The sequence below is a fragment of the Neopelma chrysocephalum genome, unplaced genomic scaffold (genome assembly GCF_003984885.1).
Source record: "Neopelma chrysocephalum unplaced genomic scaffold, ASM398488v2 Primary Assembly neopelma1_97017, whole genome shotgun sequence".
Taxonomy (NCBI): Eukaryota; Metazoa; Chordata; class Aves; order Passeriformes; family Pipridae; genus Neopelma; species Neopelma chrysocephalum.
In genome coordinates this window covers 1,380,207-1,452,295 of record NW_020925659.1, presented here as the reverse complement: position 1 = coordinate 1,452,295, position 72,089 = coordinate 1,380,207, and the positions used below count along the sequence as shown (strand labels likewise).

Genomic DNA, 72,089 nt, shown 5'->3' with positions numbered 1-72,089 from the left:
ATAATTTTTCTGATGTAAAAAAATCTCTTTTTCATAGCCATGAACAGATCCTTCAAATCATCTTGTGAAGCTGTCCTGGAAACCAGAAGCTTATAAAAAAAGCCCTTCACAGTGAGAAAGGAGGTGGAGCATGGGTGTGTGTTTGTTAATTTCTGAATCACCCGCCTGACCAAACCCACAAAACAAGGAAGAAAAAATGATAAATGTGACTGCACAGACCTGAAGCAAAACTTACTGACAACGAGGCCAGATCAAAGAGGAGCCCTACACATCAGCTGATCTCCAATTGCCATCTACCATTATACTTTGCTGAGGGAACAATGACGACAACAACAACAACAAGAACAACAGCAACAACAACAACAATAACAATAATAATAATTTAAATAGAACCCACCTTACAAAGGGTAGTTAAACTTTAATTTGACTTTTATGTATGGCATAGACAAGTGTCTGAAACTCGCAATCATCTGAAACTTTTCCTCAGTTAGAACTCATGACAACTTTTAAAATTGCTGTGGTCTGATTCATGCTTGGGAGGGCAGATTTCTGGCCTGTCCAGTCCAAAAATAAGTATACTTTTGCACCCACAAAGAACAATATTTTATTCAAAATCCTTTGTTGAAAAGGAACAACAACTTTATTACCACACTGTAATAAAGTTTGATACAGTCTTACCTCACCACTTACACTGTTCTTACAGAACGATTTAAGAAGGCAAGCAGTTCTTTAAATAGCTGATTAGTTCCTAAGCTGTTGGCATTATATTTTACTGTTTCATAATCAGTTACTGACAATAGATTTGAACTTCTTTTAGCATCTCACAGTAAGATATGTCCCTTTTCCTGGGAGGAATCAAATATTTGATTTTTTCCTTCAGCAAGATAACATCTACAGCCTTAATTTTAAAATCCATTATTTGATTTCTTTGAACTGTAGTCCTCTCCTGTTTTGTATTTTGTTTCTGCCTTGTTGAACACAAGGCACAGCAGGAGGGTAGATAAGATCTGGATTCCAAAAGCAGCCAGACAGCAGCAAAAGACACTGTTTTTATAGATTTCATCTTCCTGTTCCCAGCTTACCCTGTACTGTCACTGACAAAGAAGGCTCCTCACTATCCTATGCTGCCATCCATTGCTTGAAAAGTTCAGGAACTCCTTTCTGCTGGGAATTGAAAGTGTGAAATGCAGTTTTTCCCTGGGTTAGAGAAAAGTGTCAGTTTGGTTGCAACCAAACTGCAAAGAACTTTGTAAACATTTTTCTTGAAAGTAGTGCCTTTCATTTTAAGAGTTGGTAAGTACCCTATCTGACGTGTTTAAGGATACTGTTTATTAATTTTGCTCGTTATTTCTACTGATCAGATGGTGGGGGTATCAGAAACAAGCTTTTAATTCTCAAAGGGGAGCTGTTTACATTGCAATTATCCACTTTGTGCGAGAGGGCATAAAGACAGTCCCCTTAAGTCCTGTATCCCCCAAGGCAGAAGATTTTTGTTCAATTTTTGGATATCTACCATGGGCAAGTATAAAATGATATATTTTAGTATATAACATACATGCATGCAAATAAATACTAGTGTAAAATACGTATATTAAAAACTTACAGCAACCATCAAAATGTTTAATTCGTAAGCAGGACTTCCTCCTTTACAACAGATAATAAACATATAACATCATAAATAACTTCCCATTCACAAACATTGACAACTGTCTGCTAAAATGTATTTTTAATTAATAGAGGTACACCACACACCATTAATTTTCAAAGGCAGATTTAAAACAGTAGTGAACTGGCTCGACAACTGATGGTATAAGGCAACCTATTTATATCCAAAAGGGAGACATAGCTCAATGCAGAGAAACAGATGAATGAAATGCCTGTGCTTTTCAATTCAAGTGTGAAAAAATAAGAGGCCCTGAAACAGGAGACAGCTTCTGTCCACAAAAGAAACAGAAATTTTTCTCCTATTAACATATTTCATTATGGTTTATACCTAGACCCTTCTATATGAAGCTAAAATTCTGTCCTTAGCCTCTCCAAAACTTCTGCATTGCAGGCAGTGGCTCTGATTTTTATTTTTATAATGATCCAATTCAAGTATCCATCTGAGCATATGAGACCCATTCTTGTGCTAACCCTGCAACACAACATCATAGAATTAACGTAGAAGTAAAAACCAGCAGTCACAAATTTCATAGGGCAGACAGCCTTTTTTTTTTTTTCCCCCTCCTGCTTTTTGAAGGCCACAGAGGGCAAAGAGGTGAATTTTCAAAGATCTGATGAAAAACATCAAGTCATATGGGAACACACGCTGAAGATGGTGAGGTGGGAATTTAATTAAAATATTGTCCCATGGTGGAAAAGCAGCCAGCTGAGCAACCTGCTGAGATTAAAAATCCTATTCACTGTGTTTGAAGCTGGACTTCCCCTACGGTCTTCTAGCTGGGTCTTGGTACTAGTGCATAAGAGCTCAGTTGTTCATTTGGCTCCAGGTTGTTGCTGTGATCTTGGTCACATGAGGAGGATTTGGGCAGACTGCTCACATTCCTTTAAACTCTTGCAAAATAGAAAGCAGTTGCTGAACGTGCTGCTGAACAATTTGCTGCTCCTCTTTCAGCCTCTCCTCATCATGGAGAATCTCCTCCTGCAGGGAAGCTGGTGATGAAACTAGATGAAACATTCAGATGCAGCAATTAACATGGAGAATAACGTAACTAACTCACTACCCAGTCATCCTCCATCCAAGCTTTCTTTACAAGTGCTAGAGAGCTACTGCTCTGGTAAGTCGAATTGCATGCCCCATGCACTGCAAGAAAGCCAAAGAAAAACCCGTAAGAAAACCCAGAAATAGGATTTAACAAAATTAATCCGCATGGTCAAGTGGCACAGTTGTAATTTTAAGCATGTCCTCTGCAAAGAAAGACCAAGAAAATGGGTAATTCAATTCTGGATTTGCAGGGAATGGTCTTTTCTCATGTGATACCTCTGCAAGACAGAAAATGTTTACCTCAGCACAATTACCAGGACCAACAGTGGGTTTACCAGGAGCTGAATCCAGTCTTTTTCTTTCCCTACTAGCACTGCCCAGTGTTGCAGGTCACGTACCACAAAGGGGAAACAATTGTACAGATGTCTCTTCTTCTGCCCAGCCCCACTCAACCCCACAGGTACATTCAGCCTTGCCAAGAAGGAGCCTTTTCTCATCCTCAGAAGCAAAGGATGCAACACCACGAAGAGACAGCTTGGGTTACAGGATGGGAGCAATCCCATCTCCTGCCATCAGAAAGCACAGGCACGTGTCAGGTCAGGTGCAGCCAGGTCCTTCCTCCTCCTCCTCTGCTGTGTCAGAGGGGAGGGATGTCACTTCCCTCTGTTCAAAGACCAAGTGAGGGGGGCTGAAAATTCAAGACAGTAGGCATGTGGTTATTTGTTCCATACCCTATTTTTATAATCCAGGACAGAACAGTTGGCCTGAAGACTCTCTGTTCTGGTATGCTGAAACACGAGTTTGTACTCTGGGACTCTCCTTGTCGTCTAAAGTGTCAGGCCACTGTATTTTGTCCTTGTTCTCTGCCTAATCACAAGTCCAGTAAGTCAGTCACATCTGAAGAGACTCAGGAGGAAACCAACTTCTTCATGGATCAGCACGACCTCATGGTGGTGGGAACAGCACTGCCTCAGTTCAGGTTTTTGTATATAATATGTGTTTTTTTCTCGCTCCCAAGGAGAGGATGCCCCTTCAGAAAGGACTTGACTCCCAGGAATCTCTTTTTCTGTCACCTGATACCTCTCATTCCAAACCCAAAGGGCTGAAGGAGGGTTTGCAGAAAGCTGCAGGTGGGAGGTGTGGCATCTGAGTACCATCAGGGAGCAGTGAGCACTGCTGGTCTGGTGGAGGTTGCCTCATTATAGCTGCAGAAGGCTGTGTCTGCCCTTGCTGACATAAAAGAAAGGCATTTTAGTATTGATAAGAAAGGCTTGACTCTGCGTGGACCAATTACGATGTTTTAAATGTATGCACCTAGTAAAGCAATGTAAGAAAAAGTGTCTTGTTATCTTCCTATGAAGTAAACTCTTTTCAGTTCCTGATGTTGGAATTTCATAATAACAAATTAGGGCTCAAATTAGAGCTGTGGTGAGAAAAATGTGCTTAGTATTTATGCAACTGTTCCATTCCCTCATGTCCACAAAACATAACTAAGAAGTTGAATAAAAAAACAAGTACAATGTTTGAAAGCAATTAAAACTGTTACTCAGAACTAGCAGTCAGTGAATTGTTCTAACAGTTCCCTGGAGTGTTTAGATAATAGTGGCTTTGTATCATCTTGGTATGCAGTAGTCAAGAAAAAAGAAAATTTTTTTTGCATAAGAACTGTGCCCAAAACACACATAAGAAGGATCCAAGTGGAATGTGCAGTTATACCCAGTGCTGTACAATCTCATTTGGAAAAAGTTTACCCTTAGTTTATGGATTTCTCTTCTTTCCTCACCATTCTTCTCCAACTTGACTTTGACCCAGGCTCCGTTTTGGATTTTCTTGCTTTCTGAGGATCCTGTGCAGTTCATGTTTTATAAATAAAAGACTACAAAAGCGAATATACAGCCTAGTATCTATTTAGTTCAACGTGTGCGCCTGTGGTTTAGCAGAGGAAAACATAATCCACAGACTTAGAGAGATCTTTTTACAATAAAATTTCTTGGAAGCATGTTCCCATTCAACTTAAGCTCGATCTATGTTTTTGTTTCTCTGCCTTATATTTCACTTACTTTTCTGTTTAGGAGGCAAAAAGAAACACTTTGCAAGTGCAGACATTTACCATTTAAGTGTTCTGTAACCAGTCCACATTCACTTGGCTGGGTTTTCCCTGCACGATGTTTGGTAATCGGTGAACGTTTCTACCTGAAAATTGAACTTGTGAGTGAAATCTGAAACCACTTCTGTAGCTGCACTGGACGTCTTTCAATATCACAAAGAAGAGATATAACCACACGTCAGATTCTGTAGAAGTCTGAAGGTGCAAAAGTAAGGATTATTTTCCTGATCTGAGTCTGCAAATTGAACTTCAGCACTGACGAGTGTATGGCCAATAGTCCTATCATATTGCTTGAAAGAAGTTGTTCTGAAATTAACAGAAAAATTGCAAATGAGAATTAAAATCAAATTAGCAAGCTGGGGTGTGGGAAAAGTGGTTGCAAATGATGCAGCAATGTATGGGTGCAAAAAAACCACGAGAAGAATATACAGCCTTGGAAATGATACAGACAGCATCTGTGAATGATAGAACAGTATGATTATTGATGTTGTACTAGCTTTAAATAGACTAAGTTTTAAATATATGAATTTTAGGGTTATTGAAATGTATGCATAGGTGCTGTTTACATCCTCTGCTAAAGTCCATCTTTACTCTGAAAGTTACTCAGTTTGCTATTCTGAAGTAGCTGTTTATTAGGGAGATAAAGAATAGACTATTATAAGTATTTATTTGCAGTTCTTAAAATTCCTTTTTTTTTTTTTCTGACCACTGGGAGGCAATTTGGTATCTTAAATGTGTGTTAAGCAATTAATCATTGAACGGTTATAGAAAATTTTGTCTTCTTAGAAAATGCACATAACCTGTTACATTCACTGTCCAAGACACATGTTCAGGCTTAAAAGGTCAGGAACAGACCAAACGTAAGCAGTCAAAGAACATAAGTAAAACTAGATTAAATTTCTAATTGGATATCCCTTGCTAGTACCAGAGTAAGCTTTGAGCTTTTCCAAGTAAACCAGGTCCTCTACTGTTTATTCTTGTAAGTCTTACAGGGTTAATACAGCTAAGAAGAGCTAGGCTGAATTTGACTGTAATTCATATACAAATACAGTTAAATCCATGGGTATTATTGGTGACCCTGCAGCTGGTGAAAGATCATTTTTTCTTTGTTCTTCCAGCAAACTCTGTATGCATTCTCATTTGGCATTTATTAGTGGAGTCATTCAAGCAAAAATATGAAGGCCCATGCTTTACTTGGCTGTTGTTTGTCTGGCTTAGAGAAGAATGGAAAAGAAACACGTAAGAGCACTGGAAAAGAAGTTAAACAGCTGAACTCAAAAGAACGAAGGAAAAAGGATCAGCTTTCAAACTTCCATCTTCAGTGGATGACGTTCAGTGTAAAAGCTGTGGTCAATCCTAATGTTAATATTTGATTCCAACTATTGTCACAAAGAGAATAAGTGCTGGGAAATATAGCATTCTGGGGATATTTCAGCAGAGTGGTGAAACACTGAATGTATCTGGCAAGACAGTATTAGAACCAAGGCAATTAGGAGAGGAATAATTTAGAGTAAGTGAATTTTAAATTTCTTCCATGGACAGCAGAAATCTCAGTGGAAGTTCAGACAATCTACTCTCAAGAGCTATAACAACCCGTTTGAATGACACTTAAGGCACATCACTAAATCTTTAACAGGAAATCTCTTCAGTCCTGACTCAAGAACTGTTCGCGTAAGGAATTTGTTCTTTATGAACCCATTTTGCAACAATTATTTCTTCAGTATTCCTTCTCAGTGCACTAAATTATTTTATACTAAATTCTTACCTGTAATTTAGCTGAAGACACTTTCAAAAAGGGCTGAATTTGCTGTTCAGTTAATACTTTAAATAAACCAGCCCTTCAGTCACTCTCAGTTACCCACGACTTGTGCCCACTCCCTTGTTCCAACTACAGTTGTCTACATGACCACGGGGTTAACTAGGTCAGGGAACTTGTGGGGATCAAAAGTAACTATTGGGCTCATTTCTTCCTGACAGCCAGTTCCACAACTGACTTCACTTCCTGGCTGCACAAATGCTTGTGCAGGAGGCAGGGGTGGGACTCCTTCTACAGGCACAGGTAGGACTCCTCTCGGCATTGCAAGACAAGTGTGGCCACTCAAGCTTTAAGAGTTTGCTCCCATCACCCTCCTGAAGGTTTCCAAGTGTACACATACTCAGAGTACAGGTTGCAAAAGAGGAACAAGGATGTGTTTCTACTGCTCAATATGATGTCCAGGAGCCTATTTAAATTCGCTGTCGTCATCAATTTACGTCAATCCTCCAGACTTTCCATAATAATCCTATATTCTTCCCTCTGTAGAGGGATTAATCTCTAGCAAAGAGGTGGAATAGAAATTGGAGAAGTAGGATTTTTTTAGCTCCTCTCCTTTTATAAGTGCTTCAGGTGCAGGAAAATGGAAATAAGAGTGGAAGCATCTTAGTGGATCTCTAGTGGAGAACAGATATTACACAGTAGCTATTCTGAGATGGTTTTGAACGTAGATGGGCCATTGAAGACAGCAGCATTTACAGAATAAAAGGGGATCTCAAAGTAGGAAAGGAGTAGAAAGACTTTCTGAAGCACAGTGTAGGGACTTTTTACACAAAGTTTGGAGCCACAAACAGCTTTGTGTGAAACTTACGGTTCTGGTTAGCCAGTTTCAAAAAAGATTTGTCCTGACTGACACTATTGAAGAGAGAAGCTATTGAGATTGTGAGTCTTGTCAGGCTGTTTTAAGTTAAAGTGAAATTTAAAAGGATTTTATGTGGTTAGACCCAAGCAAAACCTCCAAGTGTTCTTCAACAGCGTGGAGCACAAAGAAAGGAAAAGACCAAACATAGAGAAGAAAAGAATTAGGAACTCATGCCCCCAGGATGAGAAACCCTTATCATATGTCACTGATATTTCTTATTGAATAAAATAACTCCTTTCACAGTGAGCACCTTTGAATTTCTTCATAATAACGTGAGAACAGGTGCTGATACAAATGAAAGACATAATGTGGAAGAGGTGAAAAATGAAAGAGAGATCAACAGGGACAATAAAGTTCTGTGTGCATTAGTCTCGTTTAAAACAGGGTGTGTACAGTGAATTAGTTGCCACCTTAATTTTTTTTACTGAATGGCACAGGCACTCAGTAGGAAACCCATCTAGACCATTAGGGTTTGCACGATTTTTGAGACAGAGAATAGTTCTGCTGATCAGGTCATTAATTCAGTATCAATAGCAAGTAGCACCTGAGCTCAGAAAGAAAGAGAGGAATATACAGAAATAACCTTGCTTTTTAAGGTTAACTTGGCAAAGGTCTTTTTCTCCCCCCTGCTTCCATCTCTGAATTTAAGTCAGCTCAGTGATGAATGAAAGGGTTTGCTGTAGGAGGGAAAAGGAGTCAGGCATAAATATTGTAATAAAGTGAAAGGCTGGATTCACCAAAAAGAAAGTTGCATTTAACTACCTATAGTACTGCTTTGAAAAAACCAGTGTAAAGCATTGTTTGAACACCTCTCGCTTAGCACAGAGAGGAGATGGATGAGAAAATTGCTGTGATACGTTGAAAAATTGAGCAATGAAGACAGAGAAAGTAGTATAGTTGAAACTTAAATTCAGATGCACAGTGGCTATTTATCATAGCACCAGGAAAGATAAATTTTTCAGAGTATGAAAATGGCGAGTGATCTCTTTTTATTTACTTGAGAGATAAGGAAATTCATAAGCACAATTGTTGTTAAGGTGCAATAAATATTTGTGGGATTTCTTTCAGTGCCACCCCATCTTCAGAAAAGTTGACTCTACCTAAGGCCCACAGAGTAGTAGCACTTAAAACCCAGTTTCCAAACTTTTAGTGGTGAAAGAAAAGCAATTTTTAGGAGGCTATAAAATTAGTGGTTCATATAAATGAAAAAAATATATGTATATACAAACTACATATTTATTAAACTTTCAGTTGGTTTATTCCTATTCCTTCTTGAGTGCTGACTAATTCCTCTTGAAGGTTGATGACAGGTTCTCACAGACCATCTCAGGACTCTGGATCAAGAGGTTTGTTGTAAATTTGCCCCTACATTCTCATTAATACTCTTGAATTAAAAACTTACACAGTATCCATGTGCAATGCATTTATTTATTTATTTATTTTAAAGCTGGGAAAATGAGAAGGAGTGCAGTCCATGTAAGCTTAATTCTGAACTTGATTTATTAGTTCTTTACCTATCATATTCCTTTTTCTATCCCACAAGGGTAGTTTCCATATGTAAGGTTTGAGGAGATAAACTGCATCCAGATGGCTATTGCCCAAGAAACTTCCTTTATGTAGCCCTTATTTAATGGCAGCATTTTCAGTGTATGAGGTAATGCAGAAAAAACACAGGGGATGCATAAATGTACAGGATCCCACCAGAAAGGTCATTCCATGGTAACATAAATAGTTACTAACAGTAAATGCCATCATTCTATCTGTTTCAGTCATTGCTTCTCAATATCAGCACAGCTGGTGAACTGGGCCTATTGGTTTTTTTTCTCTCTTAGCTTTAACTTCCTTTTAGTTTTGCATTTTCTTACTTAATAGTTGTAAATATTTCTACTTGGGCATAAGATTTGCAGAGGAATGGGGGACAGCTGACTCATTTATCCCTTTATTTATGCTGGAGCCTGGCTTAGTTATGGACTGTTTGTTAGGAATAGTGTGAATACCTTGATATACACACGCATGGTTCTATGCATCTCTAATCCATTATCAGTTTACTAGTATTTAGTAACTATTAGTCCATCTCCCCCCTACTTGGGCACCTCCTTAGGGTCCACATCATACTACTGGTATTCACTAAGTTGAAGGATATTCCTTTTTTCATATTCTTGTTTAGCATTGCTTCTGAGTTTAATTTTTTTTGCCATTTTCTGTAAGTATGTAAGTATTTAAAAATAGGGTGTCTGAAAATACAGGCTAAACTCAATTCCATTTGAAAGTTGAACTTTGTGTAAATTAAGCATAATGATGGTGTGTTTCTAGCACACATTACATCATTATTTTGCCTGTAGTTTGTAGTTCCCTCTGTTTGCACTGAACGCTACTCAAAATCCTTTTAACTCATTGCAATGCTATTCTACCTCCAGAAAATACACATGATCTGTTTTTTGCACTCACATCGACTTCTGTGACAAAGAAAAATATTTACTCTCATTGTCTGAATAATTGTTACTTTTCAGTTATTTTTCACCCATTTTGAGTGCATCATAGCTACTTGACATGACAGAACAAACCCCATTCCTCAAAGGCTGAGTATATCCCTGGTGGCTTTAACCAAGCTTCTATTGTGTATGAAGGATTAACAAGGATTAGCCAAGTTTACCTGCTCTGTGCTCCCTGGTTCAAGCTCTTGTTTTGAAAATCTAATTTGAAAACAAAGACAGACAGGAATAAAATCATTCTTGATCCGAATGTTTTCTTGTTGCCCTTCAGTTTGACAGCTTGCCCACAGAGAAACCTTACAGTCTTCTCTCCAGGTGCTGCACTGTGCATCCATAGCCTTCATGGGACTTATGCTTCTTGGAGTCTCAGAATGCACCAAATGCAAAATTGCACTTGACCCCTGACCTCAGAAAGTCATATGAAAATGAATCTGTAGGACGAAAAGCAAAGGGTTTCATCACATGGGGTGAAGAGATGCCACTAGGGAATGGATTATGCACAGCTTAAGACCCATCTAGCTTGTTTCCTCTTGTGAGTTGCAGGGTTCTTAAATTAGGGGTTTATACATCTCTAAAAATAACAAGACCCTAATAAGAAACACTCATCAATAACTGCAGGGCACAGATGTCCAGGTACCATCATCCTCAAAAAAAAAAGACCTGCCACTGAAATAGGAGAGTCGCTCACGTAACTGGAGAAACTGTGTTCCTCTGGATAGAAGAGCACGAGTCTACTGGGGAGACAGAGCTGTGCTGAAAGGGCAGCAGAGCTGCAGCCTGGTCAGAGGTAAGTCGTGATGTGTTATGAGTGGTCCAGGGCTCAGCATTTCAGCTCCTACGTGCTGAGGTACCTGCTGATGTTATTGCGAATGGTAAAGCAGAACTGTGGAGTGCATGACAGCAAAATGGTTTGTCAAAGTGGATGGCAAAGGCAGCTGGAGCGTGATTCTGTGCTGATATCTAAGGGGTGGCATAATGTGATGACATTCCATTACAGTTGAGAAAATTGCTCACTTCTGAATGTGCAGCTTCAGGCTAGAAATACAGTGGACACTATATTCCTGAGATGTTGGTGACTAAGCTATGTAATTCACAAGAAGAGACCTGTGCTGTTGTGATTCACCCAACCTTTTACGGATGAGACACAGAACTTACTCTCTGAGATAGTTCAGTGGTCTTCATAATGAATTAAAATCATTTTGCCATTGCAAGTGTGTGTTTACACATGTAAATACTAATATTGTGTCCAACATGCACATTATTTCAGTGTGGAGAGAGTGGTTTTTAAAGCTGATTACATTTGCATTAAATCTATGCTGCACTGTTTAGATCAGTGACAGCCAATGGCTTGAGGAGTGGGTAGAAATTGATTTATTAAAGCTACACTTTTAATTGGAGTAAAGTTCTACTTGTACAGACTCAGAGCTTAACAGTAGAAGAATATCTGAAAGCAAAGAGATTCCAGTGATCACAGCTTGATCTTTAAAAAATTCCAGTGATTTTAAAAGGTTAATATTAGAGGAGCATTTTTATAGCCCTGTTTTGATCTTTCTTGCATCTGCAGGTAGGTAGACTTTTTCTCAATCGAAAAACTACAAGAAGAATAGAAATTTTTTGCTATTTTTCCCTTACTGGAACTGCTTGACTATTTGAGAATAATCTTGTCTTGTTAAATTGCTATACTGCTATTTTAAAAGGCTCTTATGGTGAAATAATCCTGCTTTACTACAATGAATTTCTTGTACGCAGGAAGCATTTTCTCCCTACAAATAGTCACTATAGTCAGTAAGACCATGTGCTGTGCCTCTTGTAGGCCAGAACTCAGCAGAACACTCACAAATGTAAAAATGTAACTTAAAACTTAGCCGTGTTCTTAAGTCTTGCACTGTTGCATAGGGCTAAAGCACAGGTTTACACAGTTTACTGAATTGAAGGAGGGTTATCACTAAGCTTTAGGCTGCCTGGAGCACTGAAAAGGCATGGCCACTTAAAGCAAGAGTAAATGCCAGCCAGAGGAACAAGTATTCCAGCTTTCCAGCTTTTTTGTTTGCTGCTGAATGGGCTGCAGTGGGTTCTTCATTTGACCTTGGTTGGTTTAGAACCTTAGGCATGGGCAGAGCATCTGTGGTGTTACTGCCTTAACGCTCTAGTTTAAATTTGACATGGTTTATACCACTGGTAATGATGATCTGCTCTGGCTGGGGTCCCAAACTGATGTCCTAGTTTTGAACAGAATGTTGCAAAGATGACAGAATGTCTGAAACCCTGACACACTTGATGTGGTACTTCTCGTGTTGGTCTGTTGGTTTTGAAGTAATCCACTGTTTCTGCTCACTTTAGAACATCTCCAGGCCCTCACCAGAAGAGTGAGGGTGAATATGAAGAACAGCTGTTTTTCACCTTAAATCAAGTCCCAAACATGGAGAGCAGAACTGAAGGCTTGAGTTGTCTTATACAATAGATCTTGCGACAACATGGACATTTTAATGGGTGTCTAGGAAGAAAAAAAATGGGCAAGGATGTATATGCTGATCTTACACTGTTACAGACATGATGGAACTTTGCTAAGTTTTCCACCTGTATGAGAAATTGAAACCTGCAATTGTTTATGTCATTTTTCTTGGAAGGTACTAAAAAGAGAAAGTGTGAAAAAATGTTTAGAGAAATTTTTTTTAATCAAGAATTAAAGACAACTTGATTATCCTCATGGATGTAATCTTCATCAGAAATAACGTTGACTTTTTCAAGTGCTCAGCTCAGTGTATGTGTATTCTGCAGTTTCAGATGAAAATCCATATAAATACCTTGGGTTCTATTTCATGATTAGTCTGGGGTTTTTTTCTTCCTTTTGTGGCCATTCTGGTTTTTTATAGTGGGGTTCAAGAACACTCTCAAAATGTGCTCTACAATTCTTTTCACTCTGTGTAAGGGCACCCACTTCTGGTTTGAATTACAGCCTGAAGTCAGAGTCTGAGTCAGCCTTTTACCACGTATGCAGGGAGTGCTCTCCTTCTGGAGCAGTGAGGAATGCTCCCACAGGATCTAGTTTTAGACGAGAGCAGGGAGGAAACAATCTCAACTAACTGGCTCAACCTTAGGCTGGGAATTTAGCAGCTGTCCATCAGAAGGGTGTATAACTGTCATCCATTATATCATTGTACTTTCTCCTTTTGCTCTGCTGAAGATTTAGAGGTGGGAATTTGAATGAAAGTGAGAGCATATATCAAGAGTACCTAATAAAATAAGCATGTGCTGAGTACCCAATAACAAAAAACAAGTGAGCTAAAGTTTGTTGAAAACCTCTGTATTCTCTGTACCCTTCTGATATAATATTGCTTCAAAGCCTTAGGATGAAACCTCTATGAAAACTACTGATTATTCTACAGCCTAATTATGCTACAGCCCTGGAACAGGGAGAGTAGTTCTTAAAACTGATAAAATGTCTGTCCTGTCTAGGAAGTGTAAATGAAGGTGTGGGAGATGTCTCCAGTCTCTCCACCCCACGTTTGGTCATATAGTGTTCTTGTACACAGCTTGAAGGTTAAAAAAGTTTTATATGTATTGGAGGACCTTCAATATTTGGTATGTTCAGAGCAGCGAAACAGTAAAGTAACAACCAAGTAACAGAATGGATGTCAGTTCAAAGGAAAATGATAGGGAGCCAAACAGCCAAGAAAAAGTGATCAGAGTTTGCAGGTAGCAATGTGAGAAAGAAAACATGTACACCAAACAGGTTTTGCATTCTCTGGGCAGTTCAAGGCATCAATCAAGCAGAGCAACTAAAAGTTAAACAATACCAGAAAAGATCCCATAAGATTAAGTACTGGAAAAATGTGTAGAATTGCCCTGGCAATATACTTATGTAATCTAAAAGCAGCACCAGGGATGAGTGGAAAAAATAATGCAGTCTTGGATACCGTTATTAAAAGTCTTCCTACACAAGACAGACGTTAAAAATAGACACTGCTGGGATCTGGAGAGACGATCAAGCACAGCCCATGAATTGCAGACCCTTCCAAGTGCTCTGTTTCTGTCTGCAGATGTAGAGGATGGGGATGTTTGGAATCTGTCTGCAAAATCTCAGAGGTGGTGATAATGCTGTTAAATCAAAAGCCTGGTCATTTTCACATTCTACAGATTTGCAGCTAAGTGGTAAATGAAGGATCACAAATTGATTAGTGTTGAGTTTGGATGTTCTTTTATATGGTTCCAAGCAGATACAGAGAGAAATACAACCTTGTTTTGTTGCCTGGGTGTCTGTTAATCTGGGATACTTCTGTAGGGTGTATTATTCTATCCAGTAATTAAAAACCATGCTTCCTGACTAATACATCATTACAACTGTACTCATCTACACTCAGTTTTCTTCCCAGTACTTTACTAGATCTTTGGACCCATACGTTCCTCCAAACACACAAGTAACCTGCAATAAAATGTGCATGTCACCGCACACAGAGTAGCATCTTATGTAAAGTCTAATGGAAACAAGTATTTATAGCACTGTAAAAATATTCCTCACACTTAAGGAGGAAAAAAAAGAAAAAAGTGGGTGAGAGAATGAAGGAACTCCTCAGTTATTACCTCTTATTAAGGATGTAAGGTAAGTGGGATTTGATGAAAGCTACTGTGAACTCCCTAAGTAGATCTCAACTAGGGAACTCCTTGGGTACTATGTAATATCCCAACCTAATATCCCAAGTTAATTTCAGTGTATCCTTAGGCATCCTAGGTGTTTTCTGTTTCCTAGTGAAAGAAAAAGAAACCTGTAGCATTTGGGAAGTGAGGAGCGTTTGGGACTGCAGTTTAAAAAATGATCCCATTCTGGCACATGGATTACCCATCAACTGCACGGCATGTCTGGATTTTCAAAAGAACAGACCTTCCAGTCAGCACTCTCATGGACACCTCTGCTGACTGATCACAGGTGTGGCAAAAGTGGAGATCACAAAATGAACAAACGAGCAAACCATGGCTTATTTTCTTCGGATGTGAACTTAGTGCTTGCAGCACTCTGCTCTTGGAAATTATTCTCTCACTTATACAGCCCTGGAAAGTGGTGAAATTCTAGAAATATCCGTGTTGTGTTGCTTGTGACCCTTATCTTAGTGCTGGAAAAAATCCCATTTTAGGGATGAAAACAGTCTCTGTTATCCCTCCTGAAAGTCCTATAATGTTGCCGATTTTAGGAACTCTCTAAATACGGACGAAGGGTCAGGTCTCAGAAGGAAGAGTTGTTTATTCTGTGCAGGGTGCAAGGTGGAAACTTTCCACAAACCAAGGAGTAAAAGGTGAGAGAAGTTATGCCTATCTAGTACACAATTACTGCCTAAATACTGCATAACTGTTTAACTTGCACAACTTTATGTACTGCAGTCACTGGGCCTGCATGGGCCTCTTCAGGGGTCTCTGATGGTTCTGGTGGTTGTCTGGGGAGGTGTCCCCTGCTCAGTTTTGGACAAAGTTCAGTTCAGAACAGGCAGAACCCCAGGCTGAGTGCCAAAGAAGATGTGATCTGCAGCTCAGCACCACGTGTTCTCAGACAATTACCAGGCAGGTCATAAGTTACAAAAGCTTTCTATAAACATTGAGCAACATCTGCTTAATATACCTGATAGCATCTTCTTACATTCAAAGGAGGGGTTAAAGGTGAGAATGATACCATCATGTTCCATCTGCAACAGAGATCAAAGGAAGGGACAGGGACAGCAAATTCTGCTTAAAGACTCAGAGCTTAAAGATACAGAGAATTCCACTGAAAATACAGAGAATTCTGCTTAAAGACATCAGTAAGACTCCCAACTGGAGGTTATTAATTTATGTGGACAATAGCTCACTTTACTGACCACTTTTAAAGAGCCACTAAAAGTAATGCTGTTCAGTCATCATCCTCTTGAAGTTTTAAGAGTGACAAATGTTTTGGGAACCTAGGCAAACAGGTTATACCTAAGGCTGTGACACAGCTCGGGGATGTCAGAGTCAGGTTCAGAGAGGACCAGAGTGCAGGAGATGGTGCCTTTTGGTCCCCCACTGAGGCTGTTTGAACACACTGCAGCTCAGCAGCCACAGAGTGGAATACTGTGTAGACACCCCCATTGATGCTGTCTAGGTTAGAACTCTGCAAATGAGTGATCAATGTATCATTTCATGCACCATGAGGAGAATAATTCTGAACAGGGAGATGAAATCGGTCCTTATCTTGTCACGGTGTACTGTAAATGTAATGATGTGTCCTTGCAATGGGTTTTTCTCCTTTGACTTTGCATTGCTGCTGCATGGCCTGAGGGAAAATAACTTAGAATAAGTATGTAATTTCCATTATTTCCTTTCCTGTCTGAAAACTGTGTTTAAAATTCTTCCTCCCCAACAAGTCTCAATTCTTTGAAATGCAGCTCTCAAGAGAAAGATAACCAGAAATTAAAAATATTACTGTCTCCAGTCTAGGGAGTGATGAAAAAATAGAGAACGTTCTCCTTCTACTTCTTTCTTATACCCCTAATTTCTGAGAAAGATTCAGACATGCTGTCGAAACTGCAAAGAACATGTTGAGTTTCTGCTGTGACTCCTCGACAGACACCTGAAAGGGCAATGGATGATTTTTTGTCAGAGTAAGCTGGTTTCACTGTAAAAATGTCAACATGTCAGCAAAAATGACTAATTTCCAGATGAACCACTTGAAGGGAAAGCCAGGGCAGGAGAAGGAAAACTGGGAAAGAGGAGAATGTTTCAGTAATAATCCTCAAAGGACAAATATTTCATGGGAGCATAGCACACTGTAGGATATCCGTGTTGCCTGCAAAAGTCTTCTGCATCTCTGGCATTACTGAGTTGGCTGGACTGGTTGAGAGAGCTTTAAACTAAGTTTGAAGGGGAAAGGGGATAAGACCAGGCTTGATAGGGACGAGCCTGGGGGTGACACACCAGTGTTGGGGTAGAAATAATAGTTGAACTGAAGTGCATCTGCAGCAGTGCACACAGCATGAGTAACAGACAGGAGCTGGAAGCCATTGGCAGCAGGAAAGCTGTGACATAGTTGTCATCATGGAAACGTGGTGAGATGACTCTCATGGCTGGAGAGCTGCAGTGGATGGGTACAAACCCTTCAGAAGGGCCAGGTGAGGAAGGAGAGGGGGTGGGATGGCTCTGTACACTGGGGAGTGTTCCGACTGTGCAGAGCTCCAGGGCAGTGGTGATGAGGCTGAGTGCCCGTGGGTGAGGACTGGGGGAAGCTAACGAGGCAGACATCCTGGTGGGAGACCATCCATCTGCTGTAGAGCTCCCAACCAGGATGAAGAGGCAGATGAAGCATTTTGTAAGTGTCTGGCTGATGTTCATGATTACTAGCCCTTGTTCTTGTGGGAGACTTTAACCTGCCAGACGTCTGCTGGAAACTCAGCACCGCAGAGAGGAGACAGTCCAGGGGATTCCTGGATTGTCTGGAAGATAACTTCCTGACACAGCTGGTAAGTGAGCCTGCCAGGGGCAGTGCCCACTAAACCTTCTGTTTACAAACAGAGAGGGGCTGGTGGGAGATGTGGTGGTCGGAGACTCTCTTGGGCACAGTGACCACAGAATGTTGGAGTTTTCAATTCTTGGTGAAGTAAGGAAGGGAGTCAATAAAACCTGTACCTTGGGCCTGCCAAGGGAGGACTTTGGCCTGTTCAGGACACTGGTTCAGAGAGTCCCTTGGGAAACAATTCTTAATAACAAAGGGGTCCAGGAAGGCTGGACACACTTAAAAAGAGAATCTTAAATGCTCAGGAGCAGGCTGTCTCTGTCTGCCAAAAGATGACCTGGCTTAACAGGGAGCTTTTGCTGGAACTCTGAGAAAAAAAGAGAGGTTATGACTTTTGAAAGAAGGAGCAGACAACTCAGGAAGAGTGCAAGGATGTCATTAGTTCATATAGACAGAAAATTAGGAAGGCCAAAGCTCAGCTAGAACTCCACCTGGCCACTTCTGTGAAAGGTAATAAAAAGTGCCTTTATAAATATATTAACAACAAAAGAAGGTCCAAGGAAAATATCCATCATTTATTGGATGAAGAGAGGGAAAATTGTCACCAAGAATGAGGAAAAGGCTGAGGTTCTTAATGCCTTCTTTGCCTCAGCCTTTAACAGAAAGATAAGTTATCAGTCAGGGCATCATTTATCGTCAGTCCAGGTTAACAAAGGAAGTCCCAAATGACAGGGAATTTGATGCTCATTTACAGGATGAGTTGGAAGGAGAATTTGGAAAACTACCAGCCTGTCAGCCTGACCTTGGTGCCAGGGAAGTTCCTGGATCAGATTATCTTGAGTGTCCTTCACGCAGCATATACAGCAAAATCAAGGCCCAGCTTTAGGGAAGGTGGGTTCTCCTTGACAACTTGACCTTGTATGACCAGGTGACCCACCTAGTGGAAGAGGGAAGGACTGTGGATGTTCCCTACCTGGCCTGCAGCAAAGCTGAAGTCTTCCACAGCACTCTCCTGGAGAACCTGGCAGCCCATGGCTTGGACTCCTCACTGGGTTAAAAACTATCTGTGTGGCTGGGCTCAGAGAGTGGTGAATGGAGCTACATCCAGTTGGTGGACAGTCACTGGTGGGGTTCCCCAAGGCTCAGTGTTGGGGCCAGCTTAATATTTTTGATTGTAAATAGGTTTAATCAATGATCTGGATGAGGAGATCGAGTGCACCCTCAGTAAGTTTGCAGATGACACTGAGTTGGGTGGGATGTTGATCTGCTGGAGGGTGGGAAGGCTCTGCAGAGGTGTCTGGACAGGCTGGATCAGTGGGGCCAATGTCAGGGGAGTGACTGAGTCACCATCCCTGGAAGTGCACAAGAAGTAACTGGACATGGCCCTCAGTGCTGTGGTTTAGTTGTTCTGGTGGTGTTCGGTCTAAGGTTGGACTTGATGATCTTGGAGGTCTTTTCCAGCCTCAGTGATTCTGTGATTCTATGATTGAGTCGTCAAGAAACTCTTCTTAACTTGATAAGAATGTAAGGACGTTAAATGTCTTACGAAGGGAATAGTTTGTCACACTGAAAGGTGCCCAAATTCAGTACACACACATCAGTAGAGTATGTGTTTTCATCAGAAAAGCCTCCAAACATAATTTGTCACTCTGAAGTAAAGGTGTGACCTGAAAAGAATGAAGTAACTGCTGCTTTCAAAAATGATTCTAGAATTAATTAAATTAGCATGATTATTAAATGCAAGGAAATCAGACTAGCATTAGATGCAGTTGAGAATAATACAGCAGAAAGTATATGCTTTTAATATGGTTTCTTTCCCTATTCTGAGGAAGTTCTAAATCTTCATTTCATGTTTATAGTTTGCTCAGTTATCACTGAAGTATTAATTCTTCTTACCATTGAGTTTCCTTAATTCACATTTCTGCAGCTTGGAATAAATCTCCAGATGTACAAAATGGTTATGCTTTGAGGGTGGAAAGTATTGTGATTCATGCTCTGTTTCAGTTTAAAAGAGATCATGACATTCCTCCTTGAATCAAACAGATATGAAGGCATATATCCTTTGCATCATTTGAATGAAATAACATCAATTTCTACATAACATCATTCAAAATCCAGAAGAAAACACATCTTATAAAATGAGCAGACCACTCATCTGCTTGGACATCTATCTAACATTTGTCAGACTTCAAAAGAACTTTTCAAGTCTGAGGTAAGAAAATAATAGCACCATAGCAGGATCTTTCATTAATAACTTTCATTAATAACCTAAGGTTCTAATTTTCTAAGAAAATCTACTAAATTAGATGAAGGTCTGTTCTATATCTGCTTTTATAACAAATATGTTATTCAGAAGTGTGGCTTTTTGCTTCCATAATTGAATTGGGAGGATCCATTATGGTAATATCATGATGATTATTTCTCATTTGTGCTGTGGGTGCATCCCCGAGGATCTTTTTTTATTAACCAAGAACACATTATGCTGGGTAACACATAAACACAGAATAAAAAGACAATGCTAATGCTTCAATAAGCACACCTTTAAGAGTAGGATGCTGTTCACTGCAACCCTGCACAGCTCCTTTCTTCAAAGCCTGTTTAATCAAGGTGAGAGGATTTAAGTCTACTTACCAGCTGTGCTTTATTTGCAGCAAAGGATACTTTGCAATGGAAATGCAAATCTGGAGCCAAGGCCAGGATGCATTCTCTGAGACAACCCACTCTTTGTGCACCTCTTTCATAAACCAGACCTTGCCATTGTTCTGCTGAAAAGCTTTTTGTGGTGAAGGGGGAGGCATGAGAAATATTTTTCCGTGACAATTAGAGCTGTGAAAAACTGCAGCGAACAGGACAGCTCAGCAGTGTTTTGGTTAAACAGCTGGAATCATAGCCCTGGACAACTCCAGTCACAGTGTTCTTACGTTCTGCATTCCATGTGAATTGAAATTATTTCAGTAACACAAGTGCAGAGTGTTGGTGTTCTGTCCTGGTGTAAGCGGGGTGCTGCAAGAACTGTTCTGTTGCTGACAGAGATAAACATGACCAAGAGCTTTTATCTGCCATTTATAAATAAAGTGCAATTATTCCATGTTTGTTTCTTCTATTAACCATGGCAGCATAACCACATTCATGCCCCTTAATTAGATACTGAATTAAACTCAAATGTAAAAAGATGGGTAAGAGAAATCTTTCTATACTATTAACACTGCTGCATCATTCTAAAACTTGCTGTACCTGTGGTTCTGTCAACTGTCACAAGCACATTTAACTTAGACACAGCAAAGGACTGAGGATGACAGATGGTTATGAAAACAATTTCATGACTAAACTCCCTTGATCCTGCAAGTAAAAAATGCAAAGAAAGAGAGGTATCCACACTTCAAATCATCTTTGTGCACATTACATGATTGATTTTACTCATGCTCGAAAACCCTTCATTTAAAAGTATGCTCAACCAAGACAGGTTTTTTTTGGAGCACCAAAGCTGTTTGCTTTTCCAGCCTCAAAGAGTTTCAGTGAACTTTATTTTTCAAGGAGTCTAGAGCTTTGCATCAAGCAGAAAAGACCTTTTATTGTCATATTTCTTTATAGGAGCATTCCTCTAGCACAGTTCTTGTAATAGATTCTTGCATGAGACAGATGGAAAGACTTTTGTTTACCTGCACACTCACTTGCATATTTCATGGCCAGGATGACCTACAAAATAAGTTAAACTTTCAAATTCTAGGAAATTTACTCATAAGTAGCAGAGATCTGATTGAACCAGAAACTTTACTTTGAGTAAGAAAATACTCCATTTGTAGTTGCCTGTAATATTTTTCAAGACTGGCTAAACATTTAGAAAGCTTGCCTAGATGTATTAGCTTATCATCCACCTCAGAGGGATTTCCTTTTTACCACAAATTTTAGGATTTTTAGGGACAAATAAAGTCGAGATATCTATTAATAACATTTTGATTTGTTCCTATTTTTTGTTTCCAATAAGTTTGCAGATTTTTAGCCGTCATCATGTAAGCAGTGTCCTACTGGGTCAGTTTTGGGTGCAGACAGACTTTAAGACTCTGCTTTTTGTGAAACACGTAAGTCCTATAAGATCTTTAAACAATTGTCTTTTCTTGTTCGAGGCTATGCAGGAACAAATTTAGACTTTAGGGCATAATCCATTACAAAGACACCAGTGAAACCTCAGTTGTGTTCAGGGTTTTTTTTTTAATGGAGCTGAGATTCAATTTCTGTGTTAAATATATGGAATTCATCATATCTTCCCCAAATTTTTATCACCTATTAATTAAATTCTGAATGAACTTTCCCAAAATTTACATATAAAGTCACAAACTGAATAATTGATTATGAGGAACTAAAAACGAGTCTGAGTTTTAGCATCTGTGTAAGCAGGTTCTTCACCCTTAATAATCCAAACAGTGGAACAAAGCAGCCCTTTAAGGGTTATTATGAACAATAACTGAGATTTTGCATCCTGGCTGTATTTGAAGGCAATTATAGTTGCTGTACCCATGCAATTGGTGAGACTAGAAGAGATGACTCTCAAGAGGAATTGCAGGACCGGCTTAAATGAGGACTATTCATCCTATACAGCTAACTGATTGAGAAAGTTCTCCTGGTTTTTGTGATGTGGAGGTAAGAACGAAGTCAGATAGCCAGGTTATCTCACCTCCAGGTTACGTGTTCCATCCCTGCCTGTCGTTGAAGGTCTGTGTCTGCAGCCCTGCTCGTGTGTCTGACGGACACCGGGGGGCAGCAGTGGCTTGGCCGTGAGCTGGTCAAGCCTAAATGTTTTTCTTCTCTTCCTGAGCATGGCGTTAGCATTTATGAAAACTGCTGAATTGTTCGCAGTTGTTCAATTTGCAAATTAGAGTCTCATAAACTCAGCCAGCGCCCGCCCCTGATGGCTTTGTTACACGTGTGCCTGCGTGGCTGTATTGAACATTATCACACCAAAAGGCCTTGGCAGGAACCTGGACGTGTATTTATATGAGGAGAAAATCTGTCAGTCAGTATTTCCACGCTCAGCTCTTGGCTTCTGCAACAAGGCTGTTAAGAAAGGTGGGTTTTGTCTGCTGTGAAAAGAATAGAAACCACCAAATATGTTCCTCTAATTGTATTATAAAGCGGATCATGGTCGTTTCTAACACGAGGCAGGGAAGGAGAAGTGGAAGTCTGATATTCTATTTCAGCCCACATGATCTTGCTAGTTTACTGCAAGCTAACATTTGTAAAAAAAAAAAAAAAAAAGGAAAAGCAAAATAAACTTTTTTTGGGGTGAGAGTAGCTCATAGATAGTTCCTGTGTTTGATTTTGGTTTTGAATGCTTGGAAAAATTATATGGAGGGAAAAGTTTCTGTGAAAATTGTTAGCATCCCCACCCCCAGGCCCTCAAACCATTGTAAATCTATTTATTACTGCCTCCAGAAACTGATGTGCAAGTATATATCTTTCCACCCCACCCTAGTTGTGAAATCTGAAAATAAATGGGATTCATTTATCACTCTTGAATGCATACTTTGATGCAGTCTGTAGCTTCATGTTTGCCTATATTTTTCCTCTATTTTTCCTCTCAAGATCTTCTCCTCTTTCAGTGCGCAATATAAACATTACACATCTCGTGGTGAAGCAAAAGAAATGGAAAAACAGGATTACCTTTGCACAAAACCATAATGCCCTCTATTGAGGCAATCAGAAAATTCTCTGCACAGACCTCCATGGTTGAACTGATGGAGTAGCAGTCTGACATTTTGCCAGTTTGTTTGGACAAAGCCCTAAAGGAAGGTCAGACACTCCTGTGGTTTTTAGCTTCAAGGAAATACTGAACCTCCACACACTGAGTTACCTTGAGGTGCCTTTCTCCTTCACAACTCAAAATGTTGTGAAAGGGGAGATTAAGAACACAGAACAGGTGGACAAACCTCAAATCACAGAATCATTTATGTTGGAAAGGACCCTCAAAATCATTGAGTCCAATCATAAACCTGACACTGCTAAGTCCACCCCTAAACCATGTCCCTAAGTGCCACATGTACACCTTTTTTAAATACCACCAGGGATGGTGACTTGACCACTTCTCTGGGCAGCCCCTTCCAATGTTTCACAACCCCTTTGGTGTACAAATTTTTCCTGTTATCCAATCAAACCCTCCCCTGACACAGCTTGAGGCCATTTCCTCAAGTGTTTTGAATCCTGGACAAAATAAAATAGTCCACATCACTGGGGAGACATAAGGCTTGTAAAACTGAAGTTATAATGTTTTAGGTTGTCAGAGCTGTAAGACATGTCATAGTGAGAAGTGATAATTGGTCTGATCAGTACTAGAGCTGCCATGAAATACTTATGTATGTGTACGTGTAGAAATGTTTTAACATTTTTATAGTTCACTGAAAGAAACAAACACTTCAGATATTATGGCTTTAATCATCAGAATGATGCTTAAGTTGCTTCTGTAGAGCTGCAATCCTCAGATGACAGGTCAAGGCCCTGAGCAAGTCATGAGGTGTTAGGAGGTAGCAGACAGAAAGCAGCAGCAGTAGCTATTTAATTTCCTGTGACCTGTCCAGAAGCTCAGCTCTTTCGAGGTGGGAAAGTGAGAAAAGAACTGTAGTGACTGACAGCAAGCACTTCTTAGCCAAGGATCTGCCTTTCATTACTGGCAATTGCTCAGTTTCTCCAAAGAATTGAAGTAAACATAATCACTTCCTGCCAGTTATCCCTGTTCAGCACCCTGTTCTGTGGATGCCAAGTACCTTCAACAGATTGTGCAAAGCACAGAGCTTGCAATGAGTTTGACCACTAATGGGATACATACATATTTACCTATATTAACATCCAAATACTACCCACATACTAGAAAAATGGGAAAACCACATTGCTTTCAAGTTCCCAAGTTCCCTTACACAAAACTCAAAAGACTTATGTCTGATGAAACTTTAAAAATGACTGTCATGTATGTTCCTACCTCCATTGACAGGCCAAGAGATTTAAGCCAAAACTCAAAAGATCTTCGTGTGGCTTTGGAAAGAAGGAGTTTAAATTCCATCTTAATTTCAAATTTACTTTAGAGCCTGAAGAATATTGCTCAGGTCTTCAGGCATTCTCTCGTGGCGGTAGGTGGTGAAAGATAATTTTCCCAGCATTTCTCCAACTGAATTGCAGGCTTAGCAGCATTAAATTGTACGTATTTTTGACATGCTTAATGGGATTTAGTCTTTAATTTTAAATTGTATGAAAGCCTCAGTCTGGAAATAAACCAGCAAAGGTGCTCTTTGAGGAATGAATGATGATTTTTATCCTTTGAAACACCATACACAGTAACCTTTGATCTGTAATTTTTTGTTTTGTTCTATTGTCTCTTTTAATGGTTTCTACACTGGTTGCACATTTAACACTTTTATTTTTCTTATGCTAAGAAGTGCATTGCAGAATGTCAATAGCAAAAATGTTATTTCTTGTTCTCTGAGAATAAAAACTTTCGCAGCATTACAAAATAATATTATGTATGAGCAGGCTGATCAAGGCAGCATGATTTACGTTAAAAGCAGCACTGAAAATGTCTTCTTTAAGTTTTCTGACTTCAACAGGCTTTTTTTTCTGAGGACAATTAAATATTTGCTGTTACTTAAATTGAATAAATACTTGCAGAAAATTTTTTTCTTACATTATGTCTTATGCACCCATGTAATAGTTCTCTCAAAGGAATTGCTATTTTGACTTCAGTTTGTTTCATCTTATTGTCTGGAATATAAATTCCTCAGGCCAGTTAACTGACTTTCCAAAGCAAGATCATTTAAATAGCACAGGCATATCCTATTTGTTTCCAAATAAATACTTCTTAAGCGTGCATCTTGCAGTATCATGTCTCAGTATAAAAATAAGAATACATTGTTTCTGGGTGTATGAATACTTAAAAAGAGACATTTTTCCAAGAACAATTTTGGCAAAGCATAGAATTTTGCCATATACATGGTGCTTGGTGCTTGAACTTTAACTTGAAGCTGAGATTAGTTGGTAAATTCTTCATTATTCATGAGCTCACTTTACTTCTAATCTTTGAATCAAATAATTCATCATTCTCAACTACGGTAGTCTTAAAAAAAAATCATCATTAATCTCCTATCACATGCTAAACTAGTAGTTTTAACAGGGGTCTAATTAAAAGATTGTAAAATACAATATGGAATTTTAAACTCTGAGTCATAGTAACAGCAGGGTAATTGATTATAACTTGTACCCTCTGCAGGAGTTATGAATTCTGTTGAAGAATAACAACTATGTATGGCAGTCCAGAAAGAATCTTAAAGATCCAAAAGGTGTTGTTATTACTTTGGCAGCATTAAGAAAGCAACATGGAACATAATTCAATATTTTACCAAACCCAAACAATACACCTGAAGTTATCCAGCTGTGTAACCAGTCTTTTTGTACTTCATGATAACACAAATCTTCCATCCAACCAAATGCAACGTGTGAGTTTCAACTACTCTAAGAGCTAGCTTATTTTCTTAGGGGCATAAATATATGGGGGCTTTTGGTAAAGAAGATGAACAGAATGATGGTGACTTAGAGGAATGTCCTTAAGTCTTATCTTGTATTGATCTCAGGGGAAACAATAAGAAACACATTAAGTAATTCATGTTTATATAGCATAAAAGTTTGCAAGCCTGATTTTTAATGGTATTCTTTTTTCCAATGCAATGCTGTGTGTGCCAACAGAGGCATCTGTTTTCCAGTCAGAACTTTTACCTAAAGCTCCACAGACTTAGAAACTCAAATATATTGTTTCGAATTGTGAGACGTGTTTCCTAAAAAACAGAGGCATTTTATGATGGCTTTATTTACTTTTTACAAGAACATGTAGTGCCCTTAAACAGTGCAGTCGGTGAGCTTGTGTGAAGCAAAGTCAGTGACTTCCCATAAGTCTACCACTAACCTTTAAATCCCACAGTCCCTTTTGATTGCACAGTTCATTTTCATTTCATCAGACACAAACATTCAGACATAAACATTTCATCAGACACAAGAGAAAAATAAAATCATGAGTCTGTATCTGAACTGGTCAGGTGGAAGTGTATAACATTTGCACAAGGATGGTATTTTGAGGATCCCAGTAAATGACTGTAGAGTACTGACATATCTGTCTTTCCTTCCCCAGAAATGCATGTTTTTGGACATACATCTGGTGGGGCTGAGACATTAATTTAATCCCACATTTCTTCTTCATAAACAACTGTAGTGACACACCATGCATTAAGCTGATTGAACTTCATAATTTTTTGTCAACTCCTTGGAAGAGATAGGTTTTATATGTGTTGTTCATTCTCAGAATAATAATTAATTAAAGAAAATCAAGGAAAGCATAACAAGGGATCTAAACAAAAAATGTGCAAAATGTCACCTTGCATGAACAATGCTAATGAAATTCTTATTTTCAGAGACTGATGTAAAAAACCTGAAGGCAGTTTTAGCTTAAATACTAGTAGGAAAATGCAACCCCCTAAACTTACACTAAGTCACCCATGTTCTGCCTCCCCATGTCCTGAAAGCAAAGTGAGCCCATACATTCTTTCCCATCAGCCTGAAGCACCAACTCTAATCTGGCTCATCATTAGAGAAAAACAAAATTTGGAGTGAGTTCCAATGGGCCCAGTTAGGGTTGCTGGCCAAACACTCCATGGGTTGTTGTGCACTTCACTGGAAAATGGCAAACACGGGCAAACAAAAAATTTGCACAGCTCTTTCTGCAGCTGCATTCACAGCATCATAAAATTGCCCGTGGTATGAGAGGTTTTCTGTCAGCCTAAGCATCCATGCTGCTCTAATGCTGAAAAATGCACTCTCACGTTGCTCTTGTGATGAAAAATACGAACTATAAAAAGCCGAAAAATTTTAGTGCTGCTCATGATCAGGGGAGTAAACCACAACCAGCATTTGTAATATCCATGGCAACAGAAAGCAACCTAGACTTAGTAGGTCTTATCTTGCTGTGTGTGATAATAAGTCATTCATCTGTTAAGAAATAAGGTCAGTTTAGAAGGAAAAAAGAGTTCTTTGTAGGGCTTAGCCTTAAATTAGTTGCAAAGTTCCCATGCTTCACCCCAGTCACTTACAAAAGGAATCATATAGCCAGCCAGATTTTGCCCTCTGGCCTTTCTCTTGCCAGTTCTTCTTCACAGTTGCTTCAGTGATGAATACACCACTGCCTGCCTTGTGACTTCCCCCTCTGCAGTGACCTTTCTCTTCCTGTCCCAGGCCAGATTTGCTTTGTATGTGCCTTTCTCATATAGAAAGATAGACCTTTAGGACAGATCTAGGAGAGGTGTCTTGATCTACTGTACCAGAGCTGTTCCATTTAATTGACCTAAACTTACACCCAGAGAATTAGACAGAGTGAACAAATAGTCTAGTGGGTGAGTGGGTACCTCAGTGGGTGAGAACCCCTTATGTTCACAGCCTTGTTCTGTCAGAGTATCCCATCCTGTCCCTGGATCACATATTCTTAGTTCCTCAGCTGTTTTTTTTTTCAGGAGACCTGATGAAGGTAAGGGAAACTTCAAGATATATTGAGTTTCTCCTGATGTTGATGGCATTACTTTGGAAATTATTAAGATATTTCTTGTACCAACCTCTACATGCAATTGTCTGGGAACGCTTTTCAAGGTGTATTTATTAAAGTCTCTGTTCTTATATGAACACTGAGAATGGCACTGCTGAAATGACGTGTGTTGAGCCTGTGTTCTGCTCACTGTTTCAAGCTGTGCTCCTCTGTGGAGCTGAGGAGTCTGAAGTGGGACCTGAAATGCTGTACAGTGAGAACTAAATTTGACACAGAGCAGTTTTCTGTTCATAAAGCTTACAGCAAGGAACCTCACCCACTTAGCCAAACTGCCTCCAGATAATGAAGCAAGGAGATAGGTAAAATAAGCATTCTTAAGCAAGCTGCATTCTAGCCAAGCTTCTTGGGAAAAGGTCTAGAATTACAACAGCAGCTACACCAGTAAAGAAAGTTAACTGGTTAGTACATCCATCTACACTCAAAACACCAAGAAACACACTGTCTCTGTAGACCTGCCTAAAGTCTGATAGTAACTTGCCTGAAAGCATTCTCCTTATGGAAAAAGCTGCTGCAATATGCTATACTTTCAGATTTCAGAATGGATTTTAAGTTTTCCTATTTATAAATAAAGGATATTCTAAGGCAATTAGTAGACTTTTTTTTTTCCCTGTAGCATAACATGTATTTAATATTCTAATACATATCAATATAATATTCATAATATAACTTTGACAGGTTTGTAGTTGATAAGGATATAGGGAGTTCTACTAGGGCACGAGCTGAATGGATGACAGTTTTCATCACCAGTTTGCATTAAAAAATCATCACTGAAAAAATTGCTGTCTTTGTAAAGAAAAAAGAAAAAAAAATAAACCCAAACCCCAACCCTTTGCATTAGGCTTTGCATTGAACTTTTCTGTTGCTAAAATCATAGTTGTGGATTCCTGACAATCTTCAGCTTGCAAATAAATATAGCTTTTTTTTCTGCTATACTGACATGGAAAAAAAGGATTGAATGACTGGTTCATGGTGCAGTTCCTGAGTTAGTAAGTAGAATTTCTATAAAATCTGTCATGTTTTCAGACTTATTCTTTATAGCAAATCATATACATAGAACATTTGTTGGATTCAGGCTTAATAATCTGATGAAAATTCTTATACTGGCATTGCTTGCATCTAAAGGTTCTGTTTATTCTTCACTGTAACAAAAGGACCTCAGACAACTTTATGAACTTCATGCATATTACAGAAAAACTTTTCCTTTGGTTTTTTTTTAGATTTAAAATACGTACTTTCAATTAATTACCGAGTAACTAAAACCAAGAAGTTGTTTTGACACATCTTTAAGCAGTATGCATCCCCAGTGCTGCTTGTTGGTGACAGGGTCTGTTAGGGAACACATGAAGTGCGTTTTCCTGTCAAGTTTCTAAAAAAGCACTACGAAAAATGAAAAGTGTTTCTAAATCCAGGAAAGTAAAAGCAGTGCCTCTTAACTAAAAATCCCTCAGTATATTCAAAGTTTATTAGTATAGATTAGAACCCTGGGAAGCAAAATACATCGATACAAACTTTTTTTACCTGTAATTCATCACTGCTGTCGAAATGAAACCATGTTATTTTTCCTTCATTTTGACTAATGTGGAGATTTTGATTCCAGCCGTATTTCCCCAGATCTTGTTCTGTTTTAATTTTTATATTGATTTCAACATTTTTCGTTTTTCAATGGATACCAGTCTGAATGTTTCACACCATCCTCCTGGCATCAAGATTTTATATTTGGTGCTTTTATTGCAATTGATATATCTAAGTGCATTCATGGAGACTTGCTAAGAAAAGCTTAGTACAAACATCTCTTCTATGTTATGTATTACAAATATATAAGCATTGTACACTTTTTCCTGATGAATCATTGTGGACTTTTACATAGATATATAGTTTTAAAGATGCATATGCCGTTTTACCGTAAGGATCCCTTATATAGCTTTTAAAAATGCTAGATATAGTATTTGATAAACTTTTCTGACTAAAGCATCTGTCTCTAAAATAATGATGTACTAGTGTATACATACACATACATAAATATGTATATATATATATATACATACATATATGCAGAGAGAGCAAACATCCAGATAGTTACTTAGTTTGACAAGGAGAAAGCTTAATCTGTGAGAGTCATATCATGTGTCTTTTCTATATCCAATACTGAAGTCTTTGCAAGAAATGGAATTCTTAAAGACAAAGACTACTGCCACTGGCCTAGTGTGACAGTGGTGTAGTGATTGAGTGGATTATAAATATGTGCTTCAGAAAAAGATGATTTCAAAATCATGACAGTGATGTCAACTGTCTTCCTGACAGTCTTTCTGTACGTCTGTCATGGTTAAGGACTCCCTGCTCTGAAACTGTTTGGCTCTCATGTTTTTCATTTTTTTATTGGCTGTACCACACGAAATCATTCCCAAGCAACAAAACAAAACATTTTTGAAAGCCAAAACCAGTCACAAGTTTCGTGTACTTGCTACAAGTCTTCTGTGTAAGAGAAAACACATTACAATAACAAATAAATGCAGAGTCCAGAGGGAAGTTCTGAGAATCAAGGTCAAATTCAAGCTTCTAGGCCCTTATATAACCATAAACTTGCAAAATCATTAAATCAGTTCTCACTCTCCTCAGTAAGCAGTACTAAGCAACTTCATAGGAATGCTTCAAGCTTTGTTTACCTGATACTCTCAGGAGTTTTAGTATTCTTAGAAGCAGCAAAATGTTATTATTTCTTTTAAGATTAAGATTTTCATTTTTTCTTTAAGGAGATATCTCACTTCAATGGACTAATTGGCTCCATATGGGAAAAGCCTGTTCAAGTAGCAGTGAAGACAATGGCAGAAATCAAGGGTAATGTTAAGAACCTTTACAAAGGATTCCAAAATTGTTGACAAATGTGATCTTTTGCTGTGGGATGTTTTCTGTGATGTGTTTCCACTTAGGACTCAGACTGTGCACTGCACCCAGACATCTGCAGTTCTGTTAATGTGCATCTCCTGAGGAGCCTGACACCGAGAGCAGAGTTTTATTTAGCTTAGAGACAGTTGCACCAGTAAATGCTCTGCCTCACCTCAGAAAACTGCTTAGGAATTCATCACTATAATTGTACAAGAACAACCGTTTCTAAGTTACTCACAGTTGAAACCTCACACCACATCACCTAAATTTTATTGCCTTACACCTTTGTTCTTAAATGTTTTTAGCCAATAAATCACCTAACCTTTCTAAAATACACACACACACACAAGTGCACACCTCTGCTGTTAAGCAGCAGGCAAGAGACCTGAGAACTGCTTTGTAACATGCATGTAAATAGAATGTTATTATTATATAAAATTGTGGTTTCTCTCAAAATTAGAAACAACAAAGTACAGAATACAACAGCAACAAAACAAACGAAGAAAAGGTGACAGTTGGACTGGAATACCAGAGGATACCCACAACAATCATTGATTAACTCGCAGCTTTCCTTCAGGGCACTTGCTGTTTCTCTGGTTGCAATACTTTTATGGATTTTCTTCTCCTGCCTCGATATTAACCTTTGATTTATGGAAACGGGATGAATAACGCTGCAGATGTACTTATGAACTTCCAGTGAGAGACAGAAGACACAGTTAGTATCCGGAATTAGGTGGGAGTGGGAAAAGGGGTTTAAGCCTACTGGAAGGATGGAGGGCAGGGGGGACATTTATAAACAACACACATATGCTTTAGGGGGTCCATGCCGGTGTCTTCATGCAGTCATTGAGATGTCCAGCTGACAGCACTATTCCTCCTTAGTTTCAGGACATGCTGGCTTATGCTCCCACCAAGAGGCAGAATTAGTGTCCTCAGGGGAAGTCCCGAGGCTGCAGTCTATAAATCATATTAATTTCTATAAAATACCAGGTTCAGTTCTTTGGATCCTCGGGGGCCTTGGAGACAAGTCAGGTCTAGTGCATCCACTATGGCAGCAGAGAGAGCACAAGTTCAAAATCTCTATGGGAAAAGGGAATCCTTTGCAATTTTGTATGCCAAAGGGGCACAAGACTTCCTGCTTGTATTCACAAAAGCTGCTACTATGATTTTGCTCCTTTTTTGCTCAGGAAGGAAAGAAGTCATGAGTGCTGTCACTTTGGGTACAGAGTACTCCTTCATTTGTTTGAAAAGGATTACAATTGCCTGGTTTTGTTTGCTGTCCTCCATTTCTTGCTACGGGGGACTGTGAAGAAGAATACTTAGAACCAAACCCTTGAATCAGCAGTTTTAGTTCCCGAAAAAAGAATTAACATTATTCACTTGTTTTTTGAAGAGGAAGCAGCATGGAGCAGAACAGTCATTTATTACATCAGTAAATGTGAACTGCAAGTAGGAAAGGGGAACATGTTGTGCAAAATGTCTGCTTTTCCTTTCTCTCCCGTTATACCTGAGCAAAATTATAGGGAACTCCAATTCTGTGTATGTAGAAAAAATGTTTCCAAACTGATTCTAACATATACATATACTTTAGCAGTTCTAGGACTCCTTTGTTTTTTTTTAATCCTTTCTGAAGCTCAGAAGGCAACGTCCAAGGCTGCATATTCAAAATAAACAAAAAAAAAATAAATTCAAAAGAACAGTGAAAGAGAACCAAGAATCACCCAAGTGGGATTTCTGAAATCTGATACAGGTCTAAACACAGCTGCAAGGGAAATAACTGACTCCACTAAAACTGAACATTCTCTGTACTTGAGTCATATGTTCTTAGCTTCTACATTTCTCAAAAAATGCTATAATAGGCTATACCACTAGAACTCACAATTTCTCTTTACCTGGAACTTATATGGATATACTTACTAAGTATTCTGTGAGTCTACACATTAATTTTCATTAATTAGATTGGTTCTTTAAAATACTACTTTGTTAATCACTAGCTGTTAGTCACAGTTTTTGTCTGCTTAATATTTTGAGAGCCGTTTTCTTCAAAGTGAGAGGGAACTCAAAATAATGAGTAATTTATAGAATGGTATTAAAATTCCAGTAAAATAACCTGAAAATGTACTACTGCAAGGTGCTTATACGGCCATGCACTAAAACCTGAAAGCTGGAGCGAGTTATTTTCGGAATGGGACATCCCCATGGAAATTGGAGTCAGGGGGTGAGCAGTGATAGCCACTATGACCATCCCTGCTGTGGGAAGCTACTGAACTCTGCTCTGCAGTGCCTCGGAATACATGAATCTGGCAGTCAAAGGGAAGTGCTGTGAATGCTTCAACCTCTAGTCTCTTCCAAAGAAATTAAATCTCTGCAATAATTAACATTCTATTACTTCAGTAAAAGTATAAAAAAGTGAGATTTGAATTCTTCTTCCTTATGTGATGACACATGTGATGTGTAAGTCAGGGATATAGACAAGTCAAAGCATTAGGAATGGCTTTTCTACTACTCTAGTAGTAAGCCTGAAGTCAAGCTATGGCTCAATTAACTTTTGCTTTACACCAGAGAAGCAGAGGAACAGTAGCACCAGCAACATTTAACTGGACAAGAGCAATGCCAGCTGAAATTTCAATAGAGAAAATATCTGATTTGCAGCTGTATACATTGGATACATTTTGATATTCACATTTTCTATTTCTTGAGCAAATTCAGGTTTAAATAAGTACGTTCTGCCACCTTGGCATTTTTCCTTACTTCAGATTGACTCTTCTATATTCTTTATTTTATCTACTAAATTATGCAAGTTGCTGCAAACTGCTGAACTGCAGCTATTTGTGGTTGAATAATTGTAACATAAAGTGAGTATCCACTACAGTTACAGCTGAGATTCGATTTCCATCTATCATTTGTATCCAGTAAATTAGTCTTAAATGACTGGACTCAGCTTAAATGAAGTAGGAACTGTGTGGGTAAAGGTCAAACACTACCTCCTTTTTTTCTGTTTAAGTTTGAAATCTCACATTTGAGTTTCTAGTGCTGTCACCATAACTGATCTGACATTTCCTGCTGACGAGAATTCTTTAGCATTTTAACCTGGTGGTACTTTTTAATCATTCATTTCTACTACTAAAACCCACAGACAACACACATAGAGTAAGATATACATGTATCTAATAGAGATACTTTTAAAACAGAACAATGAAAATTAAAATGTCCCTTATTTGTTGCAACCTGGATCTCACTTGATGAAGCCGTATTTTAATAATGTGGTAATTTTCACAACTTTATTTTTCCTTTGATTTCCAGCTGATCCCAAAATGTAAACACAAGCAGAGCACACTGATGGATGTGTGAGTGCCTTCAAAATATGGCATCAGTGTCAACCTCGCTGTGTGCCTGAAGCATTGTTGAATGTGTTATTCCCTTATGGAGAAACCAAAGAAACAAGAACCTCGAGAAACTTCATTCTAACTCATTTCCCATCAGAAATCAGCTAAATGACCCTTCTGGACCTGTAAATAGTGGCCTATTTTTTTTTTTTAAGTGTCACTGTGAGCCAGCAAGATTTCCCATGTGGCCCATGTATGCATTGTCCTCGACACTAACACTCCTCTTCAGACTGAAAGCATATCCCATTTGGACATACAAAGAGGTTTCCTGGTTCCCTTAATCCTCCTAATGGATTACTCCAAGACTTACTTCCAGTATTGTCCCACGGACTTAGCAGACTGCATATTATGATTGAAATCAATATGTTCATTAATAATGAGAATATTCAGCTAAACCCTGTGTCTTATGGTTAAGTAAATTATTTGTGCAGAAAGTAACTACTATTTTAATTAAATCAACAAAAAGATGGTTAGAATTATTAATGTCTTAGTAGACACTGGGGAGACCTCAGTGTGGCTTTTCAGTACTTGAAGGGGGCTCATTAGAAAGACGGGGATAAATTTTTTAGAGGGATGTGTTGCGATAGGAGGAGTCATGTTTTTACAGTAAAAAGGAGTAGATTTAAATTAGATAGAAGAAAGACATTTTTTACCATAAGGGTACTGAGACACTGGTACAAGTTGCCCAGAAAGGTGGATGCCTCATCCTTTGAAATGTTCAGGGTCAGGCTGGACATGGCTCTGAGCAACCTGACCTAGCTGAAGATGACCCTGCTCATTGCAGAGAGGATGGACCAGATGACTTTTTAAAGGTCTGTTCCAACTCCAACCATTCTGACTCTTGCATTTTGAATTACTTACAGAGACTACTTCAGTAACACTGATGACCAGTCATGTGTCTCCAACCAACATTAATTGAAGCTATTGTGCATCCTACATTTTGCAATACAGAGTTGCTATATCGAGCAACTCTTTTAAAGTTGGTATAGAAGTTGAAATAGGCAATACCACAAGGGAAAATGCTAATGCTCAGCTTTTAAAAAGGACTTTTCCTTAGTCCCTTCCCATGCTATGAGGTAATTTCACCCACTCAAGCCAACTAGTTATTACAATTCATCAGGAATATGATTTTAGAAAACATCTGCATGGAAATCTTCCAGGTTTTCTCTGACTACACTAACAACTCAAACAATACCTCATTGCTACTCACTAGCAATGACATTTTTACAGTTTCTAAAAAGACATTTACCTAAATTTGATTAAATTAACATCAATATTTTCATGTATTTAACAGTAAAGCACCTTGTAAAGAAGTACCCCAAGACTGCTTTGAGCAGAAAACCTAAACTGATGTCTACTCCTTGATGCTTTGTTATAAAAGACTCAGGGGTAAATTAAAAGTTGCATATCACTTTTTAAGTTCACAGTGGATGATGCTTCATTCCTGAATGATAACTGACTATGGTATTTTCACATAACCTACTTGACAAGTATTAATAGAAATTATGGAAGCCACATCTTCATCATTGCACTGATAAATCTGAAGAGAAGTTTTTGAATAATCACGCAAATCACTCTTATGGCTGTACACAAACTAAAAACAAATTAAATTGAAATTTGTTTCCACAACTGCTAGTGACCAATATCCTCTGCAGCTGTGGATCCCAAAATGACACAGAACTGCCTTTAAGCATGTTAGCCTGAACAGTTGCAAGCTGCCACTCATAGGCAACAACAAAGGTAGCTGCAGGTGACCTCATGGACTAATCTTTCATTTTTTGTCACTAATTTCTGCTGTATGTTTTTATATATTGCACATCTTATTCATAACAATAGTCTGTACTGCTTGATGCAATAATTTTGACCTTTTGTCACAGAATTAAGGAGATGGTCTAAGCAGTGTGTATGTCCTTTTCTAACACAAGAAATATGCTTTTTTCCCAACGTCATAGAGGGATGGGGATAGGGAATCCAGCGTGAGGGATCACTGAGAAATAAGAATGTTAAATAAATAATTGACATTGCATACTTCCATTATTCTTCTATAATAATCTCACCTTACCATTATTTTTTATTTGGAAAACAGCACATATTACATCTTGTGACATGGATGCTTCTAGTAAGCCATGAATTACATATAATCCAGAAAGAAAATGTTCTTGAGCTCCAAGCTCAACATCCTTCCTTCCTATCCTGCTGAAACATGTGAAGTTTCTCTGCAATACGACTGCAGAAAAAACCAAAACTCAAGTATATATTTTAAAAGGGATCATGAAGAAGTTATTTCATATGTTCTATGTCTGGCAGTAAAAGCAAACTCTTCTAACTATACAGAATATTTCTACTAGCATATATGAATACAGCAGGTTAGCAAATAACAACTGTTGGATATGTCTAAACAAACTCAGAATCACAGAATGATGGAGGCTGGGACCACTGGAAGTTATTTGTCCAGACTCTGGAATCATGCAGTGCTACCTAGAGCCAACTTCCCAGGACCATGTCAGCAAGGCTTTTGAATATCTGCAAGGAAGGAGGCTGCACAACTTTTCTGGGAGATCTTTTCTGACACTCACCCACCTTCACAATGAATAAGTGTTTCCTGAGGCTCAGGAGGAACCTCCTGCGTTTCAGCCCAATGACTCTTGCCCTGTCAGTTAAAGGGGATGTAATAGTCTGCAGAAAACCAAATAGGTGGAAGCTGGAATATTTATTTCATTGTCCAGCTGAAATATGTAGCTCAGGAAAAAAAAAAACCCTTGGTTCACATCAGGAAAAAAAAAGACACGAATCTTGCAGTTCACGCTGAAAAATTCTCAGCAGTGTCAGCCACTCTTGACGAAGAGTTTGTCATTTTACATGTCTTTAATTCCAAAGGTGTGAAGTATTGCCTTCAGTCAAAAAAGCATTTTCCATCCAAAATTTAACCTTCAAACACAAAAACCTCAGTATCAGGTATCACACAAAGATTAAATATTTGGCAGTGAGTAGGACCTGCTTCTTTTAATTCTCTTTCAAACTTTTTTGAGCTGCTGTTCTTCGAATTTCCATGGCAGCTAATTACTGGTGGAAGGTAATAGCCTTGTCATAGTGTTGCAGAACTAAGCCAGTGTGCCAGCTCTGGTGTTATCCCAGAAGGCAACCTCCAGCTCCTGGCATCAGCCCTGGAGATGCTTTGGTGCCATAGTCTGTAAAACATTGGCGGTGGCATTTGGTGACAATGACAGTGCAGGATGGGTATGAAAAAGGATGGGTGTGAAAAATGACAGGCAGCTGGATGGTCCCCAGAGCTGTGGACAGAAGAAGTTCTGCAGGATCCACATTTTTTGTGTGTGATGTTTATCACAGAATGAAGAAAGTTTATAAACACAATTTTTCTGACTCAGTAGGTTATTTTTCCTGAACCTGATTTTCCTAAAGGCTATTAAATCTCTTCTGCTGCAACCAACAAAGTAAAATAATATGTAGGTATGGGATTCTTCATTCAAAAAGACCCAAACCACTCTGCAAACACTATACATGTAAGAGTATTCCAGGTGTGTACATATACATTATTTCAGGATGCAAGTGAAATTCAGTAATGGTAAGAGCAGGTAAATTTTTGAAGCAAAACTAGATTTTGATCAAATCACAATGCTAAACTCATTAATTGTGCAACAACTGCAAACAATGCATGATGTAAAAAAAAGGACTGCAAAAGATCAAAATTTTAACAAATTACAATATATAAGGGATAACTGGCTTTTAGTTAATTATGAGATTCAAGCACAGAGAAGATGGTAAATATAAGAAAAAGCTTAATTTCTTATTAATGGGTCAAATAACTTAGCAACACCAAAAAAAAGTTCTGTGGAAACTGAATTACAGTGTAATGCAAACATGAAGCTGGAAGACATCTAGCAAGCACCAGATAAATTAACATAATGTGTCTTGAGATTGGACAATCCCCAATAACCTCTTCCAGTAATCCAGTTTCCACTTGCTAATGCCATCTTTGAACAATAGGGGGGAAAAAAGTATTGTTAAGTTCAGCAAGGACATTCAGAATTGTATTAATGAACTCAATTATTTCACTTAAAAATTTTGGAAGAAACAAATTGCCATTGTACATTTATTATGCTTGTTATTGTTTCATATGGTAAACGACAGTACTTCTGACAGCTCACAAGCTAGAAATCTCTTTTGCTGGAAAAATGTTTAAATATTGAGAGTCAGCGAGCCAAAAGTGAAATAAAAAACCCCTCCTTTGTTACTTTCTCTTTTCCTTCACTCTGTAGTCTTCTCATTTGACTGTTTACACTTACAGTGTAATGACTGAACCTGTAGGTTCAGCATTAAGTCAGAAATTCCATTCCCGGAATTTGAACTAAATTAGTACTCATACTATATCTAGGGAAGGGAGATTTTAAATCACTTTTGAAAATAGGGTTTTGATAAGTTTTAGACAATTTTTAAATATGCTTGATTTCCCAGTACCTCTTCCTGGAATTCACAACATTTGATATAATCACTAGATGACTGCCAATTTACCTGTGTTCCTGTCCTTGTCCAGTTCACTCCCCCCTTTTTTTTTCTTCAAGTGGTTTTAAAAGTTAAATTTCATTTGTCATCTTTTGTATGAAAGATTGTAGATAGAAGTGATTTAGTATTCACTAAATTCAATTAAGTTCATTACAATAGAGAAGACCCTTGAGGTTCCCATCATCATACTTAAAATGTAAAATGTGAAGGCATTACTGTAGATATCAATTAAACTGACAGATGAATAAAAATGTTCTGAGTGTAACAACAACCAATATAGTAAAAGAATATTAATATAAGTTTTTATATAATCACAGACCAGAAAATGTCAAAAATTAATTTTGTTAGTCAATTTGTTTTCACTGGATTTTTGTGTGTGTGTTCTTCCTTTTAATTATTACTACATTTAGTTGATTCTCATTTGAGAAACTTTGTCTAAAACTGAACAGTAACAGGGATGTAGGAACATAATTATTATATATATTTAATGTAATTATTTATTATTGCCTTCAGGGGAATTAAAACCCAGTTAGAGGGCACTCCTGTGCTAACCAGTTTTCTTTTACAAAAATAAAGAAATAAAGAAAGACTCTGTTCCAAACAGTTCATAGATTATGGCACCAATGATGTTACTAATGTCAAATTAAGATGATTTGTGACAGATTTTTTTTCCTGTAACTGCTATATATTATCATACAAAATGATACTGAAGTAGTGCTAGGGACAGCAAGAAAAAAACCCCCAAATTTCAGCCATGAAATCTATGAACAGTGGCAAGAGTGCCCCAAACACACCAATAACTTACTCAGATAAAGCTGCAATAACTTGTGCTGAATGTCAGAATGGTCAAAAAAACCTACTGGTGAGCCAAAGAGATAAAGATAACATGTTCTAATTTCATAGAATTATGTTCTCAATTTGAACAAAACAAGAAGGAAAAAAGTGCTTTGCCTCAAACCAGATGAGAAAATACTCTCCCTTTGAAACTATAACCCCATCTAGTGGAACTCCCTTTCAGTAGCTGGTAGGATTTGATCTATTCCTTACTCTGACTTCAGTACTTTGTGTTAGTAAAGACCACCAATTAAAACTGGGAGATTCTCAGGTTTTGTCTATACCAGATCTTTCTCTTTGCTACTGTTATGACTACTTCATTAGTTAAAAAAGGGTTGATGCATATGGGGAACTATTTATGGTGTTTTCTGGATGAGCTCTGAAAAAACTTAGCGTAACACTGTGGAAAAAATGTTTTATGAGATGTAACTGGTTATAGGTAGAAAAGTACAATGTGGAAGTAGTGTTGTCAGTGGTCCCTAGATTACTCAACTTGCATAAATTTCCTTCAAAGTTGTCTGTGTTTACATAAATTAATAAATTACAAGGGATCCCAAGAGCATGAAAGAAGGCAATTTTACTTTACTGAATGTTTGGGACTAGGCTATAATGAATCTGAGCAAACCAGCAAGGATTTCTCGCAGTGTGCACAGCTAAATTGCAGTCCTGGAGCACAGTCCACTGCTTTTGTTCTTTGCCTTTAATAACACAAAAAAATGAAGGAGGAAAAATGGCTCATTGGTTCTAAACTCTTCTCACTGGGACCTGTGACGTATGGAGAAGAAGAGAGTGGAGTGTTTTTCCGGTCCCTGATACCTATAGCTCACATTATTGTAACACATAGCTCAGACTGAATGCAGAAACCATGGCAAGTTTCTGCCCTGCAGAATAGGTTAGTCCACCTCTTGCACACAGCATTGCTTCATTGACAGGAGCCTTCAAGTTGTTTGTTGGCAGCTCAGTGAGTAAGGTGATCTCCATCAGCACCCTGCCAAGACAGAGCACTCTCACAAGCTGCAGGGATTGCTTTTACAAACTATTGGCCCAACCAACACCATCACATCCTCTGTTTTAAAATGATTCTGCAATCTTTGGCATTTCTTTGATCAGTAATAATTGTTATCAGCATTGAGATACAAATTATTATCAATTTTCTAGAGAATATACACCCAGTGAAATAAATGAGGCAATTATACTTCTGTCAGACCAGTCATTTTATGCTTGGCAAATTGGTCAGATGATGCAATTGTATTTTCTGTTTCAAAAGCTCTGAGTCTGTGAGTCTGCAAAGATTTGAGCCTTAAAATAGAAGAGCAGATATGTAGAGCTACACCAAACTAATGTCTATCCTGGTTCTGAAACATTAGCTTATGCTTACACAAATAGTGGAAAATATGAGCAACAGCAGAGGGATCTTCCAACTAACTCACCCACCTCTGTGCAGCTGGCAGACTGCGGGACTTTGTATGGTTTAGTAGCCCTTAAGAGAGTTTTATTCCACAAAACTATGTAATTGTCTTTAAACCACTTGTACTCTTTTTAACCAAAATATCCTGTGGAAATGATTTTCATGATTACTGACAATATGACCGGAAAAACACTTGCTTCTGTCTGCTTTAAACTTGCTTCTTGATAATCCCATTTAATCTGAGGCAGACTCAGCTGCCTTGGAAAAAGAAAAGGCTGAGTTTCTCTAATGCTTCTATGCCTCAGACTTCAACAAGTGCTCTAGCCAAGCCTCCCAAGTCAGAAAAAGCAATTGCAGGGACTGGGAGAATGGGGACCCTAAGTCCACTCTACAAGAGGATCAAGGTCAAGACCTTCCAAGGAACCTGAATGCACACAAGTCCATAGGACCTGATGAGATTCATCTGAGGGTCCTGAGGGAGATGGCAGATGAAGTTGCTAGGCCACTATCCACCATTTTTTAAAAATTGTGGCAGTCAGCTGAAGTCCATGATGACTGGAAAAAGGGGAATATAACACCCATATTTTAGAAGGAGAAAGCAGAAGACCTACTTACCAACAGAAGAACTACAGACCAGTCAGTCTCACCTCTGTGCCAGGCAAGACCGTGGAGCAGATTCTCCCGGAAACTATGCTAAGGCAGGTGGAAAACACAGCCAACATGGCTTTACTAAGGGAAAATAATGCCTGACAAATTCGGTGACCTTCCATGACAGGCTGTAGCATCGGAAGATGGGGCAGAGCATCTGACATTGTCTTCCTGAACTTACAAAAAGCATTTGACACTGTCCTGCATGACATCCTTGTCTCTAAATTGGAGAGACACGGATTTGATGGACGGACCACCCAGTGCATAAAGAACTGGATGGATGGGTGCATGCAAATAGTTGTGGTTGATGGTCCACATGGAGAACAGTGGCGAGTGGTGTCCCTCAGGGTCGGTGTTGGGGCTGATACTGTTCAACATCTTTGTCAGTGACATGGAGAGTGGGGTCGAGTGCACTGGGAGGTAACAGGTCCTGACTCCTATGATGAACCTGGGGCACTGCTTATGACAAGCAGTTGGCCTTGCAGTACTGCAGAGAGAGGAAACCAAGCTCACCGTTGTAGCTGCCTGATGATGAAGGACCAAAGGGCCCAGCAAGGTTTAACGGAGCCACACACGACACTAGTTCAGAAGACATTCGCCTTCTGTATCATAAACAGTGTGGCCAGCAGGACCAGGGAAGTGATCGTCTCCCTGAACTCGGCACTGGTGAGGCTGAACCTTGAATCCCCTTTTAATTTCTGGGCCACTCAATTTGGGAAGGACACTGAGGTGCTGGAGTGTGTCCAGAGAAGGGCAATGGAGCTGGGGAAGGGTCTGGAGCTCAAGATCTATGAGGACTGGCTGAGAGAACTGGAGAAAAGGAGGCTCAGGGGAGACCTCATTGCTCTGTGAAACTACCTGAATGGAAGGTGTAGAGAGGTGGGGATCCTCGTCTTTTCCCTGGCAAATAGTGACAGAACAGGAGGAGACAGTCTCAGGCTGCGGCGGGGGAGGTTTAGATTGAGTATTAGGAAGAATTTCTTCACAGAAAGGGTGATTAGGCACCGGAATGAGTTCCCTGAGGAGCTGGTGGAGTCACCACCCCTGGAGGCATTCAAGGAAAGACTGGACGCGCCATGATAGCTGCCGCGGTTGGTGCTCCATCGCAGCTTGGGCTCCATGACCTCGGACGCTCTTTTCCAACACCCCCGGCCCGCCGCTTCCCGTCGGGCTCCCGGCGGCGGGCTCGGGCTCAGGCTCAGGCTCAGCCCCGGTCCCGCCTCAGGGGCGGCTCCTGAGGGAGCCTCAGGGGCGGGGCGGGCGGGGCCCCGCGCCCACGGCACCGCGGGGAGGCGCCGGAGCCGCCACGCCCGGCCCGGCCCTGCCCTGCCCTGCGAGGGCACCATGCAGGGAGCGGCATGAGCCCCGAGCCGCAGCCGCCGCCAGCCCCGGCCCGGCAGGCGGAGGAGGACGAGGAGGAGCCGCCGCCGCCGCCATCGTCGTCGTCGTCGTCGTCGTCGTGGGAGGGCGGCGGCGGCGGCAGCGCCAGGTGGGGCGGCTGCATCATGCTGGTGAAGAGGGTCGCCCTGAAGGCGGGCGGCGGCGTCTCGGTGAGTGCGGGCCTGGGGCTCCTTAGGGACGGCGGCGGCGGCGGCGGCTTCGTGCGGGCCCTGCCGGCCCTGCGGCGGCGGTGCGGGGATCGGCGCCCGCCCCGCCCGTGAGGGGCCGGGTGCCCCCCTGGTTATCCCCTGGTTACCCCCTGGTTACCCGCAGCTGACCCCCTGGTTACCCCCCGGCTGAGCCCCGGAGCGCCCACCCGGGAGGGCTCTGTGCCCGCCGGGGCGCGGCCCTGCCCTGCCCGTCCCCCCGCCCCCGGTGCGTTCGTTGCGAGTTTTGTCCTCCCGCAGCCGCACCTGCGAGCAGGTGGCTGTAAATAAGTTTTTTTTCTTTCCAAAACAAGCGATGCCGGGGCGGTAGGAAGGTAAAGCTTGAGTTTTCCTCTGGAGTTGTAGGAGGTGCCCCTTTGTGAACTGAAGCGCTGCAGCTTTCGTGACTTAACCGCGCTTTCGATTTCGTTTCTCCGCACTGAGGGCTAAAATGCCTTTGTGCAAATGACGGAAGCTGGAAATGAGCGATCTGTGCACTCGCCTGAAAGTGTCTCTGAGGAAAGTTGCGTTCTTAAGTGTGGCAGCGGTGCGTGATTTATTCCCAGCAGAAACGCCTTTCTGGTGGCTTAAGCCTGTCCCTCCGTACGTGTGTGCTCGCATGGTGCCCTGAAACCAGACCAGAGATGACACTTTCTGCAGTGAGTGGGGACAGGTGGCTTGTTTCAGGCAGGATGGTCCTGGCTGAGGTGATACAGCCCCTCCTGTTTTGTTGGCACTGAGGCCAGAACTTAAGATGGGATAGAAGAACCCAGAGGAAGACACAAAGTAACAAAACAGATGATCCTGTCATTGGCAGTTTTTGAAGGCAGTGCCTCGCCGTGCTGCATCTCTTTCGGCAAGTTGAATGAAATCAACACGATGTTTTTTAGCAGCGTGGCTTGCAATCTAGTAATAACTTTTTTTAGAGTATATGTTCATGTTCGTGTGTTCCTGAATGATTTAATATTCGTTTACTCGCAAAATAAGGCATGCTGAAAGCACTGCATATGCCAAAAGTTATAAAACAATGTAAAGTTTGTGTCAGGGGGCCAGTGTCTGCTTTGTGTGTCGCCTGTCCTCCGAGAGAGGATAGTGTACTGTTTTATGTGAGTGTGAGCGAGTATGTTTAGCTGAGCATTAACAGTGATCATGGCTAGAGCTTAAGAATGTGAAAAAAAAAAATCAATCTTGAAACCATCAGTTTGACACATGTACGTTCCTTGTACGTTACTCGTATTTGATGAAGATGTTAAGGTACTTTTAATACATGAATAAACCAGAGGGGATGTTAAAATGAAAAAATTTATTCTATGGAATTCATTAGTCAAGTAATTTATTTTTCTGTAAGTTAATTCCAAAATGACTGTTTCATGCTTCTTGTTACCCATCATTTCTGTGTTTGAGTCTTTCAGTTATTTTTTAGAAGTGGTTGTGTCTTTCAAAAATCAGATTTGACTCCTTCAAGAAGTGCAGCTGATGTCTGCTATGTGGTATATTGGCTGTTCCAGGTTTGTGTACAGCAGCTCCCATTAAGAACTCTAGTGTGTGTAAGATGCAGTAACCCAATCTGAAGTCAGACTAGTAAAATGACTCTAGAAGAGTCTAGAAGAGTTAATGTTTTAATTAAAAAATACAAGCTTTTTTATCAGCTCAGATGATGTGGTGAAAGAAATAGAGGATGATCCCAGTATATAGAAGAAAACCTGTTACGTTTATTTAAGTATGAACAGAGAATAGGAAATGGAAGGTAGAGGTAGGAAAATTTTATAAAGTATCAAAGGACTTTGATTTCTTTCTCTAACCTTGAGAAAGCTCAAGTGGAAATTGAATCCATAACTGACATAGGTGCTAACCTGTTCTTTTATTAATGGATGGAATGTTTATTACAGTTGGATTAAGTGTTAAAAGAATGCTTTTGAGTACTTAAAATACATTCTTCTATCAGTTTGAAAACTTAGCTTCTAAGTGATATAAATTCTTGCTTTTATAAAATGATCACAGGTTTTGCTTCCTGGGTTTATTTTTTGCCCCCCTCCCTCCTAGTTGTGTGCTTAGAGGACTTTGTGTTCCTGTGAAGCATCTCCTAGAGAAGAGAGAAAGGCTTGAGGCTCTAGCCTTATCTTTTGTACATTGGTATAGCAGTGGTGCAATTATACTTACATCATCTTCGGGTCTGCATCTCAGTTCCTGACTGAACAGTCTGTTTCCTGCTTTGTTGCTGCGGTTCCTGCACCTCCCTGTGATTCTCATGTGGCTGTCACATTGCTAGAACTCTCTCTGCTCAGACTTCATTGAAACAACTTATTCACACTAAAATATGAGGGGCCGGGTCATGGCTTTAGATGTAGTTGCAGAGATCTGTTTGATATCAGTGGGAGTGCATCCCCCTGAAAGGGGAAGCTTGCCCTTTGGTCTGCTGCTAAACAAGTAAATACAGAAGTGAAATTTCTGTGAGCTGCATCTTTGGTCTTTGAAGAATGTCTTAATTTTTTATTTTCATTTTTACTCTTTTGTCACATCAGATCGGTAGGACAAAGAGGAGGAGTATGACCAAGTCTGTCAGGCTGTGCAAGGCTTTCTCCTTTTACCCCTCCAGCCAGGGCATAACAAGCTTCTGGGTTTTGATTTATCTGTAACTAACTTTACCCTGATGAATGCATTGGCTTCACTGAATCAAAGAACTATAATATAAATGCTGAACAAATGACTTTTTATGAGTTGAGTTACTGGTTCAAAACTAGTAAAAACGATAGAATGTTTAAGTAAATTCCAGTGGAATTAAATCAGTTTTCATTGGCTGTATTGCCATGATTTCAGTGAGCTTCAGAAATTGAGATAAATGATGGCATGGGACATTTTGTTGCTGGTTATGCAATCCCGTTACATCCGAATTATGAACACTGGTAGTATAAAATTTACCGTGACATTGAGAATATTCATCCCACACACTTCCTTTCTGTGCACCCTATTGTTGGTAAAATAATGCCACACTAAGGAAGCTTTGCAACAAAATACGGTACCATACTGTCTGAATCAAGTGCTTCTAGGGGAGAAGTCCCCAAATGGACTATCAGAGAAGTCACACCTGTGTACCTCTTTGAGAATTAATCACACGTTATTTTAATGTTCTTGTGCACTATAAAATGCCCCAGCTATTGTGAAGCCCAAGACCTTTATGTTTTTTAGAAACATAATGAAAGCATTCTGAACTGTACATGTTGGAAGTACGCCAGCCTTTATTATTTAAGCTGTTTGACTCAGCTGTGAGTTACAGGTTCTCACCCTTACTGCTAGCATTTTTCTTTTTGATATTTCATAAAAAATACAGTACAGTGAAACCGAGGCAGCATGATTTAATGTTACGAGACTTTTCCGAAACAGCTCTGAGTTCAGTAAGCTGGTTTCTTAAATTTCTTGCTTGTGGGATTTAAATTGGATTGCTAGTAGTAAACACATTGTTCAGTTGTCAGTTTGGGTATTGTGATAAACAAAGTCTCGAGTTTCTATAAGTTTTTGAATAGGAGTTTATTATATGGTAAAAGCAAGCAGCCGGCTGGGTGACAGAAATGGGGACCAGTTTCCCAAATCTGCGCACCTACTACAGGGTACATTTAGTATTTATCTTAGCTACTTCATGCATATTAATTATATCATATACATAGACATTCTACAGGTTTTTGCTAAGTATTTAATATATGGGTTTTCTTACAGCTAAAGCTAAATGATTATCTCTACAACCAGTCATAATTCATGCATTCTTGGACGAACAGGCGCCTAAAAGACCATATTTTATTCTTAGGATAGTAGGGAGGTTTAGGGCCCCTTGACCTTGTGAGGGTCTGTTTTATTTCTTTATGGGGGTGTAATTAAGTTTTACAATCCATTTGTTTTATTTTGATGTAATCACCCATTTGTTTCACGAATCACAATTATTTATTTATCACAGGTATTGAGTCCTTTGGGTATTGAGTCCCACACAAGTTATTTTTCATATTAAGTCTGAATAATTAGAGATGAACAGTATTGCCTTCTCAGGGTTGCCAGTGTAATTCTGAATCTTCCCATCATGTTAAATTGATGCTGAGTCTGAACTGTTGCAGGAGTGATTAGCTGCCGTCTTTGAAAACAAACCACTCTGGCTTATATTTATACTGAGAGGGCAGTTTTGCTGTTATGAGTCTGCTGTTACTGATCCTCCAAGTTCTATGAATGTGGAAGGTTTTGTGTTCAGAAGCACACTAGGCTAGAGCAACAAAAGCTTTGTATGACTATGACTTGTAATTTAGTACTGGAGATCCAACCCTTGCCACTGCACAATGAGCTTGAGTAATTATCTGCTCCATGGAGAAGCATGTGAATTAACTAAGCAGTGGGTGCTTTTTAGAGGAATTCTCAGTGTCATGTGTCTTTCTGTATTTTAGGAAGAAAACTTCAGTAATAGGTAAATCAGCTTGTTATTTGGTGTAGCGTAATATGCTGGTTATATGTTATTTCTGTAAGAAGTAGTTTAATTAGGCAATTACTGCTGTCTAAAGCTGAGCTTTCAGAATGTGGCAAGGTGTGTGGCAATTGTTTGGTTGGTTGGTCTTCCTCCCTCAGTGGCCTCAGCTGTGAAGACAACGAGAAATGGTGTTCATGTTTTACGTGCCTTAGAAGATTCCTGCTTCCTAAGCTTATCAAGCCTCAACTTAAACGGGAATGTATTCCCAGGAGGAAATATAAGACGTTTTAGACACCAAGTGTAAATTATGTGAAGTGCCACTTATTTTCTTGTGTCTCTGTATAAGAAGGCAGTGACAATTGTTTTGCCACACCCTTCATGACACTCCCAGTTCAACGAATCCCAGTTGTATCTGCAGCTATTCTGACTGCAGCTTGGAGGAAGCTGCTTCGGCATTCCACTATACCTTTGGCAGTGTCCTTTTTCTTCCTGTGGGCCTCCTGTGCTTCTGTAAAATAGACATTCAATAATGTGTATTGCTTAAAACTTCTGAACAAAGCAAGCAGTCATGGGATAAGAGGAGGATCTTTTTGTAGATCTGATCAAAATTGTTAGAGCACAAGAAGCAGAGGGTTAGCAAGGCAGGCACATCCCGTGTTTATGCAGTAACAGAGTGATAATCTTTTTCCTATAGGGATATATGTTTTGAATACAGTTTAGTAAACCACTGCTAAATGCTGAACTCGTGTCTTTCGTTGACCTATTTTCTCCAGGATCACATTCCTACATAGTAGTCATCCTATATGTGGAAATAAAAAATTGTTTTTTCGTGCTTGGATTGGTTAAATTCAGCTACATTAATTTCAATCTGCCATCGACTTTTGTTGTTCTTCACCATTGCCCTATAACTCTTCCAGTGTGAGTTGTGTTTTGTCATCAGTGAACTTTGTCACTTTGCTTTTACCCTTTTTTACAGCTCAGTTATGAATGTACTGAACTATGTAGCTGCTAGGACCCAGCACTGGGACTGGTCTGGTCCTTTATTTTTTGTTTATGTATTTTCTTTTTAATTCCTGTGAACAGTTTGCTTGCTTTAAGAGCCTTTGGTGAGCATCTTTGAGTATGTTTGCTGAATTTCCAGAAAGCTTGTTAATGTGATCTCCCTTATCTATACATGTTCATTTGAGAACTCCAGGATCTTTTTAAGGCACAGCCTCTCTTTACAAAATCTGCACAGACTTTTCCCCTTTGAACGAGTTGTGGCTCTGATACTCCAAACCTGTGTAATATGATTTAGCTTTTTCTTGAGAGAGCACATCATGATCTTACAGTCCAGAGAGAGATCTGCTGAAGGTATTTCTTTTGCAAGTGAAATACAATTGGACAATGTATAACCTGAATTAGTTGTGATTTATATTGCAGTTCACGAGGCGTGAACGCTGTACTGGTTTGGAAAGTACTTTCATTTGTGCTCTGTGTTTTTTTTTCTACTGAATTTTTGCCAGTTTTGACAAATGGAGCATTTGTGGGAAACAGTTGGAATTAATGTTGATCCAAAATACTTCTGTTTGAAAATTAAAGAGAATAAGACACTAGCAAGAGGTAAACATGCAATATCCCTAGAAAGCTACCTGGCTAATATGTGTGGACAAAAAGAGAATCTGTAATGTAGTGGGATGGATTGGAGCATACTGTTAGTGCGAGAATAAGCTCAAATGATTAAATAGTCATGTAGAGAGGCCTACCAGGAAAAGTTTGCATTTGAAATGGTTGAATTTTGGGGGGAAACTAACAAAATATTGGAAAGTGAATGCACTTTATAATTTGGCATGAACTTCAAGATATGAATGATTCATACATGAAAGCATGTTTCTCAAGATATTTTTCTGATTCTGTTAGTTCAGTTCTTTGTTTTCTTGAAAACATGAGAGTTGACATAGTGGACTGCAGTGCAGGTGGTAGTGTGAAAAATAAGTACTTGTACCAGTTAATTTTTGTGGGGGGAAAATGTTTCTGTAGGCACTTTTTAGAAAAGAGAAAGTAAGAAAATTCGTTATCCTAATGCATATGGTATAGAAGGACAGTAAGTGCTGTTTGCAAAGTGTGTCTGTACTGGAATTAAATTAGCAGCTAGCAGGCTCTCCTGAGACCCTATTTCCTGGTGGGAAAGAATTTCCAGAGGATGGTGTGAGGGGGGGGGAGAAAGGCAAATTCCTGTGGTTTGTCAATTCAGAAGTTCAGCTCGAGTTTGGTTTTTATCTACTTGAGAGTTAATAGGATTATTTGGCTGTAAAGGTACTTTAGGAAGATGCCTTCCCCTTCAGGACAGGATCAGCTGTGAGGCCTGGGCAGGTTGCCTGGGGCTTTTCCAGGTGAATATTGAAACAAACCCTTCGAGGATGGAGAACTTGTGTCCAGCTTTGTGGGCAGTGGGCTCTGCTGCTTCACCCTCATGGAAGCAAAAAATCACGCTGTGTTTATCCGGTTGACTCTTTTGCTTAATTTGCGTGGCAAGACTACATGGCCTTCATCAAAATATGAAAAGTTTGAAAAGGTACTCTGGAGGACTTCGGGATTTTGACAGTGAGAAGTGATTTTTTTCTGAAGTAAGCACATTTCTTAAGAAACACAAACATTTAAGCAGGTTTGAAATTGATGTTATAGTTCTTTTGCAGCCATTCTAACAATTTTAATACTTAAATTACAGATTTAAATCAACAGATAAATAGTTACCTAAAAATGTGTGAATAAATGAATACTGTCAATTCTAGCTTTGCTGTGAAGATCTGGGACTGGCTATAAGATTGCATGTTGCTGTTGAGTGTTTTAGGAAGAATTGTACTAGCTGTTCTTCAGAATGTCTAAGATAAGGTATTCTTACTGATACTATATTGTGTTTTTCCCTCCCTCCTATTAGCAGTTCTTACCAGCTGGATTTTTGATTTTGGCATCCTCTCATGGATTTATTAATGTTCAACAGCTGTTTGGCTTTGAAAAAAAAATAGTTGTTTTGCCTCCCAATAGTTTCCATGTTACCTTCAAATTAACTTTTGGGTTTATTCTGACTCAATAACGGCAGAAATAAAAATGAATTCTTTTTAGAACTGGATAGTGAAAAGAGGCATAGAACGAGCAAAAGTGTAAAACTGGAGAAACAGCAGGTGTTTTGTTAGAACTTTTAGGACTTCAGATTTTATAATGATGGTCTTAAACTTGTATCGTTAAGCATTTGAGATTAAGTAATGTTTTGCTCATTATTGATTATGCAATTATAAAAGCTTGACAAACAGCTGCATTTGAAAGCAATTATGATGTTCATACATAGTTTCTCTGCCCACACACTGGTCTGTCATGTGGAGATGATCCATGTGCATTCCCAATACAGCCATTTGCACAAGGATTTTTTAATTAATCTAGGTGTTTAAGATGCTGTAAAGAAAACTGCAAATCATCAGCTGCAGTCTGTGTGGATCATAGATTGGTAGCTATTGGTGTATTTGACATAGAATGCTTGTCTTAATTTTGACAGGTGCATGTTCCTTTCAGGATTTAAATTCTACTTTCCCAGGTCGCGCCTTGAATCCAAAAGGTGATTTCTGTTTTTTTTTGTTTAGCAGTTCAATGCAGCTAACTGTAAGCTGCATGGTGCTGCAGAAATGACTTGCAGACTATTTTGATCTCCAAAAAAGATTCACTGAGGCTCAGAGCAACAAAAATAGTTTTTAAAATGACTTCTGAGTTAAAAACATGCATGTCTTTCTCAGTATGTGTGTACATCATCTTTCTATTAAATCATGTAAATCTCAGATCAAATGTGCATGCAATAACATTATTAAAAAATCCACAAACAGACCAAAACTTTATTTTTAGTAGCATTAAAAATATTTGCTGAATACAGAGCAGATGTCCAGCATCATGATTAGTGATATAATGGTGCGAGAGAAGTAGAGGCAGGAGAAAGTCCAGGGAGTCCCTTACCCACTCCATACTGTAAAATTTGGTTTTTCCAGAGGAAACCACTGTGGAAGGGATATTCAGACTTCAGTGTAATCAGTGTTAAGTGCTAGTCTGGCTGACATACATATTGTCAAAAAAATACTCTTAAAATTGTTGTCCTGTTACATTATATAGAAGTACTTGCAGACTTCTTATATGAGGAAGAATTTTTTACCCCCATAATCTTTGGAATTTTTGTTATTTAGAGATTTAAAATTGCATGGTAATCTATGGAGAAATGTTAATAATGCTTGAAAGTTATCAGACTCAGAGATAATCTTTTATGCATGATATTATATTATTTTCCAGGAGAAAGAAAACTGTTTTCTTCAAATCCTCACAGTTTGAAGCAAGCTGCAATGTAGAAAATAAATTGAATCATATTAGGTAGGATACACTACTGTTACAGGTTTTGATAAACTCTGATAGATCTAAAAATTATTAGAGATCTAGGCATTTAGACTGTTTAGGCCATAGGGATTTCCTTAAATATTTTTTGCTATAAGCTGTTAGCTTAAAGGAATCTTGTAATATAAGCATTTTCTAAACCTGTAATTTCTACCAATTTGGATAAACGTTACTGAGTAGGGGAGAAACTCCAAAGGTGTTTCTGCTCCTCCTTCACCATAGACTGTCTTGACTTTTTTGAGGCTCAATGGAAGACCCTGAGTTTTGTGCTCTCCCTACTCTCCACCTGCTGAAATGAGAGTCTGGTTGATACTTGTCACTGGATGATGTCTCTTCAACTTAATCCTGAATTATTATGTTGCACAACAAAAGACATGTTCTTTTATATTTTGAGTAAACCTCAGGTATCTCTGGGAGTACTAGCTGAGAATCCTGTACTGCTCCTTTCTAAGACTTGCCAAATCCTCTTGGAGTGTGGTGGCTTTGGCATAGCTGGAAACACTGAAAAACAATCTTTTGCACCACAAGTGTTAGGGGAAAGAGAAAGAGTAATTTCAGAACACAAAACCTGTGTAAACCAGCTACTCTGGCATTGGGAAGATAGAAATGAAAGAATCACAGAATGCTTTGGGTTGGAAGGGACCTTAAGGATCATTTAGTTCCAATCTCTCCACAACGGGCAGAGATTCCACCCACTAGATAGGTTGCTCAGGGCCTCATCCAACCTGACCTTGAACACTTCTAAGTATGAGGCATCCAGAACTTCTGTCGGCAGCCTGTCCAGTGCCTCGTTACTCTTTGAGTAAGGAATTTCTACCTAACATCTAGTCTCAGTCTCTCCTCCTTTACTTTAAAATTGTTTGCCCTTGCACTATCACTTTTTGCCTATGTAAAAAGTCACTCCCCTTCTTTTTTATAAGACCCCTTCAGGTAGTGAAAGGCCACAATGAGGTCTCCCCAGAGCCTTCTCTTCGTGGGGGCTGAACAACCCCAGCTCTTTCAGCCCGTCATTGTAGGAGAGGTTCTCCTCATATTTGTGTCCCTCCTCTGGACCCACTTCAACAGGTTCCTGTGTGTTCTGTGCTGAGGACCCCAGACCTGGACACAGTGCTCCAGGTGGGGTCTCATAAGGGTAGAGTAGAGGGTCAGAAATCCCGTCCAGCAGTGACCTGCTGGCCACTCCTCTTTTGATGCAGCCCAGGGTGCAGTTGGTCTTCTGGGCTGTGAGTGCATGTTGCCAGCTCATGTCCAGCTTCTCAGCCATGAGAACCCCCAAGTCCTTCCTTGCAGGGCTGCTCTCAGTGACTTCTCCTCCAGAATGTGTTCTTACCTGGGGTTGCCCTGACCCAGGTGCAGGACCTTACACCTGGACTTGATAAGTTTCATTAAGTTCTTGTGGGCCCACTTCTCAAGTTTGTCCAGGTCCCTCTGGATGGCATCCCTTCCTTCTGTTGTGTCAGCTGCACTGGTCTTGATCTCACAGGCTGTGTCACTGATGAAGATATTAAAGGGAACTGGTCCTGAGGCGGAGCCCTGAGGGACACCAGTTGTTGCTGTCCTCCACGTGGACATAGAGCCGTGGACCACAACTCTCTGGCTGCATCCATCCAGCCAATTCCTTATCCATGGAATAGTTCATGCCTTGAATCCATATGTCACCAGTTTGGAGATAAGGATGTCATGTGGGACTGCATCAAAAGCCTTTACAGAAGTCTAGGTAAATGACGTCTCTTGGTCTCCCCTTGTCAGTTGTTGTTTTCACTCCACTGGAGGCCACTAGATTGTTCAGCAGTTCTGCTTAACTCTGCTTTGGAAAAAAAGGAAGAAAACAGCAGTTCTGGTTAAATATGCTTTACCCAAGGGTTCTGCACATTTCGTCTAAATAAAAAGATTCCAGATGTTTTGTCTGGGATCCAGTCCTTGGCTCTTGAATGGCAGCAGTTTCACAGAATCATGAGCACTTCAACAGTTTGGTAATTCTTTCTGGGATTGTTGACCCGTAGAATAGGTCCTCAGTCTCTGGCATAAGTAGCCCTTTATTTTCTCATACTTCGGCATTTTCAAATACAAAAACAGTTGCTCTTCTGATTATGTACATTGTCGTAGTTTTGGTGAAACAGCACTGTGACCTTCATAAAGTGGGTCTGTTTTGTTGTCACTTGGTGGGGGTAGCAGGGAGAGTTATGCCATTTGTCACACTGCTGTGGAAGGGCTGTGAATAATGCTCAAGGGGAAGGAAGCCTAAAGGCATGCTGAAAGTGAGAGCAGTACAGGCAGTGTCAGGAACGGAGCAAATAATTCTCTTCAATCAGGAAGAACTTGAGGGAACAAACTTTTTCAGGTTCCCTGGATATCTTTGTTTGTTTTGTAATAGCTTTTCTCCTCCCTTGTTTTTGCTTATTGTTGTGTCCAAGGGCTTGGTTTGTAGGTCATCCTGAAAACTGGTTATGCTCAAAATGTGTTTGTAAGAGATTTTTGCAGGTGTAATGAACTGGATGTCTACAACCACTGCTTGTGTTTTTCTCTCTTAGCAACAAGGTATTGGCCGGCCAAGTGTGTATCACGCAGTGGTGGTCATATTTCTGGAATTCTTTGCCTGGGGGCTCTTGACAACACCAATGCTAACAGTAAGTATCATTCATCAACTGTTATCTTGGCAGTAATGACAAATATTGATTTCCTAATTCCTAGGGGTTTGGGTTTTAATTTGTTTTGCATTTCCTGCCTATCTCATTACCTGAATTCCAGAAGTCTTAATATTCAACACTGTGCAGTAGTTAGTATACTACAGCTGAGATCTGGACTGCTGAAAGACTGAAAGGTAATGGAAAATAAATTAGCAATATGCTGTACTACTCTTTTACTTGCCTTTTAGAGTAACATCAATTTAGTTTGTTGATGGAAGTATCTCTGGAAATTCTGGTTTTTTTAAGACTTCACAGTTCAATTCATCTTCCAGTTGTGACAATTGAATAAACTGTGTTCGCTGTTGTGGTCTGGCTGTGTTACCAGCAAGTAACTGAAAGTCAAATGTAAAGGCATTCATGTAAGACATGGATTTCATAAGTATTTAATCTGTTCTGGAATTACATTGTTTTCCAGATAAACACATAATTTGTGTTTGGTGATAGGATATGAACCATTTCGTCTGAAGGCATGGATCTCATTCATTGAAATTGGGCCTGCCAGAGAGAAGCCATCAAAAGTCTTATTAGTTCAGGTTTTCATCAGTTAATATCTGAGAACACTTTGAACACATGACAAGCAAAGTTTTGTGGGATTGAAAGAGTTAATTATTTTTCTTCCCCAAACTTTGGATAAAATAATCTGCTTAACTCTTGAAGTGTGTTTGTCTAACCTTCCTGAAGACAATCACTGAACATAGTTTGATAATAAAAAAAGTCCATATAAAACAGTTAACCCATTTCTGTAAAGCAGGTGTCTCATTAATGACCATCCTGTCATGATGTCCTGCCAGTGTCAAAATCTGGGCAAGCTTACTGGGTGGTCTTTCTTATTGCCTTTTTTTTTTCCCCTTTGCTTTTTTTCTTAACCAAAGTGCTCAACTTCAACTTGCCCAAGCCTGACACTTCTTATTTTTTGTGGTTCTGTCGTGATTCTCCAGGTCATTGTCAACGTTTACTCTTATTAAAATGTTGTGTGTTATGAAAATAAATTGCATTTATTCTACAATAGCTGAGATTATTTAAAGTTAATTTTTTAAATTGCTTTTTCACTTCTTTTGGCATCTGTCAGCAAAGCTGTACTGTTTGTTACATGACACTGTATTTGAAGAAGAAAAGATTTGAAGTGTTTCTAAAGCACACGAAGGCTCTTTTGGTCACAGAATGCCCAAAGCTTATGCTCATTACTTTTATTTATGTACTTGTAAGCCAATGTTAGTAAATCACCATAAGCAATATTAATCACTTACTGACGTGTTCTATCTTCAATATGATTTTTTTTTAATATGTGTCTGTTGGTAGAACTTGAGTAAAGCAGTTCCCTCTACCAGCTTGTCAACTTGCATTTCTCTAATCTGTAGAGTTACAGAAATTAATCTTAATAACTTGAACCAATATCAGCAGTGGTTGCCTCCCAGGAAAAAACCAGGAAAACACTTCACAGAAAGATAATTAGATTAGGAAACTCTGAGTTTCCTGCTCTCTTTTTTTTTTTTTTTTTTTAGCTCAGAAGACATCTGCTTTGGATCTCTAATTTGAACCCTGACTTTTTTCTTCCATTCATATAATCAGATCAGTGATCTTAACAGGTGCAAAATTGTTTTAAATATCTAACCAAACGATGACACCAGAAGGGAAAAGAGGTATAAATGAGAAGAATTATCCAACCAATAGTTAATATGAGAACCACTATCTTTATTAAATGTATGATTTGAGAATCCCAGTCATCCTTGAGAAATGATGCTGACACTTTTCAGTGACACTGCAGTATTCTGTTTCTTCAGGCTAATGCTTTCCCAGTATGCATATAAATAATTTTTGTAGTTAGTGGCACTTAACCTCTAAATAAAGAGCAAATGAATTTGAATTTTGTCTGCATACTTGCTTTGACCACTTCAATAACTTTTTTTAATCGACCCTGTAGCACCTGTGAGGCCCCTTAACTCTCTTGCATATTTATGGTAAATCTGTTTAGCGTAGATTAACGTTCTTGCCCTTGAATTAAGACTGCTGGTAAAGCACCTTAAATGAATTTATAGCTGTATTTAAACACTCAGAACTGTTGCTAATATTTATAAGTATCTACTTGTTCATCAGTTGTGAAGATCTAATTCTTTTTTCCTCATCAGTGTAAGTTAGACGAATCTCATTTTCACTCCTAAATATTGACAATATTTGAGTAAACCTTTTGAAGGAATTAGCTATATCAAAAATTTTGTAGTTTTTACTGCACAGAGATGCTTTTTGCTCACATTGATCCTCTTTTTTTATTTTAATAATTTCTTATGAGGACAAATAGGAAGTATAAGATAATATTTCTGGGATTTTTTTTTTTTTTTTAGTTTTTATTTTGGGATAAGATAAAAGTTCACATAGAGCTATCCTGTTTTACAAATCAAATTTAAACTTGGAATCAACTTTATTCTGTCTCTCCTGATTCAAATAATGTTTTTTTTTCCTGTCAGGTCTTACATGAAACATTTCCCCATCATACATTTTTAATGAATGGTCTTATTCAAGGTTTTAAGGTAAGATCTTTTTAAAACCTTTGACCTAAATATTCTGTGTGTTCTTGTATTTTACTTGTCTCACCTGAATTCTCCATAAGAACTTACAAAACAAAGCAAACTTACAAAATGGCTTTCTCAGTATGCATATAAATAATTTTTGTAGTTGGAGGCACTTTATAAGGATTTGGCAGAACAGGGATTTAGTGCAGTAGTCTGTACACTTATGTTAAACTTGAGAGTGACTATATTTGAATAACAGAGGTAAGCTAAAGTTAGCTGGAGCAGACTTGCATTTACTGAGGTTTGGACTTACAGCAGAGTTGGATTGATGAGTGAACAAAACACTAATTTGGAGGAAAATGTTCTTCTAAGCTAAAGTTCTGCAGTTAACAAACTTAAGAAATCCTTTACTTATTTTAATTCTGTGTAACACAGAACAGATTTGAGATGAAGGCCTAGACTCTAGGTCTTCATGAAATGCTGAAAAATCTAGTATTTGATCTTTCATCAGTGATTCTGTACATCTAACTCTGACCTTTGCCAGTGGAATGTTATAATGGTGTCCCATAATGTCAAGTTGCCAAGCTTGCTCAAGTGATCCTTGTAGTTCTTGCAGTGTACATATGTACTGTACACGATGAATACTTAATATAAAGCAATAAATGTTATCTTAAATTTGTTTCAGAGAACAGTTGATGTTACCCAAAACTCTCTCTTAGAACAGTCCAAAAGACCCTTCAGTTAGAGAGGAACCTGGGTTTGAAATCTAGCACGAAGTCTCTTGATAGAAGAGTGGAACTAGACTGTATTTTGGAGATTTTAAAGAAGGTTTTTCGGTCTGTGATACTTCTATATTGAATTAAATGCATCTTGAAAAAACATATGCTGTTTCTTTTTTTTTTTTTTTTTAAATTCACTGGGGTTTAATAGATTTGAAGCGTAAAACATCAGAATCACAGAAAACTAGACTGTAGAAAAAATTGTGTACATTTTCAGTTATCGGCAACTTTGTGTTCGATTTCAAATCAATTTTAAATTTTAGTCCTTCCTTATATGGTGGTTAAAGTGTGCCTTGGAAATGTATATATAGACATATTAATTGTTTTTCTTCTGTCCCAGGGTTTTTTGTCCTTTCTCAGTGCTCCTTTCATAGGTGCTCTCTCGGATGCATGGGGAAGGAAATCTTTTCTTCTTCTTACAGTTTTCTTCACCTGTGTCCCAATTCCACTAATGCGAATAAGCCCATGGTAAGTGGTACAGACTTGTCAGTAGAGCAGATATTCAGTCAGAGGAGTAGTTTGGATAGATGGGAAAGGGGCAATGAGACAGGAAAGCAGCTTTCTTTTCAAGACATGACTGCATTATTCTGGAACTTTTCTGTTTAAGAGGTGTTAAAACTGAGCATCTTAAAAGTGGAAATAATGAAATGTGATTTAGTTACTGTATTCACATGAGTAAAACAGTACTCGAAAGGATTTGATAGTCCTGTCTAACTCAGTTTTAAGCTCAGCTAACAGTTTTTTCCCTTTGATGACTGACAGTAATAAGCATGTTTTTAAAGCTAAATGAACCTTAGCATTTATTTGCCACAGAAAAGTATAATTGCTGCAAATGAGATTTTCTATCTCTTTGATTAGGACTTTGAAACAAAGTCAATACCCCTCAGTTAAAACTTCAGTTTCATTTACAATAATTGTGAAACTTGTGAGATTACAAAAGAACTTCATGTGCATGGAATGCATTCAGAGTTCAGCTTCCACAGCATTTTATGATAGTTTATTCCTTAACTGACTGAGAAAATTAGTTTTAAAGTAGTTTGTTTTTCTCAAGTTAAACTTGAGAGTGTAAAAATCCCTTCATGTCCTACAGGGGCCGCTTCTTTTAGGCTGATGTAAAGTAAACAGAGGAACATAAAAAATTGAGATGCTGTTTTCCCATACTTAAGTGAGATTCCACAAACAGTCATCTCCTCTAAAGCTCCATTTTAGTTCTCGAGGAACACTTATCTTAAGCTTAAATACAAACTTGCTTGTTAGTAAGATAAAAAGTATCTTAGCTCAAACTTTCTGATTATTGCTTTTAAATTTTTAGGTGGTACTTCGCACTGATTTCGGTATCTGGAATCTTTTCTGTTACCTTTTCCGTAATATTTGCCTACGTAGCTGATGTAACACAAGAACATGAAAGAACTACAGCCTATGGACTGGTAAGATGTGCTAAACTTTGAAAAAAAGGGTCAGATTATGACCTCCCTGTTGAACTGGTGTTTTGATGCACAGATTGTTTTCTGGTTGTGGTGGTTTGAGACCCCTCAAAAATCCAATTTCCAAGTTCAAGCCCCCCTCCCACAATTTGCTTCAGTGTGAGAGGGTTTCCAGAGAAAACACAGCCACTCAGCATTGGGGGAAGAGGAAAATACTTACAAGGTTTATTTACATACATATATATAGGTAACAACTTAACTATCTCTTCTACGATGAAATAATATATTTACATTAGATTAAATTTCTCCTTTTCTTTGACAAGAGTCCAGGAAGAAAAGAGAAAAGTCCTTTTGTCACTTTTCAGGTCACAGTTCCTTCAAATTAGTTTCTGTGGTATTAGTTTTCTCTGCTCTGTTGCCAACTCTCCCTCCTTGCAGGAACATCTCTGCGTCTCTCAGCCGGCTCTGTACCATCTCTGCTGCTTGTTATCTCTTGGCTCTCAGCCACAGCTCTCCACTCAGCACTGCCTCTGCTGCTGCTTTACCATCTTCTGCTGCCCACTCACAGCAAGGAAATTTCCTCCAGTTCTTAGCTACAGTACTTGGCCCAGTTTAATACTGTTCCAAGCTCCCGCAGCCCCCAGTGGGGCTCGCTGGCCCCTCTGCTCCTCGTGGCTCAGACCTTGGCTGCCTCCTTTTCAAGTACCTCAACTTCCTTCTCTTTCGGCCTGTGCCATATGTTGATTTTTACAGTAGCGAAATGTAGCTTTTGATTGGCCCTGGCACACCAGGAACACCTCCCCCCGGGGTTAACCACTTCCTAACTCCAGGGGAAAACACTTTTTATCCCTGGACACTGGTTAATGTGAAGCAGTTGGTAAAGGAATGAACCATGCCTCAAGACACAGAGTTCAGGCAATGAACAGCGTGCTGGGCGCTCATAGGAACACAGTAAAAATTTGACAACTTTACTTGCAGAGGGGGCACATGTAACAAAACCTGTCTTAACTTCCACAAGCAAAACATGCAGTGTTGTTAAAGGCGGTGCAGGTTATTTAATACTTCATCCAGCAATACCTTTATCGTATGTAAATTACACTTTTAGTTCATATGACTTCTATGTAATGTAAAATGTGTTTTTTCTATAGTCAAAACAGGTAGGAAGGATGAAAAGGCATAATGCAGCATTTGAAGTAACTTAGTCATGACCTTTCTTAATTAGCAAAAGATGAGGAAAATGGTTCAGTTAGTACAGACTAGTCCTTTCAGTAATAATATGTATGATACAACACAGTCTTGTTGAAGTTGTCAGAACTGTTGTCATAGCTAATGATTTCCTAGTTTGCTGTGCTATCCAGGGGTAACTACATATTTAAAATGCAAACTGTTAACAAAGGCATTATGTATTATATTACTCTGTGTGTTACCCAAGAGTGCTGACAGCCAGGTTCACTTAGGCAGGCATTTAAACGTGCTGACAGCTTTTTCAGTCACATCGCTTCAAATTCATAAGCAGGAAACAAAAAATGATTTTAGTCTATTTGAAGTTAAGAGCCATTTGCCTTTGAGCCAAACCCGCTCCTTGACTGCAAATCCTGTCTGGTGTGCTGTTGAGGAGGTTGGACCCATACTTACTGTCATAAGTGGTGGGTGTTATTTTTTGGGGGTTTTGTTTGTTTGGTGTTTGGTTGGTTGGTTGGTTGGTTGATTTTTTTTTCGTTTTGTTGTTGTTGTTGTTGTTGTTTTGTTTTTGTTTTTTTTGGTTTGGTTTGGTTTTGGTTTTGTTTTTTATTTTTAAAACTTGGATTTTTACCTTTTTTTTTTTTTTTTAAATCTGGGCAGGGGTGATGGTGTCGATAAACTTGTGAACTGCTCTTTTGCACAGGTATCTGCCACTTTTGCAGCAAGTTTGGTGACTAGTCCTGCCATTGGAGCATACTTGTCTGCCAGCTATGGGGATAGCCTTGTTGTACTGATGGCCACATTGGTGGCAGCTGTGGACATCTGCTTCATCCTGCTGGCTGTGCCAGAATCTCTGCCAGAAAAAATGAGACCTGCTTCCTGGGGATCTTCTATATCGTGGGAGCAGGCAGATCCTTTTGCAGTAAGATGCACTTCGATAAGTAATTATTAAATATTTGATGATTAATAATGGCCCATCTTCGTGAACGAAGATTTGGGGAAAGGTCTTTTGCCTTTCCAGCCTGCGCAATGGATTTTTTAGGTGAGACACAGCCTGCGCTGAACTGAGCCCACCCTTTAATCCTAAGGTTCATCTGCCGGGGCCAAGCAAGCTTGGACAATGGCAGTGAGGTCCTCAGGACGTAGGTTTGTTTAGAGTGTCCTTCTCATAGATGGATGGCCACACAGGGCTAACGACCTCCATCAGGCCAGGAGACCGGGATTTGAACCCGTGGTCGCAGCAGTGAAAGTCCTGCACGCTAACCACTAGGCCACCAGGGGTCTCATTTGATGATTAATAAATAGTATTAATTGCATTTTGTAATCTTGAGAAATCTTTAATCTTCTTGGTAGCTTGACTACTCAGTATACCATAATCTTGCTTCTCTGTTCTTGCCCAAAAAGATCTAGATACATTTAAAAACCAAAATCAAGCCAAACTTTGTGGATTAAATAATTTTTTATTTGAAAATAATGTTTCGTGTGAAAGCCCAAGGGAGAATGCTGTACTTTTGTCACTTATGTATTCTATTTTATTGTAAAAGAAGTGCTTAATTCTTGCACCACAAAAGTCGATATTTTAAGGTTTTCCGTATTCACTTTATGTTTGTACTTTTGGCAGTATCTCTCCTGATTTCCAGTTTTGGTTACATGTGATTTCTTTCTAATACAGAATGGATCTATAAAGCCTGATTTTTCTACAGGCTTATATAGAAAAGGCTAAAACTTGTTGTGCAGTCATTGTAGTAACTTGTTCATTTATTCAGTTTGTGTTAAACCTTGATATCTTAAAAGAGGAAAGAGTGATTGTTCTTCATGAGATGCATCCTGCTGGGAGCTGGTTGTGAATACTGAGAGATGAATGGCATGCTTGAAAGACTGCAGTTACAGAATTTCTTTTCCACAATGTATTTGTTCCTCAAATTAATTATTATCATGGGTGAGCAAGTAAAAGAACTGTACAAGGAAAAAATGCTCTAATGATTTTTGAAAAGAAACAGTTGTAAAGAGGCTATATTATTTGCTAACATCTTTCAAAACAGATTATTATGGAGATCGATTAGAAGATGTTATGCATTTCCCTAAATAGTATATGATGCCGTTTTCAGGGAATAATTGTAAATTTGGCACTGAACAATAGCTTCAAAAATCTAGTGGAAGCTTTGCAGAAGAATCAGTTACCACAAACCTTATATAATGAGATTGTTTTTAACTTGACGTTCACCTTAACAGTTTCCATGTAGAAACAGTAGAATGGATGGGTAAATGCATGGGTAAAAATGGATTTAAAAAAAGTAAATTTACCTTCTGCTTGCTTTATGCTTTCGTTAGACTTTGTATAAATGTTGCAGTCCTTGCTTTGTTACTTTGTTTTTCAGTCTCTGAAAAAGTTTAGAAAAGATTCTGCGGTTCTCCCCATCTGCATTACAGTGTTTCTCTCCTATCTGCCCGAGGCTGGCCAGTATTCCAGTTTTTTTCTGTACTTGAGACAGGTAAATGTTGCTGTCTTCACATCTTAATAAGGATGTTTAAATAAGTATTCCCTGAGACTTGTTTCTTGTTGAAGACTTTTTTCAGAAACCTGCTTTCTGGCAAAATACAGCTTTAAAACTGCAGGCTGGGTACTTTGCTAAGCAAAGAACTGAATAACACTTGACTCCCGATGATAAACCCTACAATAGCTTTACCATGTGTTAACCTTAAGCAGACCTTTGTTCCCATTCAGTGCAGCAGTTCCTGGATCTTGAGGTGAGATTGTGCCTTATGAAGAGCTGTTGTGTTTATGGGAGGGAGAGAGAGCTCTAGTTTCCAGATACATGACTTCCTCTGTCTCCTATTTTAAGACACTTTTTTTGTTTCTATGGTTTTCTTGGCAAGCAGTCAAGGATTATTCTCGAAAGTGGACACTTCCTGTATGGATTTAGAGTATATGCAGGGATCAGTGTTTTCTTTGAATAAGATATCTCTCTGCTAGTGATTGCCCTGGGTTGTGTTTGGCATTTGTTTTTTATGCATTTTCTGCTTCTCTGCAGGTTATAGGTTTTGGATCTGCCAGCATTGCAGCATTTATAGCTGTGGTAGGCATTTTGTCCATAATAGCTCAGGTAAGCTTTGTTCTTTACAGTGCTTTATTAACCAGTACAAACAATGTTCAGGCAGACACTTCTTTAAGCTTGTCTATAAAATTTTTACATGCTCTAATGTGCCAGTGTATCGTGCACTCACTGAAGGTTATATTCATTATATATTATGTGTAAATTTCCTTCCTTTTATCAGCTTTTGTCAGAAGGGTCTTGGCATCACAAGATGAAACTAGAATTTGCTAACCTTGGATCAATAAATTCACTGGAAATCTGACTTAAAATTATTAAAATGATGCAGGAAGTTGGTTACTTAATACAAGGCTTCCTGAAAGGGAAATGTGTTATTTTAAGCAAAAGTCATGCTACTTGCAGCTATTCAATTAGCTCATGTTATCAAACTTGCATGCAAACAATGCCAATATTGACCTGGTCTGTCCAGAGTTACTTAAGCTCAGCTTGGAGGCTGAGGTATGTTGCTGTCAGACCTCTTAGCTGGCAACAGCAAGCTGGTTTTTGAACAGGTCCTTTGGATCTTTTGGAAATCAGAGTTTTTATGATATGATCTTTGGTATCTTTATGGGTACAGTCTGTCTTCCTGTTGTGATAACAAGAAGAGGAACGGCACCTACAGCGTGTTGTAACCTTGCTGCCATCTTTAGCAGAGTGAAGGTCCTACTGTTTTGATGTAAACAACACATTCATCAGTGTTTACCAGTTTTACTGGCGTCAGTTGTGGCCTTCAGTATCAATTCAAGTCATTACATTCATCCTTGGTTTGTGGTTTGTTCTGGCACTGACATTTGCCAGTCATACTTTATGCAGATGAGTGTTTTTGCTAAAAATCTCTCAAATGGCTGCCCTTCTGGCTTATGATTTTCAGTGTTAAAATGAGAAAACTCTCTATATTTTTGAACTCTTTGAAGAGTGCAGCTTGTTGAAATAATCTTTGCTTCATAAATACTCATTTGTGTTGGCATGTTGGATGTATCCAGAAAGAACTGAACACACGTAGATAGAATTATTGTGGTTTTACTGTTTAGCATTCCAACTTGCTTTGTCTAAGAGTGAGAATCAAGAAAGCTAGGAAGAGAAACAAGACAAGAGAGGAAGTGTGCTCTTCCCTCAAGTCCTTCTGGTTCCTCTTTGTCTTTTTATTGATGCATTGCTGAGTTTCTCATGTTAAATTAAAATGTGTGCTCCGTTAACTGAGTCAAGTTGTCCCTATGGACTTGCTTTACTGGGAACAGAACTTCTTGCCATGACTGTATTGCTGTTGTACCTGAATTGAGACCTCCTTCCCCTTCAGCAGTAACACTTCTAACAGATGAGAAACACTGTTCTTCCCTTCTTCCATGGGTGAATACAAAGGTTGTATCAGTGCTGTAAAGAGTCAGCAGAAAATATAATTAGTGATGCCTGGGAATTGGCCTTGGCCAGATTTCAGTGCATGTGATGAACTTGAGAAAGCAGCAGGATTTCCTTGTTAGTTTTAGTTGTAAATTTGTATAATAATTCACCTGACCTAAGAAGTTTAATTTTTTTCTGAGCTCACAGTCTTTTTTTCTCTACTGTTTGTAGATATTGGTAAATTCAACTCACGTCCAACCTCTACTATATTAACTTGGTACCAGCTTTTATTTTATGCAGCTTTCTAGTGTGTAATGAAGCAGGATTGTAGAGGTGGAAATGAAAGCCTGTTTACAGTAGAAATAGACAATGAGATCTAATATCCATAGAGAAGGCAGTAGATATGCTTCTTGATGTCCTGAAGTAGAAACCCCTTAAGAGTTCAGAATATTGTACATGATTATTGATATGACTCATCTGTGTTTTGGACTTAATACAAGGAAAATAAGAGCACAAATAGCATGAATTTTGTCACCAGTTGAAAGGTCTTCTGAATTACTTTGTGTAGCAGAAATTACTTTAACAATCTGGCTTTTTAAAACAACTTTTGAGTGAACTGATTTGTCTTGCAGACTGTGTTTCTTGGTATCTTGATGAGGTCTATAGGGAACAAAAACACAGTTCTCCTTGGCCTTGGCTTTCAGATCCTTCAGCTGGCTTGGTATGGTTTTGGATCTCAGCCTTGGTAAGTTCATATTTTCGTAGGTATGTGCCTGTTAAGGAACGGAAAGTTTTTTCCCCCCGAAATGCTACAATTTAATTCTGTTATCCTGAGTATTTAAAAGTTCTGCGGACTAAGCGTTCTCATTTTCATTACACTACCAAAATTTGGTCTGTATTTTGCATGTGTAGGAGTGATAGAATTTTCCATATATGTGGTGTACTAACAGCCCTTTCGAAAAGGGAGTCTTTGCACCACTTTGGTTCACTGAGTGTTATATCTAAGAATGTGGTTAAAGCTTTTTCTTAAAAGCCAATTAGTAGCATGTTCTCTCTTGTCATTCCACTAGGTCCTGGACCTATTCTTTTTTCTGTTTTTCTAACGTGCCCTCTTTACTAAAATTATATTTGGTCTTGGAAACTATCTAGAGCTTCTTTTGTAGGAGAAACTGTCTATAAGTAAGGACAACTAGAACCATAAGCTAGAACAGCTTCTTCTTTACCAAATGTGTCCAACTGACAGTGATGAATGCTGTTTCTTTATCAGAGCACTTCCTGTAAGTTACAGGAGCCTCACTGGGACACCCTGGGAAATTGTTCCTTTGTGCAGCATTTGGAGAGGGAAAGCTCACTTCACTCCCATTCCCCTCTTTTTCTCTGCTGTAATAGCTAGTGCAGAAGCAAATCAAGTGGTCTTCTCTTCTAAGAAGTTCAGGATAATTCATGGGAGGGGAGCAGGAAGAGGGTTCTAACCAGATAATTTCCAGTCTTTAGGTGTTTTAATAAGAGTGTTTTGAAATAGCATTAATCTTTAAATAAGGGTGCCCTTGTGGTCCTTTTGGGGGCGTAATTACAGTAATTACAGTCTCATTTTTAATTCAAATTGTGTACTTAACACAGGATGATGTGGGCAGCAGGATCTATAGCAGCCATGTCAAGCATTACGTTCCCAGCAATCAGTGCTCTAGTTTCACGAAATGCAGAGGCAGATCAGCAAGGTGAGTATTGAATGAGTTCCTGTTTAGGCATCATACTGCTTTTTCTGTCTAGAAAGCAGAAGAGTTATCTAGGTGTACTTTCAGTTATCTTGGTGAGTAATATTTTTACTTGGTAGTAGTTGTGGAAGTCTGCCAAGCTATGTAGAGAGCAATTTTGCATTGCAAAGTACAAAATATTGTCTGACCATCTATTTTTTTAGCTTCCTTTAAAAGTACTACAAAAGCAACAAAAACTTTTTTCCTCTTTTTTTTCTTTCCTTTTTTTATTAAAAGGAATGTTCTCTAAGTAGACAGTGAGGGTTAATGTAACAATACTGCCTTTTTAATAGAGACTAAAAGCACATTTTACCAGATTAAAATAAGTGTATGCAAGAAGGTTTATTCTTTGTGGAAAAGTTGTCCCTGTTTAATATAATACTTCAGATTTTCAAGGAATAAAAAAGGAAGCCAAAGTAACTAGTTGATCTGAGAAGACAGAAAATTTATTGATGTGAAGAGGAATGTACAGTCAGAAATAACTCCTCACTTAAAATAAAATGAAGTTGTCACTGGTGTTTAATAACTAAATTTAATGTTACCTTAAAAAAATATCCTGTATATGTACATTGTAAATATCAGTCTTGCTACAACGTGAAGCTAGGTAAGTGCAGTTAATATGAGTGATACCAAGTAGGTGCTGTTCCAGGAGGCAGATTTATGTTGAGTTTGAAAGGTGGAAAAGACAGTATTTACATGGATTTTTTTCAATTATTCCACTCTCTCTCACTTTTTTTCTAATAGAGACATCTAAAAGATTTTTAAAGACTTGTTTTCTCTTTATATCAGGAAATGAATAGTTCAGTTTAGCTGTCACAAGGCACTGAACCTTCATTTTACAGAGGGAACTGGTGTTAATAGCTCAGGCTTTCAGTGGTTCCAAGAGTGAGGTTTTGCCACCTAGTGGCATGAAGATTTTAAACTTACATGTCAGCCTATGAAGTAAAAACTTGGATAGCTATCATTTTGGCATGTTTTCTTTGCTTCCATTTTACAAGTTACTGCCTTAAGAAGGCAGCAGATAACACAGAATATTAATATCGTAAAAAATAGCACTTTGTAGTATCTCAATATGTAAGATCATCAGAAAAGTTTTTTGCACTGTTGTCAAAATCACTTAAGTTGAAACAGAAATAAACCTATAGCACTTTGATTAATCAAGCTTTTAAAACATTTCCACTGCAAAACTGCAGCCAGCCAAGTATTGTGAATTTACTGCAGTACACTTGAATTTACTGCCCCGAATAAGTTACGTGGTACTTAAATAAATCCTGGTCACGGTTTGTGCATATTTTGCCAATCGTGGTCCTTAACAGGTAGATGCATTACTCTAAATTTCACTTGAAAATAAATTGAATGGGTACCACACTCAAACTCTGCTGTCATCATTGGAGGCTTTGGGTGAGGGTGGATGAACTCTAATATAAAACAAAACCTGTACATAAATTTCATCTCTCTTATTGCTTCCAGTAGCCTACAATTTAAGTGACAGAACTATGGTTATGCAGAGGATTATTTTAATCCAACAGAGTTGTCTTCAATGTATTTCTTTAGATCTTAGTATGTAGAAGTAATTGTGAAATGAGCTTTTTTGGAACAGTCATTAGAACGCAGTCAAAGCTCTTGGCTCTGAGTGTTTCTTTCTTGATTAAAAAAAATATAAAATCATACTCTTTTTTTTTTTTTTTAAAATTCATTAGGTGTTGTCCAAGGAATAATAACTGGAATAAGAGGACTGTGCAATGGCCTGGGACCAGCACTGTATGGCTTTATTTTCTTTCTCTTTCACGTGGAACTCAATGAGTTACTACCTGATCATACTTCTGGGAAAAAAGCAATGCAAGCTGCCAGTGACAAGGTAAGTTCAAAATTGGGTGTGCAGTTTGCAGCATATAACTCCTGAGGGCAGGAATCTGTCTGTTTTGGTTGATATAAAATCTTGGCGTCTTATTCTTTAACTACTTAATTCTCACCTCTCAGCTTTATTAAACTGTTAAGATAGCTCATAATTTAAATCTGACAGTAAATATTCAGATTTACAGTAGTAGCAGGAATGGTTTCAGTATTGTAACACAATACTGTAACTTCTTTTGATGTAAATGTACTGGAGGTGAAAAAGTTGGAGTGAGGTTTGTATCATTATCATTATCCACAGGAAGCCCTTACAGCTAACAGAGCAGTCATGGGCCATGTTTGGAGAGTAAAAATAACAGTTGGCAATGCAATGAGCAAGGACTACTTTTCAAGAATTCTTACCCACAGCAGTGAAATATTCAAAAGCTGCTCAGATAAATTAGCAAATGAGGGTACTAATTTATGGAAGTTTCTTATATCTTTAAGTACTTGTGTGCATAGCACCTGTTGAAGATTCAAGTAATACCATTAATATGTTCTTTACATGTAGAGACCGTCAACTGAAAAATCATGCTTCTGATTGTAACTGGAGTTGTAGGAAGGGAAATATCCTGTTATTGTATGCTTAACTGCAGCTACTTTCCTCCTTCATATTAGAGTGGCTTCCTACATTTCATTTAGTAGAGTAAAAGTAGACTGGGTTGACAAGTTTCATCTTCTGATTTTTGTTTAATTGACTCGGATGCAGAAAAGTTAAGATTGGAAAAAAAAAGCTGGATTGCTGACACTTCCTTTTGTAGAAGTTTGTCATCAAACTTGGCTGATTTAAAATTTGTCTTACAACCTTTCTGGTGTTAGTTTTTAATTGTGGTTATGAAACGTGGATAAATTGTGGTTTAAATTTTAAAGTAAACTGCATTGAAGCAAGAGAGAATAAGTCCAAATACCACGTTATCACACATGCCCACAGCCTTTCTCTGTGGTGAGGATGGTCTGTAGTGCACAGCCTGCTGTTACTTTCCTCACTCATGTATTAGTTTTTGGGGATGCTTGTTTGTTTGGATAACTTGATTCTAAAGTATGTCAGCCACGGAAAAGTGAAGTTAAGAATCTACTGAGTATTTATACTTCTGGATGTTGAAACTTTATTCTACTAATCTTCAGAGAAAAAAGTCTTGTTTATTTAACGGGCATGTTACCTGAAGTAAAAAGAAATTACAAAGAAGCATCAGTCAACATCTGTTTCATCTGCTGGGCAATCCTATTGTCAATTGATAGTTCTGTCTGTTTCTGGTTTTTAGATCAGTGTGGCAGATCATGTGAGGAATTCATGGGGATTGTAGGTGCAGAAAATTCGTGTTGCAATGCACATATGAACCTGTTTGCAAAAACTTCACAGTCACCATAAATACGTTGCCCGTGATCTCCTGCCTTAGTGGTGCAATTCATAATGCAGAAATCAATGTCTGAAGCTTCATGGAATTCTTTACTATGCTTGTTTTGCCACAGAGAGCCATCATTCCTGGTCCACCCTTCCTGGTCGGAGCGTGCATTGTTCTTCTGGCTTTCCTGGTCGCCTTATTCATTCCTGAGAACAGCAAAGCTAACAGGACCAAAAAACACAGCAACAGCATCGGCAGCAATCTGAGCAGCAACCCAGACCAAAGTAATGGAGAGGACATTGAACCATTGCTGCAAGATAGCAGTGTGTGAAGGCTGAACTTGCGAGGGGACTATGGAACAAATTCACGCACTGAATTGCAGCCCTGGGAGCTGGGTGGGAGGCACAGAGTGTCTGCACTCTGAGGGGAAGGCAGCTGTGTACAGGAGAAGGTCACGTGCCATATGACACTTGAGGTCGATGTCATACTTGCAGGAGGGGTTTTTTGGGATGGCAGGTCACAGCTTGATGTGATTCTACTCAGTGTGGGACTGCAAATGCTGTGTCAAACTGTGGTGTTGGGTAGAAACCTGAATATGCAGAGATAACGGAACTTTTTTAACAGTTTGAATGTTCAATTCCCAAAGTTGCATCATTAATGCAAAATAAATAGGTTTGAGCCAGAATAATTTCTGCCATCACTATTAAAGTTTTGTTTTGCATTTCTTATGCCTTTTGTTTGCATCTATGCCACATGTAGTCTTCATGGTATAGGAGGGACTGATCTCCATAGAGTTCTGGTATCTGAAATCATGGTTATCAATAACATTCTCTAATATTACTTACTAACAAGAAGTCCAGTAGTCACCAGAAGGCAGTGATAAAACTTAGATGACAGATTTCTGAGTGTGTGTGATCACACATGACAGTTATTACCCATAAATGAGGGTCATATGGAAGTCTTAAACCCACATTCTCTAATACTCAGTTCTGAGCAGTTAAAGCAAATCCAGATGGCACCAGAGAGCCAGGTCACATTAATGCTTTACTTTTAAAAAATAGGATTTTAATTTTAAAATGAGCAGTGTCAGAAAAACAGGCACTCCTGACTTCTGAGTGGGAGCCAGCGTGGTTTACATCAAGAAATATGTGTATTTATTGCATTTTGTCACTTTATCTGCCATATGAAGTAATCTTTCTTGTTAATTCCTTTCACCCCTGCCTTAACTGCTACTTAGGGTTCAGTTATTAATCATATTTAGCCTTCATATAACTGTCTTACCTGCTGAATATCATGGATATATTCATATCAAATTTCCTTTTAAATGATGCTTTAAAGGAGTTACTGATGGCTACAAATATGCTAATTTTTAGAGACATTTTATGAAGAATACACAGATTTATATGAATTTTGCTGCAGTGTAAATGGACTATTAAACCCAACTTTAATGAAGTACTCCTGTGAATGTTTTATATGTATGCAATATATGTAGATATTTCTAAGGAGTTTTAATTTTTACACATGAGGTGCTGTGTAAATCATGTATTTATAAATGTAATGAGGGTACAGACAGATATACAGTTTTTTAAAAGGATTGTGTATTGACTGGACAAATTTAAAAAAATATATATTTTGAAACTTGTTCCACATCGAGCACAGATAACAAACCTTTTGTACTATGTGGTTTGGTTTTTAAGTTAATAAGCTTCCTAATGCGTAATAAATCTACATTTTAAGCTTTCTAGGTTTCGTGAGTAAGTGTGTGTTCTTCCAAGTTCACTGTGGTACCTTCGCTTCCTCAGAACAGAAGTGGGTTAATGCTGGTGCTGGGTGACAGTACCTGAGTTCCTGCTCTTTTGTGTTCTGTCTGTGTCACCAAGCCTGGTGAAAAGTGTGCTGTGGTGTCTGACATGGTGTCCACTGG

The 72,089-nt window shown here is 38.9% G+C and overlaps 1 protein-coding gene across 2 annotated transcripts; it reads left to right on the top strand.

Moving 5' to 3' along the window:
• The first annotated feature begins 43,051 nt into the window (after positions 1–43,051).
• LOC113961018 (hippocampus abundant transcript-like protein 1) lies at positions 43,052–70,847 on the top strand. Of its 2 annotated transcripts, none has more exons than XM_027671010.1 (12): positions 43,052–43,285; positions 54,701–54,793; positions 57,316–57,378; positions 58,480–58,607; positions 59,452–59,566; positions 61,449–61,667; positions 63,124–63,237; positions 63,778–63,849; positions 65,808–65,920; positions 66,796–66,893; positions 68,630–68,787; positions 70,293–70,847. In XM_027671010.1, exons 1-12 carry the CDS (start codon positions 43,094–43,096, stop codon positions 70,494–70,496), a joined length of 1,569 nt encoding a protein of 522 aa, XP_027526811.1. In that variant the 5' UTR covers positions 43,052–43,093; the 3' UTR covers positions 70,497–70,847. The 2 variants fall into 2 exon arrangements, with proteins under 2 accessions (XP_027526811.1, XP_027526810.1); XM_027671009.1 differs by having other exon boundaries at positions 54,698–54,793.
• The last annotated feature ends 1,242 nt before the right edge of the window (positions 70,848–72,089 follow it).

Bases quoted from the DNA above. Each gene is read 5' to 3' on its own strand.
- LOC113961018 (XM_027671009.1), top strand. From the start codon at position 43,094: ATGAGCCCCGAGCCGCAGCCGCCGCCAGCCCCGGCCCGGCAGGCGGAG. The intron at 63,238-63,777 runs GTAAATGTTGCT...GCTTCTCTGCAG, and splicing joins TTTTTCTGTACTTGAGACAG to GTTATAGGTTTTGGATCTGC. The intron at 63,850-65,807 runs GTAAGCTTTGTT...TTTGTCTTGCAG, and splicing joins TTTTGTCCATAATAGCTCAG to ACTGTGTTTCTTGGTATCTT.